We start from the raw sequence: 72089 nt of genomic DNA, 5'->3' as shown, positions 1-72089 counted from the left end.
CCTTCTTATCACATGCAGTCAGGACTTGTAGTGATTTGTCCTTACATCGATGCCCTGGTGAAAATTTCTCATCGCATAAAAAACACAACTCCTTCGCCCTCTTATCCTGAATCTTCGTTTCCGTGAGGCATTTGAAAGTCACCCCCATTCGTGCCCCACTAACCCGACCCTTTTGGGAATCTCTCTATAACCTCATCATTTGCATTTTCTGGCCTCCCGGTGGTGTGCTTTGGAACTCTTGCTAAAACTCTAAGGTCTGGGTTTTCTGTCCTACCGATGATGTGTCATTTCGGTATGAAAAACTCACTGAATTGCTCCTATTAACCCGTTATGTTGTGCTCTTAGCCTTAATCATCTGTGCCAACTCCATTGTCTTCCAAAACTCTTAATTCCTCCTAATACTAGACAAACTCACCATAAATCCTAAATGACTCCTTAATCTCTTATTCTAAGCCCTAATTAGTGAATAAGCAAAATTATTTGCGCCTAACATAAGTTTTCATTGGTCTAACAAGTTGATATTATTTACTTTATTGCTCTACATTCAAGTATGTCCAATTAATTTTCTTTACTGAGGTTAAAGATGAAATTGTATTCGATGAATTAATTGTCTTTTTATTTGATTAATTCTTACACGTGTTTTTTTAGTGATTATAGTTCTTGTTTCACATGATTAATTGAATAATTATCTTTTCATGTTTAATATCATGTATTTTCTTATAGTTAAGAGATTATTTGATTAAACCTAAGCTTGGTGAAATAATGACTAATGTGATTCTCTTTAATTATTTGTTTTTTAATAATTTGGATACACAGAATGCTTAGGAAACTTTGATTATTTGTTTTTCAATAAGATACATATAATGCTTAGAAATCCTACTTTGAAGCAAAAAAGAACCAATATTAAATTTAATTACTTGAGCTTAATTGTTATATTCATGAGATGACATAGATTGTTTCAAGTAGTAATCTAAATCTTGAGATTAATAATAATTAGATAATTACTAATTGAATGATACAGGATTCTAAAACCTTGGTAACCTTTGTCTTTTTAAAATTTCCTTTGCTTTAATTGTTTTCTTAGTTTAAATAGTTTAATTCCCCTTACAACTCAAGCTGCTTAACTAGGTTAGGATTAAAATTGATTTTAGATCTAAATTATATTTTCATATTTATAGCAATCCCAGTGGGTTTGACCTCATTACACTACAATAAATATGACTTTTTATAGCGCTAAAAAAATGTTATATTATTGTTATTATAGCGTTTATTTAACGTCATGATTGCCCATGCTATCTTTTCTCTATAACGTTTTTAAAAAACCGCTATAGATGTGTAGCAGTTTTTAAATGCTGTTATAAAACTATAATAGCATTTATTAAATGTTATCAAATATCATGATATAGCGTTTTTTAAGTGATATTTGTTTATAACGTTTTTTAAATGCTAAAGGAATAATTGTTATTCAAGTAATTTATAGCATTTATATAAATGTTATAATTTAGCTAAAGAGTCTATAGCATTAGCCGAAACACCATAACATGTTTTCATGCTATAAACTATTGATAGCATTTTATGAAATTTGGTAATGCTATAAATAATAATCTTTTCTGGAATGCGATTGTGCTTGGTTAATTTTGTAACTTTTTATTTACTTTATAGCATTTATCAAATATTTATAACATAATCGAATACAATATGATTTATAATTAAAACTGGCAATTTTAACAAAAGGAATAAACTACATTTCATTTATTCATGAACAACAAATGCCATCAGGTATATTACGAGTAAAAAAATTAATACCATACATATACAAAGGCAAACTAAAGTTAAAGTCCAAAAGAAGACCTAGCATTACAGTAAACATCATTAAAAAATGTGAATGCCAAGTTTAACAAATGCCAAGTTTAACAAATACCAATAGTCACTCCAACAATCATATATACCATTAGACCCATCAAAATAATCTAACCAAAACACTAAGTCAAAATATTGCCTTCAATTAAACTTTTAACCATTCACACCAAAATTAATCTTCCATAACAATAATCACTTTTATTGGCCATGCAATTGAACTTCCCAAAGCATCTTTTATTGTTTCCATATCTGCATATTTTTTCCACAACTCAGCAGAGGATTTTTCACCTCATCTACCAACACACGAGAAACATTTTTTTCAAGAGCTATACAATGCACCATTGCATTAGGATCATTTGTTACCCAACGTCTTATTGTAACTACTTCATCTACTTCAAGCCAATTCAACAACTTGCACTTTTGGCCTTTCAGATTTGGGCTTACATGTACTCATAAGCAAAACAAAGAAAACAACATTTCTAATTATAATTAAGTTAATATTACTAAACTATTAATTATGACAACATAGATTGTTGTATAAGTTTAAACTTTACTTGTGGGGTACTATTAGATTGAGCTAATGTAAATAGATTTTGATTTTGTCCATCATTTGATGCTTCACTCTGTACAAAAGCAAATTTAAAAAAAGTAGTTGATTTCACCATTTTATGAAATTAAGATTCACAGGTAATTAACGTAACTTTTTATGAGTTTATTTTGATCATCCATGAAACCATGCATTTGCTTCAATGTGTCTTGTAATGTGTCAATTTGTTCTTGCATTATGGCTTCCTTCTTAGTTTGTTGAGATATTGCCTGTAATTTAGATAGCGTCACTTCTGCTTCTTGACCACTAACACGACCCTCCTTGCTCAGGTCCAATAAACTTCAAAAGTATATCATTTTTAACAGATTTTGAGTGTGCTTCTGACAAATCCGAATTTTTTTCAGCTTCATACATTTCCTAAACTTAAGAAAGAGTTATTTATTATAATAATTGCTAGTATATCTAAATTATCATCAATAAATTTGACACATACCTTCACTTCAACAACTTTTGAACTAGATGGTTCACCATACTTTTTAGTATGTGCTATAATCCAAACATCAATTTGAGTTATTTCTGATGGATTTGAACTGTTTTTCTTCTAGAATGAAAATATTTTTAAGTCAGAATTAACTATATACATCTCAAAGTAATAACAGAAGCTAGCTAGATAACTATTATATTGTTTGAATATAATTAAAGATTTACCATATTATCTTGCATACGAGCATATCTCATTCAACTTCCAGTATATGGAATATCTTACTTCGCCCTCATTTCCTTAAAAACCTTGCTTTTATCCTGTTCTAATATACATTAATTATATCATTCTAAATAAAATAATATATGCATGAATGAATGTTTCAGCTTGGACTATAAGCATACATACCATGAAGGCTTTTGAGGTCCTTTTCTTAATAAAAGTCTCCCACTTGTCAGGTTTGACAAGACTAGGTCGAGCATCCAACCTTTTTGTCAATCTTGATTGATGTGCTCGCCAGACTTTTCCCATCATCTGTAATGTATACTTTTTGATTGCATCTCCTTCCTAAATAAATTTTTGCTGAATGTTTCAAGTAAATAAAAAATAACTAATGTTAGTGTTAGGGGTGGGCAAAATACCTGACCCGATCCGATCCAAAAAATTTTGGGTTCGAATCGGATCGGGTTGTTAATATAACCCGATTAGATGAATTTCTCTAAACCTGAACGGGTTGTGATCAGATTGGGTTCACCTGATCCAATCAAAAAAACCGATCGGGTAGCGTTAAAAAAAAAAAAAAACAGCGAACACACACACACCCCACACAGTCACACACCACACACAAACAAATCAAATTACCCATACACCTCACACAAACAGATCAATTACACAATTGACAATACACAATCACACATTACACAAAACGGCAAAACATACACAACACAAGTCACAGCATTCACTGCCCTCACAGATCAGTCATCGCCTCCCTCACACTCACAGCACGCCGTCGATCGACAATAGCAGCCACAGCCTTCTCGACGCCCCCTCACGCTCACGGTTCACATACACGGTACACGCACATCTCAAGAACAAGAAGTTAAGAACTCTCTTCATGGATCATGATCGCGGTCACGGTCACCGCCGAACAGTCTGTTGCCGCACGTCTGCAAGATTTCCTGCTACCCGATCTGATGCCACCTGATCTATTGCCACCCAACCTGTTGTTCCAACCCGCTGCTGTAAGTGCAAACCAATTCCACAACCTGACTCGAGTTTATCTCCCCCATTGAGTTTTGCTGTTGCTACTCGATCTAATGCCACCTGATCTATTGCCACCCAATCTGCTGCTCCAACTCGCTGCTGCAAGTGCAAACCGATTCCAGTACCCGACCCGAGTTTCCCTCCCCCCTTAAGTTTTGATCTGAAGCTTTGGCCTTTGAGAGTTTGAGACTTGGAATTGATAGTATATTAGCCCGATTCGTATAATCCGAACCCAATTCTATCAGAAGTTAATCTGATTTTTTGATCCAATCCGATCCGATCCGGATATATTCGGATCAGGTCATAAGTTCGAGTTGTATTCGGATTAAGTTTTATCTAACCCGACTTACCTGAAACCCGATCGGGTTGATCTGAACTCGATCCGAATATGATTTTACCCACCCCTAGTTAGTGTCATGTTATAATTTGAATTGTACTCTAAAAAAATATTTGTGCATGTTTACCTCGAGTGCTCTCAACAACAAAGCTTTCTGTTGTTTTGGAACATATCTCCAATCATCATAGTTTATTGACACAGCCTCCTTTACCAAACTACCATATAACGATGAATAGAGTACAAATGATTTTCCAATAGGTTGCCCCAAATTATTTAATTCTAAGACTATCTTCTTCCCATCTTCATTTGCCACATCATGACATATAGTAGGGCCACGTTTCTTTTTTGTCAAATTCTCTTCATTACAAGATTGATGCGAATTTTCAGATGTGACATCATTGAGATCTTCATTAGTTAAGTGTGTCTCGATAATAGGTGCATCTCTAGACTCAGACTTACTTGATAAACTTTCCTTCCTTTTTCTTTTGGAAGCTTGTCGAGAACTCTATTGACCATATATAAAATGACTTAGCATAATTTCTCATTTTAAACATATATAAATATAGTAATCTTAAAAAAAATTAAGTATTTACCTCTGGAGCGCACATGATACTTCTCCAATGTTCTTGAAATACAAGGTCAACTTCAAAAAATCACAAACAATTCTACAAAAAAAGATATTGACATGAAACTACTTTTAAATGAAAACTACTTAAGTCTAGAATGCAAAAATATTCAAGAATCACTCTAAAATATAACTAATCAATACAGTTTATTCATTGTTTCCAGGTCTGTCAGTAAGTTCTTTGTCAGTGTTCTTAAAATACATGGTCAAATTCAAAAAAGCACAACAAATTCTACAAAAATGATTGTTGTGCAAATTTTATTGAACTCACAAGTGCACGAATCTATTGTAGAATAGATTAATGGTGACGAGTGTCGATCCCACAAGGAGATGGATTTTAATTATGTGTAGAATTAATTTTCTATGGTGGTTGAATTTGTGGTGAAAATGATTTGGAATATTATAAAATTTAAATTAGAATGGCGAAAATAAATTAAAGCGAAATCTATTGAAATAAAGCACTGGGTATCTGGATTTGCATCAACATGCACAATGGGCTAAATATTTCTTATTAATGCCAATTACATCACGAGGGGGCTTCCACTCCTCATGAACCACCCTCTAATCAATATGGTGCTAAGGGCTTATCGTGCCAAATAATAATAACCTTGTACTAGGGAGTCGGTTAAACCAGTGCGGTATCTAGACAATATTATTACTATTTGTCGAAGAAAAGTCAAAACATCCACAATAATTAGAGGCGAAGAGAAAGTAAATTTACCAAATAAAGCCCCATGGCAAATGTTGAGACTTCACCTTCAACCCAAGATTGAAAGAAAATTAAGTACTCATAATTGAACTAGGGGCAAAATAGGAATTTACTAGAATACATAGAAAATACAAGATGGAGAAGGAATTACAGAAAATTGAACTAAAAAATGAATTCAGGGATGCCAAATTAGGGAGGAGCCCCCCTTTTTATAGATATACTGAGTAAATCATGGCCATCAAATTAAAAATATTTTGGACGCTTAGGATTGCACCACGTCATCGGTCAACAGTACATAAGAATTTTAGTCCAATGGAATCATGACACCTCATCAGTCAATGTCACATCATCAGTCAATGCCATGTCATCGTTCCGTATATGTGAACAGTGTCGTGAACAGTAACATAGATAGTACCTTACATGTGAACAGTGATATTTTTCCTTTTATGCTCTTTCTGAGGTTTTCGACTGTCTTGAGTTCAAAAGTGATGTCTGTTTTTCTGTCTGATCTCTCATTCATTGTGAAATGACCATGATACTCCTAAAATACATAAAATACTTAATTAAAATAAAACACACATAATTAAATCACAAGAGACTTAAATACATAAAAGTAAGGGTGTTAGTAAGATTTGAAATGTAAAATGACGATTTTCTCCTTTATAAATATACACTTTCTAACACTCAACAATGATATTGACATGAAGCTACTTTTCAATGAAATCTAATTAAGTCTAGAATGCAAAAATATTCAAGAATTACTCTAGAATATAACCGATCAATACAATTTATTCATTGTTTCCAGGTCTGTCAGTAAGTTCTTTATCAGTGTTCTTAAAATACAGGGTTAGCTTCAAAAAATCACAAAAAAATTATTCAAAAGTGATATTGACATGAAATCACTTTTAAATGAAAATTTTGACTTTGAAATAGAATCATACATGCAAATATGGTAAGTTAAAAAATACTGACTTTTTTTCCCATATCGAGTATTTTTTTATCTTCATTTTGTTCTTTCTTGAACTTCTTCCCCAATCATTTTCTATGTCTTTTACCTCTTTTAAAATTTGGGTTCCACACATTATTCTAGGTCTTTCCTCAAGTTCTTCATGACCATCAAACCACATCAACTACTTATTCCCCTAACTTAATCTAAACATTATTCATAATTGAAAAATATGCATGCAAAAAGACGAAAAAGATAAAGAAAACATAAATAATAAAAGAAGAAATAGGAAAGATCACACTTGAACAAGCCGCTGAAGATGCGTTTCTAGATTCGCTACACCCCATATTCTGCCATCTTCTACATAAATATTACTACGATTTGCCATATTTCATAGTTGTCAACTATTCCCTCCCCACAACCTGAATAAGGCATTGTCCTCAATGGCTTAAAGGAAATAAGTAGAGTTTAGAAGACAACCTCATAGCTCCAAAAAGATAGTTACAACCAAAGAGTTAAGTCCAACTTGTATTTCTTACTAAGGTTAGGGTTACCATCATTAGTCGACCATTCTGAAATATAAGTGTGCAACCCAAGAGGGAGGGTGAATTAGAATTTTAAAATTTATCCTAGCAAATCCACACAACAAGCAATCTAATGTCTTAACAACAATTGAAAACAATAAGTTCAATAATCGCACAATAATTAAAGAGTAAGGGAGAAGAGAAACAAACACACGAATTTTTACGTGATTTGGCAATCCCCGCCTACGTCCACGCCTCCAAGCGATCCAAGCTCGAGGATTTCACTATCCAAGCCTTTCCAAAGCTTCAACGATTACAATTAACTTCGAGGTGTCAATAAACCTTTACAACAAAAAGATTATCTCCCAATCTCTTCACTCAAGTGTCTCACACACTCAAACTCTTACAATTGAGATGAATAAATGAAGATTACAATTAAACTCACTCAATGAGTAGATATTCAAAGATGAAGAACAATGAATGATTCAATGTTTTGTGTTTTGCAAGTTAAAGGCTCAAGATATCACGTGTGCTTTTTGTTTTTGCTTGTTGGTGAGATTGAAAATGAGTTGGATTTGAGTTCTTATAGTTTGAGCTCAAAAACTAGCCGTTATGCACATTTTGGTCGTAACCAGATTACCGGTTATGGACATCCGGAATTCCGCTTAATGTTACCGTTACAGCCACAATTTTGAATTTCTGAACATCCGGATTGCCGCTTTGTCACATCTGGATTTCCGCTTATGCTCAGTAGCTTACTGCCCAATAACTGGATTTCCGTTTGTCAGGATCCAGATTTTCGCTTTCAATTTGGATACATTCTGCCCAAAATCCAGACTTTTGTTTGTCAGAATCCGGATTGCCGCTTGCTACAGTAACTGCTACAGTGAAAATTTTCCCAGATTTTCAGTTTGACCCTAAAACTTTATAAAACTGTAGTGTGGCCCAACACGTTATGAAAGTTTGCAAAAAAGTCCAATTTCAGAATTTTAGAATAATGCTTTGTCAATCCCAAAACTTTCTGAAATTATGACTTCGCCCAAACTTTGTGAAATTATAGAATGGCCCAAAAATATTTAAATAATTTCAAATAGGTTCAAATCCGAAATTTAAGAACACTATCAAAGATTTTAAAAATACTTTCATTTTAGTCCAAAATACTTTAATTCCATAACATCATTTTCTTATTATAAAAGCACAATTCATAAATCTTTGCTTAATAATACATGTGGTTTGTTATCATCAAAATCAATATTTATAGCCATATAGGCTGACAATCTCCCCCTTTTTGATGATGACAAAACACATAAAAAAATTTTAATCTAGTTATGAAAAAGCTCCCCCTTAATCAATGCAAGTTAAAAAAAATGATTTGAAAATTATTTAACAAAAACTCCCCCTGCATACATGCATACTCCCCCTAGATATATGCATATTTTCATAACACTTTTTATAACACATATTAAATAATTCTCTCCCTTCATCATCAAAAGGAATAAAAAAACTCCCCTTATTAATCATCAAAATAGCAACACAAGCACATTAGTAAAAAACAAATATCCACAAGCATAAGGAAATCCATATAATCCATAATGATCAATCAAAACAGATCCATAACATCCAACATAAATAGTCACAACAAAGCCATATCATCCAAAACAAATACATAAACCGAAAAGCAGAATAACCATCCATAGAGCCGAAAATAAAATAACACAATGCAGTAAATGACATGTAGGTGTGACCAAGTACAAGCATAAGATACTACTCAGGTGGTGAGGATTGAGGTGATGGAGGTGGAAACGGATATGGAATGCCGAAGTGCTCAAAGAGGAGGCGTTGTCCATGAATGAGCTGCTACTGCAGCTGCCGCTGCTGCTACTGCTGCTCCTGCTGAAACTCAGTCTGCCGTACCCAAAGTGTCCGCACCTATCCATAAGCAGCTGAAGAGTAACATCTCCAGAGGTAGGAGGCCGTAGAGGTGATGAAACGGATGCAGAGACAACAGGATCTGAAGCAATCACGGGAGGATCACGGCGTCTACAATGCCCCCAAAATGAAAGTGAGAAAATGGGTAGCTGATCGGCTGGAACCACAACATTAAGTGGCCGATCATCACTTGGAGCAAGGAAGGTAAACTTGTTTTCAAAGTATTTGACCCAAGTGCCATTTTTCCACTCAAAGCCTAAGCTGAGAATAGCATCATCTCCGATACCCTTAGACGGCCTACACGATGGTTCTTTAATAGGTACATCAAAAAATTTCAGGATTCGGGTAATGAAATGACCATATGGAAGGGAGCGGGTAATCAACTTAGGTATACTGAGCATGTTTCGGACAATGGTATATCCTAAGTCAACTGGACGATGTCTAAGAATACAATCAATCAAGGCGACATCCATATGAGAGACCTCATTCAAATGGCCTAATCTAGGAAGGACAATACTCTGAATGAAACGAAGTAATATCCGAGACTGAAGACAAAGACATAGGTTGCGAAAATGGATAGTACAATCTTCATTGGAAAGGTCGACACGACAACATATATTCTTAACAGCATCAATATAAACATAGTCATCAATGTCAGGAGGTTTCCTAGGTGAAAAAATTTCTAGGCCATCAACGGAAGATCCTAGGATGGTATTCAAGTCCGAATCATCAAACTCAATCAAAACTCCTCCAATTGTGGTGATTACTCGATTCTCTTTCTCCGCGGAACAATCCATATTCGAGTAAAATACTCTCACCAAGTCAGGATATACATTTTCCTCAACAACAAGTGCATTAAGCCAACCAACATCTTCCAACAATTGCAATAAAGTTCTATTGCTAATACTAAGATGATTCAAACAATCCGGTAAAACAAAAAAGGTTTAGAGTACCTCACGAGTCATGAACTATTGATGAAAATGTTTGGCTAGATGTTTCTTGTTCTGAAAATGTGTGGACTCGAAATTGGATTGATTGGTGATGCCCCTTGCTTCCCGTGGCCGATCGGTTTGTTGAACCGATTCTTTGTCTTTTCTTCGAACCGGCGAGAGCTTGACATTATGATTTGGTTAATTTGGGGTTGAAAAGGATAAGGAGAATGAAGATGATGAAGATTGAAAGTGATTTGGAGAAACAATTTGAATCAAAAACGACTTAAGAGTGAGAAATCTAAAGAGAGAAAAATTCGGATAAACCCTAGGTTGAATTTGAGATCTAGAGTTTTGGATGTTGAAAATGAAGTTTAAAGATGGTTTTGAGTGAATGAAGTGATGGGGAATGATTTTCTTGATTTAATTTGATGTGAAAGAGATAGAAAATGAAGGATTTTCGAGTGAAAAAAAGAGAGAAGCAAACGGTTTTTAAAGAGAGTGAGAGAACCGGATTTTCGTTTGAAAAGGGAAGAAGAACAGTTGAAATAGCTTCCGAAACCGGATTTCTGGATAACATAAACCGGCTTGCCGGTTGGATCCAGAAGATAGCAATGTCGGTTTGCCAAAGTCTCGAATTCGGATTTCCAGTTTGACATAACCGGAAATCCGGTTTTGGTCCAGCAAGCTTTCCTTGCGAATCCGGCTTTCCGGTTTTGCTAACCGGTAGTTCGGTTTGAGGCAGAAAGAGGGCTCTTGAATTCGGTTTTCCAGATTTGAGAACCGATAGACCGGTTATGAGGCAGAGATGAAGCTTAGGAAATCCGATTATCCGAATGTTGTCCCGAGAGCAACCAAAGCTAATCCGGTTTTCCGGATTGAAAATCCGGTTATCCGGAATTTGTCTCGAGAGAAATCAATAAAGAAAAATGTTTTTCCGGATGAATGGAAAGGGAATATTTGCTAGCTCTTATACTTGTATTACACACACCATTTTATTTCCGGCCTTAAAAAATTGATTAATTTTAAATCATTTTGAGAATTAAAACCTTTCAATAAGCCATTTAATGCATGCAACATAAAATCATAAAATCATAAAATTACAAGCATATCAAGCCATCTAATTCATGAACCATAAATCCGTATAATAACAAACATATCAAACTATATAGTAAAATATGAATTAAGATTCAACATTCATCATTCCAAGCTCATGTCTTATCTTTATAAAATGCTCTTTGCTAAGAGATTTTGTAAAGATATCCGCAAGTTAATTTTCAGTGGAAACAAATTTAATTACGACATCTCCTTTTTGAACATGATCTCTAAGGAAATGATGTCTAATTTCTATATGCTTAGTTCTAGAATGTTGAATAGGATTCTTAGAAAGATTTATAGCACTAGTATTGTCACATAAGATAGGAATTTGATCAAGCTTAATACCATAGTCTCTAAGGGTTTGTTTCATCCATAGAATTTGTGCACAACAACTACCTGCGGCAATATATTCTGCCTCGGTGGTTGAAAGTGCAACTGAGTTTTGTTTCTTACTAAATCAAGAGACAAGAGAATGGCCTAGGAAGTGACATGTTCCACTAGTACTTTTTCTATCAACCTTATACCCAGCAAAATCGGCATCCGAATAACAAGTTAAATCAATATAAGTTCCTCTAAGATACCAAAGGCCAAGATTAATAGTGCCAATTAAATATCGAGAAATGCGTTTGACAGCAAGCATGTGAGACTCTTTAGGACAAGATTGAAATCTAGCACACAAGTAAACACTAAACATAATATCAGGCCTATTAGCAGTCAAGTAGAGTAACGATCCGATCATACCTCGATATGTCTTGATATCAACTTCCTTACCTTTCTCATCTTTGTCCAGCTTGATGGTAGTACTCATAGGAGTGCTTTTTGCCGTTCCATTATCATAGCCAAATCTTTTGAGTAGATCTTTCACGTACTTGGCTTGGTTTATGAAAATTCCTTCCTCGTTTTGTTTGATTTGAAGTCCAAGGAAGTACTTCAACTCTCCCATCATACTTATCTCAAACTCTTGGCTCATACATGATGAAAAATCTTTACACAACAACTCATTAGTAGAACCAAAAATAATATCATCAACATAAATTTGAACAATAAGTATGTCTTGGTTCTTATGCTTAACAAAAAGAGTTGTGTCCGCTTTTCCCATTGAAAAATCGTTATCCAACAAGAAATTTTTAAGCCTATCATACCAAGTTCTAGGTGCTTGTTTTAAATCATACAAAGCCTTGGATAACTTATACACATGATCTGGAAATTTTTCATTTTCAAAACCAGGAGTTTGTTTCACATAAACTTCCTCCATGATATATCCATTTAGGAAAGCACTCTTGACATCCATTTGATATAAAATTAAATCCTTATGACATGCATATGCTAACAACATCCTAATGGATTCTAACCTTGCTACAGGTGCAAAAGTTTCATCAAAATCAATTCCTTCTTCTTGGTTGTAACCTTAAGCCACTAATCTAGCTTTATTTCTTACAACCACACCGGATTCATCCATTTTATTTCTAAATACCCATTTAGTACCTATAATGGATTGATGTTTCGGATTAGAAACTAACTCCCACACATTGTTTCTCTCAAATTAATTCAACTCCTCTTGCATTGCCATAATCCAAGATTCATCATTTTTCGCATCCGCAAAGGATTTTGGTTCAATTTGGGAAATAAATGCAACATGTTCACATGTGTTCCTAAGAGATGATCTAGTTGTAATACCTCGTGAGGGATCTCCTAAAATTACATCCTTAGGGTGAGAAGATACATACCTCCACTCCTTGGGGAGTGTTTGAGAAGTACCTTCATTTTGCTCTACATTCGTTTCTTCATGATGTTCCTCTTAAATTCCATGTGGCACGTCTTTTTGGTTGTCATTCGATGCTTCGTCTTGTTGTTCTTCTTTTGCATTATCATCAACAACAACTTTCTCCGTAGAGGGGTTAGACTCATCAAATGTAACATGCATAGATTCTTCCACAATTAAAGTTCTTTTATTATAAACTCTATAAGCTTTGCTTGAATTTGAATAACCAAGAAATATACCAACATCAGATTTTGGATCAAATTTACCAAGATTATCTTTTGTATTCAAAACAAAACATTTGCATCCAAAAACTTTAAAATAACCAATGTTGGGTTTTTTATCTTTCCAAAACTCATATGAAGTTTTATTAAGATTAGGTCTAATCAACACCCGATTTAAAACATAACAAGCGGTGTTGACGGCTTCGGCCCAAAAATACTTAGGCAAAGAATTTTCATTCAACATGGTCCTAGCCATTTCTTGAATAGACCTATTCTTTCACTCTACTACTCCATTTTGTTGTGGAGTCCTAGGTGATGAAAATTGATGTTCAATGCCAAAGTCATTACAAAAATTTTCAAATGCATGATTTTCAAATTCTCCACCATGATCACTTCTAATACAAGTAATAGAATAACCTTTTTCATTTTGAACCTTTTTATAGAAAATTCGAAATGCATCAATGGCATCATCCTTATTAGCTAAGAACAATACGCATGTGTATCTAGAATAATCATCCACAATTACAAATGCATAATATTTGCCACTTAAACTAGCATATCTAGAAGGTCCAAATAAATCTATATGAAGCAATTGAAGTGGTTTTGAAGTAGAGATATGATTCTTGCTTTTGAAGGAAGTCTTGATTTGTTTTCCAAATTAGCATGCTTCACAAATTCTATCTTTTTGAAAAATGATTTTTGGAAGACCTTTTACTAAAGCATTTTTCACGACTTTTGAAATCAAATCCATGCTTGCATGACCTAATCTTCTATGCCACAACCAACCATCATCATGTAATACGGAGAGGCATTTCTCATTTATTGATGCACAATCTATATTAATAGTATAGACATTAACATATCTATTTCCTACAAACAAGATTTTCCCATCACATGCATTCTCAATAACACATTTTGATTCATCAAAGATAATTCTATATCCTTTATCACATAATTGACTAATACTAAGCAAATTATGTTTCAAGTTTTCAACCAAACACACATTCTCAATGAGGGTAGAGGATACATTACCAACATTTCCAATTCCAATGATTTTTCCTTTTGAATTATCCCCAAATGATACATCTCCACCATTTTCGATCTTGGTAAAGCTTGAAAACCAAGAATAATTCCTTGTCATGTGTCTTGAACAACTGCTGTCCAAGTACCACTTATTCTTCTTCTTCTTTGAGCCCTGTAAAAAAAAAATCTCAAGTTTTAGGTACCCAAACCTTTTTGGGTCCTTGAGAGTTAGCAATGGTTCCTTTCGGAACCCAAACACATTTCATATCATAATATGCATTTCTATTTACTGCACATCTATTTTTCATATGACCATCTTGATTGCAATAATGACATACAATTTTATGGTTAATAGATGTATTCTTCATAAAATAACTCTTGTAAAATTTTTGTTTCAAATTCGGTTTATAACCTATGCCACTGTTGTCAAATACACATTTTTGTGAGTTTAGCAAATTGTCCAACATCTTTTGCCCATTTGTGAATTTTAGCACAATTTCATTTAGTTCATTACTCTTCTTTCTAAGCATTTCATTCTCATTTTTCAAGTCATTCATGTGTGACTCTAAGTGCTCATGTGAAGTGCTAGAGTTCTCAAATAATGCAATACTATCATGTAATGTTTTATTTTCTAATTCTAGGCATGTGATCTTTGCACTAAATGATTCATTTTCATTCTTAAGCTCCATCATCTTCTTTTTAAGACATATATTTTTTTTACCAATCTTCATTAGCTCATCATGCAAATCCTTAAAAGCATCATGCAATTCATCATATGTAGGGAGAACACTTACCTCATCAAGTTCATCACATGATTCTTCCTCAATGGCCATGAGAGCTAAATTTGTCATTTTTTGTTGCTCATCATGATCACTTGTTTCCTCATCGCTATCATCCCATATGGCCACCATAGCTTTCTTCTTGAGTTTTTTGAGAAGAGGGCATTCCGGTCGAATGTGTCCGGGCTTCTTGCATTCATAACAAGTGATTGGCTTCTTCTTTTCCTTCTTATTCTTGTAGCCTCTAAACTTTCTCTGCTCATTATTCTTTTTGTAAAATTTTCTGAATCTTCTAGCCAACATAGCCAGCTCCTCATCATCCATTTCGCTTTCCTCATCACTCTCACGTTTTGAAGCCTTGAGAGCAATGTTTTTCTTCTTTTCCTCATGCCCTTTTTCAGCTGCCAAATCTTCTTCATATAAAATAAGAAAGCCAATTAAATCATCAATAGGTAATACATTTAAATCATTGGCTTCCTCAATGGCAGTCCTTTTTTATCTCCATTCCTTAGGTAGTGACCTAATGATTTTTTTGACTTTTTCGCTATTTGAAAAAGTCTTTCCTAGGGCTCCTGGAGTGTTCACTATGTCCGTGAATCTAGTATACATGGAGTACACATTTTCATTTTATTCCATTTGGAACAATTCGTATTGTCGAGTGTACCTACTTATTTTAGATTCTTTCACTTGGTTTGTGCCTTCAGAGACAACCTCAAGTTTGTGCCAAATCTCATTAGCATTTTCGCAACTAGACACTCTATGAAACTCTTTCTTATCTAGTGCACAAAACAGGGCATTCATGGCCTTGGAATTTAGAGAAGCTTTTCTCTTTTCGAATTCATTCCAATCCTGTGAAGGTTTTGGAATATATTCTCCGACTTCATTTTTAGTCAGAGGCATGAAAGGACCATCATTAACGATTTCCCAAATCTCATAATCTAAGGCTTGCAAGTAAATTCTCATCCTAGTTTTCCAATATGGGTAATCGTTTCCATCAAAGTAAGGTGGTCTAGTGGTGGACGGTCCTTCCCTAAATGTGGAATCATTTTGAGTTGCCATTGATCTTTAGCTCTAGACGGTTAAGTCTAAATAAGAGCATCTCGCTCTGATACCAAATGAAATATAAGTGTGCAACCCAAGAGGGGGGTGAATTGGAATTTTAAAATTTATCCTAGCAAATCCACACAACAAGCAATCTAATGTCTTAACAACAATTGAAAACAATAAGTTCAATAATAGCACAATAGTTAAAGAGTAAGGGAGAAGAGAAACAAACACACGAATTTTTACGTGGTTCGGCAATCCCCGCCTACGTCCACGCCTCCAAGCGATCCAAGCTCAAGGATTTCACTATCCAAGCCTTTCCAAGGCTTCAACGATTACAATTGACTTCGAGGTGTCAATAAACCTTTACAACAAAGAGATTATCTCCCAATCTCTTCACTCAAGTGTCTCACACACTCAAACTCTTACAATTGAGATGAATAAATGAAGATTACAATTAAACTCACTCAATGAGTACATATTCAAAGATGAAGAACAATGAATGATTCAATGTTTTGTGTTTTGCAAGTTGAAGGCTCAAGATATCACGTGTGCTTTTTGTTTTTGCTTGTTGGTGAGATTGAAAATGAATTGGATTTGAGTTCTTATAGTTTGAGCTCAAAAACTAGCCGTTATGCACATTTTGGTCGTAACCGGATTACCAGTTATGGACATCCGAAATTCTGCTTAATGTTACCGTTACAGCCACAATTTTGAATTTCTGAACATCCGAATTGTCGCTTTGTCACATCCGGATTTCTGCTTATGCTCAGTAGCTTACTGCCCAACAACCGAATTTCCGTTTGTCAAGATCCGGATTTCCACTTTCAATTTGGATACATTCTACCCAAAATCAAGACTTCCGTTTGTCAGAATCCGGATTGCCGCTTGCTACAGTAACTGCTACAGTGAAAATTTTCTTAGATTTTCAATTTGACCCCAAAATTTTATAAAACTGTAGTGTGGCCCAACACGTTACGAAAGTTTGCAAAAAGGTCCAATTTCATAATTTTAGAATAATGCTTTGTCAATCCCACAACGTTTTGAAATTATGACTTCGCCCAAACTTTGTAAAATTATAGAATGGCCCAAAAATATTTAAATAATTTTAAATAGGTTCAAATCCGAAATTTAAGAACACTATCAAAGATTTTAAAAATACTTTCATTTTAGTTCAAAATACTTTAATTCCATAACATCATTTTCTTATTATAAAAGCACAATTCATAAATCTTTGCTTAATAAATACATGTGGTTTGTTATCATCAAAATCAATATTTATAGCCATATAGGCTAACATATTCCAATGCTAAGGTCTTAGGATCTGGCTCTAGTTTGTAAGCTTGTAAAAAATCAAGTAACTCATTAGCAGTAGAAGCACAAACAAAGATATTTTTTGTAGAGATTGGAACAAAATGATTCTTAATTGCATGATTAATGAATGTCAGCAGCCCATCAAAAAAATTATTAACATTTAGTAAACCGATGGGTTTCTGATGGATGTTTAAATGGGCCCAAGATGCAAATGTAATCAATGCCTCTAAAGTTGCAAGATCTCCTGGCAAGAAAATGAAAGCATCGGCATGATTTAACATCTCAAATATTCACTCTTGCATACTTGAGACAACTAACTCTTCTCCAATTGGCACATTAGACATGCATCCTAGAGGTTTTAAGGCTTGTGGAATGATACCTAGTACCTGGTTTCCTCTAATAAAAACAGCTTCTGAGACAAATTTTGATAACCTGCGGTTACCTCCTCCATATACAAGGTGCAGTTTCCTCTCAGATATGGCATGACCAAGATCTACAGCTACTTGAACGAACTCTTTGTATTTTCCATAATGAAATCCAGAGAGCACAAAAATATTTTTGAATTGTCTACTCGAAGATACTACCATTAGAATAATCTTCAAAAATAAGTTATGAGTGGTTGGAAAAAAAGCTCTTATTTAAAGATCTGAGTGACAGAAAAAAATGAGAAACAGCTGTAAATGGGTTGGTATATTTGTCAGATAACGCGTAAAACTCATGTGTCAATTTTTCAAAAGCAAAGAGTGAAAAGAAAAAGTTAAAGAAAACAAATAATGATTAAATAAAAAGTCACACCATTAAATGCAATAATGCAAATGATAAAATAACAATAAAGTAAAAGGATATTTACTGGTAGTTGTGATTGTGCCTTACATCTTCCTCTGGTTTTACGTCCAGTAACGGCTTGAACGTTCTCTATGGGTCGAGGATAGGCTTCCCATCCAGTTTTCTTATAAACTGGTAAACAGGATCTTTTTTAGTCAGATTCCCAAGACTAAACTGTGCACTTTCTTTTTGGAATAGTCTCCATAAACTGTGTATCTCATATTGCACATGTCTACTTCGATGCGTCTCAAGAGATCGTAAAATATCATCCAATGATTCTTTATTCATGCCATCTTTAACGAATTTTATTTTATTTTCTTGATTATCAGAAACCATTCCTAAAGATTTATAAACTTCTAGTTTGCAACTAAGTCGTACACAATTATGACATTCTGAGGCAAGTCTTCTAGCTCTCTGTTTTTTAGCAAATGTGTTTTTATCAAAACCAGGCATGTAAGAAATAAACGGATCAGGAAACTCACCAGCTAATCGGACTTTTGCTTCAATTAACCAACGAATATCAGAAGGAATTCCGTTGATCAATAACAAACGCAATCTTTCACAACGAGCTTTGTAAATGTTTTTGAGTGCATTTTGAGGGAGAGAAGGAAAACGCTTATGCAATTTATGTTGTATTTCTTCCATGCTTGCTTTTGAGATCTCAATTATTGTGGGAAACTGAGGATACCGACTTAAGAAGTCACGGAGTACCGTTATCCGCCATTTATACGGGAAAATTATCAAAATACACTAAATATACTAGGCAAAATCAAATCAAACGTGAAAGCGAACAACAAAAAAGAAACACAATATGTACAAAGGAAAATGAACTTACATTCTTTCTCACATTGAGTTAACCTCAAGCTCCAATCAAAATTCATATATACCACGCTCTATTTCTCTGAGTTGTCTTTCTTGATCCTCAAGGTGGCCACTAATTCTGGTGGTTGTCGTTCCAAAATTGGATGTGATTTACAACTTTGTATCAATCTTCTCAAGTGAAATCTTATTCGCAAAAGTCTTTTAAGATTTGTAAACAGAATCTTCCTTATTGAGGTGCTCATGATGTAGAACGATTAAAAAAACACAATTATTAAACACACTTAAGCAAGAAACGTCACAACGCGTATCATTCAAGACAGTCAAACAATTCAAACGGCAAAACAATAGTGAAGAGTTAAAACACTCATTAAAAACTTAATCAAGATTTCGTGGGTTACTCAAACTTATTTCGGTCCTTGTTTTAGTAGTTGGTATTCCAGATAGGGTTTTATTCTTTGTCCGTTAACTTAAAATGTGACAATGTTTTTTAGATGCTCAATTTCTACAGCCCTATGTGGATTTATATTTTTTACAATAAATGGGCCACTCCACTTTGACTTTAACTTTTCTGGAAACAAATGAATACGAGAATTATAAAGCAACACTTTTTGACCAATTTCAAATGTTTTTCAAAAAATTCTTTTATCATGAAAATGTTTTGTTCTTGCCTTAATAATTCTTGAATTTTCATATGCATCATTTCTTAATTCCTTAAGTTCATTCAATTGTAATTTTCGCACATTACCAGCATCATCCAAATTTGAATTAAAAGCTTTAATAGTCCAAAATGATTTATATTCAAGTTCAACAGGTAAGTGACAAGGTTTACCATCAATTAGCCGATAGGGTGACATTTCTAAAGACATTTTAAATGCAGTATGGTATGCCCAAAGTGCATCAGTTAGTCGAAGAGACTAATCTTTTCGGTTTGGGTTAACTGTTTTTTCTAAAATTTGTTTTATCTCCCTATTTGCTAATTCAACTTGACCATTTGTTTGAGAATAATAAGGGGTAGCAATTTTATGTATAATTCCATATTGTTTCATTAAATACTCAAATGACTTATTACAAAAATGCTTACCTCCATCACTAATAATGGCTCGAGGGATTCCAAATCGACTTAGAATGTTTTCTCTTAAAAATTTAACGACAGATTTACTATCATTATTTCGACAAGACATTGCTTCAATCCATTTTAAGACATAATCAACTGCAACTAATATGTACACAAATCCAAAAGATGGTGGAAATGGACCCATGAAATCAATTCCGCAACAGTCAAATATTTCAACATCAAGTATGGGATTTAAGGGCATCATGTTTCTTTTAGTAATCGATCCTAATTTCTGACAGTTTTCACAAGTTTTGCAAAATTCATATGTGTCTTTAAATATGTTTGGCCAATAAAATCCACATTGCAAAATTTTAGCCGTAGTTTTTCTTGAAGAAAAGTGTCCACCGCATGCTTCAGAATGACAAAAATTAATGATACTTCTTACCTCATTATCAGGAATGCATCATCAAAAAATCTAATCAGGGCAATATTTGAACAAGTAAGGATCATCCCAATAAAATTTCTTTACTTCAACAAAAAATTTCTTCTTCTCCTGAGTATTCCACTGCGAAGGCATTTTACCTGTAACAAGGAAATTAACAATGTTAGCATACCATGGTATTGAAGTAACATATAATAAAAATTCATCAGGAAATGAATCATTGATGAGTGTTATATCAGTGCAGATTTCATATGTGAGTCTTGATAAATGATCAGCAATGACATTTTTCGCACCATTTTTATCTTTGATGGTGAGGTCAAATTCTTGAAGTAACAAAATCCAACGAATTAGTCTTGGTTTGGCATCCTGTTAAGTCATCAAATATCTCACAGCAGCGTGATCAGTAAAACAACAGTTTTAGAACCAAGCAAATATGATCGAAATTTGTTTAATGCAAACACCACAGCAAGTAATTCTTTTTAAGTTGTCGAATAATTCATTTGAGTACTATCCAAAGTCTTACTCGCATAATAAATACAAACAGCTTACCATCATTTCTTTATCCTAAAACAGCACCAACAGTAAAGTCACTTGCATCACACATTAATTCAAAAGGCAAAGACCAATCAGGAAATTGCATAATAGGTGCAGATGTCAAAAGACAAATTATTTTCTCAAAAGATTGTTGACAATCATAAGTCCATTCAAATGGTGCATCTTTTAATAAGAGGTTACAAAGTGGTTTAGATATGACACTAAATTTTTTTATAAACCTCCTATAAAATCTTGCATGTCCTAAAAAGGATCGCACATCTCTAACTATTTTTTGTTGTGACAATTTATATATGACTTCAATTTTTGCTTTGTCAACTTCAATTCCTTTAACAGATACAACATGACCTAAAATAATTCTAGAAGTAACCATGTAATGGCATTTTTTCCAAATTAAAACGAGTTCTTTTCAACACATCTTTTTAAAAAAATTTTCAAATTATCGAGGCAATCATCAAAAGAATTCCCAAACACAATCAAATCATCCATAAAGACCTCTAAACAATGTTCAATCATATTAGTAAAAATACTTAGCATGCATCTTTGAAATGTTGTAGGAGCATTACAAAGTCCAAATGACATTCCTTTAAATGCAAATGTTCCAAAGAGACATGTAAATGTGGTTTTTTCCTTTGGTCTTCAAGTGCTATAAGAATTTAATAATAACCTGAATATCCATCTAAACATCAATAGTAGGGATGTCCAACTACTCTTTCTAAGATTTGGTCAAGAAATGGTAATGGAAAATGATCTTTTCTAGTGGCTTCATTTAATTTCCTATAATCAATGCACATGCGCCAACTAAATGTGATTCGTGTTGGAATTAATTCATCTTTTTCATTTTTAACAACAGTGATTCTAGATTTTTTAGGCACTACTTGTGTAAGACTTACCCACTTACTATCAGAGATAGGGTAGATAATTCTCGTATCAAGTAACTTAAGAACTTCTATTTGTACTATTTCTTTCATGTGTGGGTTTAATCTTCTTTGAGGTTGTTGACATGTTTTAGCCTTTTCTTCCAAATTGATTATATGTGTGCAAATTAAAGGATTAATACCTTTAATGTCATTTAAAGTCCATCTAATTGCGTTTTTATGCTTTTTAAGAACATATAGTAACTTACTTTCTTGGTCACTTGATAAGGTCGAAGAAATCACAACATGATAAGTTTGTTCTTCTCCAAGATAAGCATACTTCAATCCCTCTGGAAAATGTTTCAATTCCAATTTAGGTGCTTCTTGTTGTTTAGTCTTTTCAATAATTCCAACCTCCTCAATTTTTGGTTTCCCATTATCACTTTGTAAAGTCTGACAAGAATCAAATAACAAATTTATATTAGAAGTATCATGTTCAAGTTATTTATTTGATTTAATAGAATTAACCAAACAAATGTCACTAAGTTCAGAAAAATTCCCTTTTTGAATATTCTCCTCTATGCAAGATTCAAGCAATTCCTTTTGCTCATCAATTTCATCTTCATTCTCATTTTCTTCATTAGGTTGCCTACACATGTTGAAAACATTCAATTCCAAAGTCATATTTCCAAATGAAAAATTCATTAAACCATTCCTACAATTAATCAAAGTATCAGCAGTTGCTAAAAATGGTCGACCTAAAATTACAGGAATTGGTTTATAATTATTCACAATAGGTTTAGTTTCTAAGACAATAAATCCACAGGATATATGAATTTATCAACTTGTACTAAAACATCTTCCACTGTTTCTTTTTATACTTTAACTGATCTATTGGCAAGCAAAAGTGTAGTTGAAGTTAATTTTAACTCACCAAGATTAAGTTGAAGATAAATTGAATATGGAAGCAAATTAACACTAGCACCAAGGTCTAATAAAGCATGCTTAATTTTGTGATCTCCAATAATACAAGAAATAGTAGGACAACCAGGATCTTTATATTTCAACTTATTATTGGTAGATAGAATGGTACTTACCTGTTCAGCTATGAAAGCGCTCTTTTTTACCTTCAATTTCCTTTTAACAGTGCATAAGTCCTTTAACAATTTGGCATATGAAGGCACCTTCTTGATTGCATCTAACAGAGGAATATTAACTTTCACTTGCTTAAAGATTTCATAAATTTCAGAAGAGTGATTTGATTTCCTTGGTTTATTCAATGCATGAGGAAATGGTAGTTTAGATGGAACATAGTTATTTCTTCATTAGGTGTAAGTTTATCTAATTCTTCCTTACCCTTTGAATTTTCATTTTCACAAGGTTCAAGAATAGGCTGATCAATAACCTTACCACTACGAAGAGTTATAACTGACTTAACTTGGTCTATGGGTGCATTTTGAATCTTAGGATTTGGTTGTGGTTGAGCTCGAAATTTTTCTTTTTCTTGAATTGTGAGTGCATAAGCAATTTTAGCAAGAGTATCTTTCAAATCAGAAAAGGTTTATGCATTTTGATTGTTAATAGCATCTTGCTTCCTAATGAATGAATGCATTGTATCTTCCAAATTTTTCCATGGTGGTGGAACATATGGTGCATAAGGCTAAGTATTTTGAAAATTTTGTGGAGGTAGTGCTTGTGAAGATTGTGCAGTATTATTATTCCTCTAACTAAAATTTGGATGTGTTCTCCAACCAGGATTATAAGTCTGTAAATATAGGTTTGGCTTGTTAAAACTGTTAATGGCATTAGCTTGATCATGCAAACATTCTTTAAGTGCAAGCAGAGTGGGACAATCTTGAGTGAAATGATCATTAGAACTACAAACATCACATACGATTTCTTGAACAGATTTTACTTGATCACTCTTTTTATTTTCCAAAGCTTTAACCTTCCTAACTAGGGATGCAAATTTTGCTTGTAGATCATGATCTTCCCTAAGGTTGTAGATTCCTCCACTAGATGGAGATGGTTGTGGTTTATTAGTCAATTTAAAAGTTCCAACAATATCCCAATGTTGTGCATTTTCAGTTAATTGGTCAAGGTAATCTAGTTCATCTTCAGGATTTTTATCTCTAAATTCACCATTACACATCATTTTTACAACTTGTCTAATTTGTGGTGTTAACCCTTGTAAAAATAAGTGACCAATCCCCAAGTTTCAAAACCATGGCGTGGACATATGTTAAGCAATTCTTTAAATATATCCCAACATTGGTATAGTGTTTCTCCATTTTTTTGAGTGAAAGAAGTGATTTGTCTTTTAAAAGAATTTGTTCTATGAGGTAGAAAGGATTTTTTCAAAAATTGTTCTTGCATGTTATTCTAAGTTTTTATTGATCCAGATCTAAGGTTTTGTAGCCAAGTTTTAGCTTTATCTTTTAATGAAAAAGGAAAAAGCTTTAATCTAATTATGCTCATGCTATAATTTTGGTATGTGTATGTATTACAAACTTCCTCAAAATCTCTTAAATGGAAATATGGATTCTCATATTCTAAACCATGAAATGTTGGTAAAAGTTGGATAATACCTGGTTTGAAGTTGAATCGAGATGCTTCTAGAGGAAATACTATACACGATAGTGCTCCGATTCTCATTGGATTCATGTAATCTCTCAAAGTTCTCGGTTGATTCTGATCATGTTGAGATTGGTTGTCTCCTTAGTCAATTGGAGGATTAAGTTGGCCTAAATTGTTTTTGTCTTGGATCTCGTCCATGATTGGTGGTGGTGATTGAAATCTACGAATTAACCTACCACTTGAAGTTTGAGACCAACGTCTCATGTCATGGTTATGTCACAAAGATAATATTCAAATAAATTAGTAATACAAAAACTAAATGAAAATTGCACAAAGAAAAAAATGAAAATTAAATATGCAAATAATATAAGTGTACAAAAGAAAATTAATAACTTAAAATTAAATAACAATTTTGGTGGTTGAACCCATCATATAAATTAACAAAATAAAACAAAGAAAAAATGCGAAATAATAAAATAACTTAAAATTAAATAACAACTTTGGTGGTTGAACCCACCAATAAAAAAAATTGAAATTAAAAAATGAAAAATTAAATAACTGAAATAAAAAAAATTAGTAGTTAGTTTGTTAAGAGTTAATAGTTAGTTAGTTAAGAGTTAGTAGTTAGTTTGCTTGGTCCAAATTAAGTCCAAATTGAGTCCGAATAAGTCCAAGTCAAATTATTGTGAGAAATTTCATCTAGGGATCTTATTGCAAATTATTTATAATTTTATAGCCACACCGTAATTTTTAGAATTTTAGAATTGAGCCATGTGGGATGAAAGTGAGGATTCTGAAAGATTATAGGGTCGAAACATAATTATGAGAAGAATGAGCTAGAAACGAGAATTGTTGGGGTGAAACTATAATTATGAAAGATGTGGGGATAGAAGAGAATTTAAGAAAAGGAAAAGGGGGCAACAAAAATTTACACAAAAAGTAAAAAAAAAATTAAAAGGAAAAATAAAACAAAATAAATACCTCTCCCCGGCAACGGTGCCAAATACTTAATCTGGACCAAGCAAACTAACTACTAACTCTTAAAATGTTTGATTTACTCTCAAGTATAAGAGTGCCTAATTATAATATATTTCGGTGAATCCGAGATTGATCCACAGAGAAAGGATTTAATTTGTTTACATAAATTTATACAAATAAGAATAAAATTTAAAAATAAGTAATTTATTTAAGAAAAGTATAAAATTAAATTAGTTAGGGTTATTGGTCCACTCTTAGTAATAAATACAATTTAACAAATTCTTTTTATTTTTATTTTATTTTCCAAAAGATTAATTGTATAAATTAAAATTATTTTCCCATTTATTTTATTGTGAATTAAGAATTTAATGTGCCAAAACTTAAGTTATCTACACTAAATCAAAATACCATTTTTTTCATATTTTATACTAAGATATTAAGAATTCATTGTGCAAATTCCTATTTTTGTCTACACTAAATCAAAATTTCAAAATATAAAATATGGATAAAATTAAATAGAAAACAATTTAATTTATAAAATTAAAAATAAAATTTGATTAAACCATATTTTTTACCAAGAGTTTCACCTTCCCCTAACTATGAATATTTAGTTAAACATTTTTGAAATAAAGGAAATTATTAAAATTGAAAAACACATAATTAAAAAAATGGAATTTGAAAATTGAAATAAAACTAATTTTATTGATTAAAAATATATTACAAAGAGAGATGAGAAGAAGAATTTAGGGGGAAAGAAGAGAAGAGAAGGTGTAAAGAGATGTGTTCACTCCCCCTCTCTATTTATACTATTACATGATAAATCCACACCACACAAATAAATAAATCTAATTACATCTTAGTCTTACATTTGTCCCACTAATAAAACATAAACCCAACTTAATCCACAAGCACATCTAACACATTCCACTAACAATTACCATACCTAACATGATAAAAACTTATAATTTTACAATTACCACATTTATCGTGGTAAAAACGTAAAAATTTACAACAAAAGTCTTGGATCCTCCTCGATAATGACATAATTTCTCGGATTTCCAGAATCCAAATTTGACATCCGTACATTTGTTTGAATCTTCAAATTTGACATCTGTACATTTTAACACTAATCAATCATAATGCCATCTCAATTGTTCTGCCATTTTTGGTGACTCAAGCATCCTTCTAAACCTTGGTGTTATGGGAAAATAAGTCAACACTTTCGCTGGACTTCCTTTATGAATCTTTTTAGTTCGACCATCTAACTTCCATCTAGAAAATCCACATTTAGGATACGTTTCACTTTTCTCTAGGTCATTTCTAAACAATCAATAGTCATTTACACAAGCATGTATCCTCATAGAATCTAGTTGAAATGGTTTCAATAACATTTCAATTGAACGAGTAGGATTCGAAATAGTATTTAATTCGGGTAACATATCACATAAAATCTCCAAGAGGTTATCAAAACTCTTATTTGAGTATCCGTACATAGTCTTGTGCTTATATAAGACAATTACTACATATAACCTAGTGTACTTTGAGCAACCTAGGTACAATGGGGCTTCAGCATCTTCTACAAAATTCATTGGGCAATTATCTTGATGCTCATCAACATTTTCATGAATACCTCTATAATGGTCATCTACATCTCTAGACATGCTATATGTATCAGTCATTTCCACATCAATACCTTGAGCAACCTGGGTACAATGGGGTTTCAGCATCTTCTACAAAATTCAATGGGCAATTATCTTGTTGCTCATCAACATTTTCATGAATACCTCTATAATGGTCATCAACATCTCTAGACATGCTATATGTATTAGTCATTTCCACATCAGTATCTTTTATTCCCAACTGTTCCCTATGCCATATCCTAGTATAAGACATATCCCTCCCATCTTTCAACAAATGCAATTCAATTGTTTCACCATTTTGATGACATAGGTTTTGACATTTTTTACATGGACATCTCACTAAACATTGGTTTTCTACATTTAATGTAGCATTTTCCACAAACGTTTTTACTCCCTCACGATATTCTTTTGTATTTCTACAAATAAACGTAAAATATCAATTAAAATTAATAACATTATAAGAAAATAGTAAATATATAATTGTTATTTAGCGAGTTAAAAAACCTTATAAGTTGAACCCAAGTTTTGTCCATCATCTTGAAGTCCTCACTTGACCTGAGACCATAAAGCCATGAAATATATCAAAAAGAAAGGATATTTTTATTATTTTTACACCTGAAATGAAAAAAAAAATGCAAGTATAGTAGATAATATATAACTCATAACACAAAAAGAAACAAGAAAAAGTTAATAATTAAAAGTAATGCTTCTTCAATTCTTTCCAATTCTTGATATTTTATATAATTTTACTCCCAAACTCTTAATTATTTCCCTGTTCAATAATATAAAAAAATAAACTAAATATAGAATTAAGAATAAAATTTGTAAAAAATGTGCACTCAAGTATAAAAGAAAAAGAAAATATCAAAATCAAAGCAGATTAGAGATCTCCTAATACACAATTACATTTGCTAGGTAATTTCAATTTTTCAGGGCTATCAATAGAGGAACACACTCAAGTATAAAAGAAAAAGAAAATATCAAAATCAAAGCAAATTAGAGATCTCCTAATACACAATTACATTTGCTAGGTAATTTCAATTTTTCAGGGCTATCAATAGAGGAACAACAGCTAGCTATAATAATAGCATATTCAATTATTCAATGGGTACTTGTTATTAATAGCAAATTCAACTAAAATTAAAAGACTAGTAGAAAAAGATAATATTAATTAATCATCATTATCAATCTCTTCAAGATTTTTTTAAATGTCAACCTTAACCATATCCAAACGAGATGGGTATTCATTTTCATCATTCGAAATTTGATATCCTTCATCGTCCCATCCTAAGTACTCTTCCTCATAAACACAAATACATACCAGATTTCTAATTTTTTGTCTTTGTAAATGGGAACAAATTCAGAGCTGTCTGCATCCTTCAAGGCCTAACCAGCCAGCATATATCACAAACAAATACTTACATAATTTTTGTTGTCTATGTTTTCGACTTGTGCATTAATTAATCTTGTTTATGTCGTCTCTCTTGTTCATTAATTCATTATCAATCTTGATAACGGATGATTGTTGAAGCCAGTAAAAATAAATACCTACTCTAAATAAATTGTGTATAGTGATTGAGTAGGGTTGCGTCCACAGAGATCGGTAATTATTGAAATCCTTTTAAAACGTAAAACATAAAATGAAGGTTTTGTTGACAATAATAAAAATCAAATTAAAATAACAAGAATGAAAATTTAAGTTGTAATTCAAATTGGAGAAAGCTCTGGTTTAGTTCTTCATAGAGAGAAGAGAAAAACTTAGATCTAAGGTTTCTTTCTTTTCTAAAAAGTCCTCTTTTTTCACAATAAATTCCTCCCTTAAATACTCTCTCTCTCTTCTCCTCTAGAGTTCTATTTAAAATAAAATACTAATATCTGAAATATTAAATTCGTAATTGCAAAAATAATTAAAAATACAAAACACGTTAAACTAAAAACAGCAAGTCCATAGTTGAAAGCACGCGTCCACGCCTTATCAACAAAGTTCTTCTGATGCTTATAATTTCTCCAAGAGAACAATCATTCTTAAACATCATCTTGTAACTCAATTTTATCACCAATCAATAGAATTGTACCTACAAAAGTAAAACACAAGTAAATCACTATTATTAAGTGCAAAACATTTATATTAAGGGAAGTAAACAATACAAAACTAGTGCATAAATTGCACTCTAACAAATTCTCCCATACCAAGATGATGCTTGTCCTCAAGCATATAACTCAAAACTAATCCCAAATCTCCACTCAATTCTCATCTCAACTCATCCAAAAACAATCTTAAGCAAGCATACCTCAAGAATTTAAGTCGATAAACATTCGAGAGACAAGGATTTTAAAGCATAGAATCTCATAAGATAGAATAAGAACATTCAACCACCAAGAAGATCCATTCAAAATTCAAGTGCAACAAGATTTAATAGCTCTCTCATTGACTTCACTCCATTCACTCAAAGTGTTTAGGGTGTCATTTATGCACTCAAATCAAATCAAAGAATGCTATTACCATAAGCTTACTTATATATCACATCTTAATCCACAAAACATGAATTAAATGCAAAAATATAAGGGTCTTAAAAAGGTTGTAACGGGATTAAATGGGTTAAATGAAAAGGAAAGGTCTATGAAAGAAAAAGAGATCAAAATGAGAAGAATGAACTCATTGAATGAACCTTATAATATCGAAACGCTTATTTCTACTCAAGTCACCAAGAATATAAACATTTTTTTCTCTCTTTTTTTCGATTTTTTCTTTTCTCTTTTTTCTTTTTTTTTCTTTTTTCTTCTTTTTTTCTTTTTTCTTTTCTTTTTCTTTTTTTTTGTTTTTTTTTGTTTTTTATTTTTGAATCAAACAAAAGAAACGAACCTTGCACAATTTAATTCAAGCATAATGCTTGTTGATCTAATTGAGAAACTTTAATACAAGGTAGAAAAAGCAACAAAATATATACAAATATATCCACACAATGAGTCCAAAAATCTCCTTAAATTGAGGCTCAAAAGGAAGAAAAATGGTTAAGTAGACGGAGAGAATTAGATGGGCAATGGTTAAAGCTCAAACAAAGATAGCAAATAAAGGTCTTCGGGTAGAGAAAAAAAAAAGCGAGAATAGAAAAATGAAAAATGATTTGCCCTTATCATTTTAATGCATAAAATCCCGTAATGCGGCTTCAACATGCATAACAAAGCAAGTTCTAGAATAAACAAACTAAGATTGATATTCACATAACAAAAATAATTAGAGCAAAGTGGTTGCTCATAAGCTCAAATCCTCACAAAGTTGGTAAATTTGCCATCAAATCATGTACACTCTTCAAATGAATCAACCATCAATATTGGTTTGGAATGAGAAGAAGGTAGGAGTGATATATAAAAGGAAATGTAAAAATGATAAGAAGTGAGAAAGATGTATGTAGTAATATGAAAAGTGAAAGATAAAATGTGAGTGATGAAAGAGTATGATAGAATAAAAATATATGTAAATAATTTGAGATAGATGGGAAAAGAGTAGTGAGAAAGAAAAGAAAAGAAAATTAATAATATATAAAGCATACTAACTCCAAAATCATTTAAGGATGAGTAGAGTGAAAATAATACTTCTAGACATCAATAATGCAAAAATCTCTCCCCCACACCAAGAACTTACATTGTCCCCAATGTAAGATAATCAAAGCTCACATAAAAATTAAAGTGTAAGGATAAAAGATTAAAGGCAAAAACTTCCCCGAATTGTGAGCTTTGATCCTCATAACGTTTATGGGCTTGGCGAAAATGGTGGGATAAATCCCACACTCTCGAAGTATGCGGCCAAATTATGCTCCATCTTGTTCAGCTTGTGCTCCATTTTCTCTAACTGAATGCTCAAAGGTGGTGCGGATGTAGAAGGAATAGTTGGTTAGGCGGCAGTTTCGTCGTCAAACTTGTCATCAGAGGTAGCACCACTCCTAGCATAAAGCTTCTTTGGAAGTTGAGTGGGTCCTGGTTCAGTAAACTGAAATCTCCCTTCTTTGAATTCGACCACACCTGTTCTTTCAAACACAGACATATCCAAAAATTCCTTTTTGCAAGCAGGATGCAAATTATTATTGTCAGGATCAAGCACACATAAGTTTATAACTAACAGAGTAATGTATGGACTAAGAAATAAAGTCCTATACCGTTTAAGCACACTTTGATATTGATCTGCTAACCAAAAACCTAAATTAGGCCTCACATCATTTAACATATACCAAATAAAATAAAATTCAGTTTTAGAGAAAACTCCTGAGTGATCTTTCTTTCCTAAAAAATTATATGCTAAGAATCGATGCACACATTTCAAAACAGGATCACGTAAGAAAGAACTCTTTGATTTACTCGGGTTATAGGCATTGTGATCAACAGATAAATTACGCCAAAGACCATAAGGCTCAAAATTTTCGCTAAAGTCACAAGTTGTTCCTAAATATGCATCACTAGAAGAATAATCATCATCAATGAATCCTAAAGCTAGGTTAAAATTCGTGATAGAGTGTGAAAAATTTCGTCCCATTAACCTAAAATTTATAACATCCGGGGTATACAAAGTAAAATCATTTGGTATATTAAATTGAAAAGTAGCATAAAACTCCCTAATGAACTCAACATAACCCAAACAATCAACATCAACAAACTTATGCAAACCAATCTTATCTATCAAAGAATCAAAATTATCCTTAACATTCAATTTTTCAAGAGTTGGGTAATGAATATACTTAGCTGGAATTATTTTTCGTTTGGAAATATCTTTGTACCTCTCTTTCTCTTGTTGAGTCGCGAATGCGAGGCACCCTCCGAGATTGGATTCCGCAAGTGGCAAAACACTCATGCCTTTTCCATGTTTCAATCTTTGTCTCACGGCTTGGCGTGAATTTGAAACTGTGTTCCATGGAACCGTAGTGGGAGCGGCAATCTTGGATTTCTTTACGACGGGTGTCTTTTTAGATAACTTGGAAGTTGATGCTTTCCTCTTTGGGATTGTTACAATAATTTCACTCACGGATTTCGATTCACGCGGCTGGAATGCAGGGTGTAGGCTAGTTGCGGATGATTGCTGCTCGGGTGGAGCTTGCTGCGCGCTGCTGGGGCTAGTTATGCGTGCTGGTGATGCTGGTTGCGTTGCGCGCGCGGGCTGGGGCTGATTGCACGCTGGATCTGCGCGCTGGGGATGGAGCTGGGCATGCTCGTCTGCTGCTGCTGGTTGTGTTGCGCGCTGGGGACTAAGGATGCTAGATCTGCGCGCTGCTAACGGCTGGAGCTGAGGGTTGCTGCGTGAAAACGATAATCAATAGTGATTTTTGAATTAGAGATTTTGTGAACAATTAATTTTTTTTCATTTTTTTTATTATTTTTTTCAAATAAAAAAAAAATATATATATATATATATATATATATATATATATATATATATATATATATAAAAGAAAGAAAAGAAAGGAAAAAAAAACTTTTTTTCATTTTTTTTAAATAAATAAAAAAAATTTTCAATTTTTTTTTTGTGATGAATCACTTTGAGACACTAAAAAAAATTTCAGAAGTGTTTTTCTAATAAGCACGTGGGCACGCCTTAAAACCATTTTATTTTAAAAATCACAGAAGTACTTATTAGTTAAGACGTGGGCACGCCTTATCAAAAATTTTCTTCTGACCAAAATAAGCAAACACATTATTTTTTAAAAAAAATCTGAATCAAAATTAAAAGAAGATATAACAAAAACCAAAATAAATAAATCATTTGGGTTGCCTCCCAAAAAGCGCCTTTGTTTTATGTCTTTGGCTAGACACATTTATGCATCAATGTCCACAATTGGGACTCTTGAGAGCCACATCCTCCACAATATTCACCGAAAAACCTTTATAAAAAGTTTTTAAGCGATGACCATTAACCTTAAAAACTTTGTCAGAGGTCGAACTCCGAATCTCAACTGCACCATGAGAAAAAACATTAGTAACAATAAAAGGTCCAACCCAGCAAGAACGTAATTTACCCGGAAAAAGTTTAAGCTTAGAATGAAAAAGAAGAACTTTTTGACCAACAGAGAACTCCTTTCTCAAAATCATTCTATCATAAAATGTCTTCGTCTTTTTCTTGTAAAAAACTTCCTGCACTATAGGGTTAATAACATCCACAGAAAATACCGAATGTTCCTCACTAGGATATTTCATGGCATCATTCATATTGAATTCTATAACCTCTCCATCAAACTTCATAATGAGAGTCCCTTTATGTACATCCATTTTAGTCCTAATAGTCTTAAGAAAAGGTCTTCCTGGTTAAATTGGGACAAAATTAGAGGAGTTATCCTCTTCCATATCAAGTACATAAAAATCAGCAGGAAAAACCAACTCATTAACTTGTACTAAGACATCTTCTAATACCCCATCAGGATATGCATTAGACCTATCAGCTAGTTGAATTATCACGCCAGTTTCTTTTAATGGACCAACATTCAAAGATGAATAAATTGAACGAGGCATGACATTAATAGAAGCTCCTAGATCTAACAAAGCCTTTTCAATTCTAACACTACCAATTTTACAAGGGATAGTAAACATACATGGATCCTTGCACTTAGGAGGTAGTTTCTTTTGAAGAACTGCTGAAACATTCTCCCCCATGTGAACTTTTTCATCTGCTCTTAATTTTCTCTTAGAGGTGCACAGTTCCTTAAGGACTTTAACATATCGAGGTATTTGTTTTAAAGCATCTAATAAAGGAATATTTACCTCAACCTTGCGAAATGTCTCAAGGATGTCTTTCTCTTGTTTCTCTTTCTTGGATTTTGCAAACCGGCTTGGAAAAGGAGGAGGTATCACAATAGGTAGGGGTTTCACTCTGGTGGGTTGCGCATCTTGAGATTTAGGCATCAATTCATTCTTCTCAAGCTCATCTTCTACATGCTTTGTCACTTTCTTACTAGGCTCTTGCAACTCCTTCCCACTTCTAAGGATGATAGCACTAACGTTTTTCTTTGGATTCACCTTAGATTGTGAAGGCAATCTCCCTAATACTTGAGACTCCAGACGGCTCACTGTAGTCGCCAATTGACTCATTTGGTTCTCCAAGTTCTGAGTGCTTGCTGTAGTTGCCTGCTGAAATTGTTGAGTGTTAGTCGCAAGTGATTTAACAATTTCTTCAGGAGATATACCTGACTTGGAGTTTGACTGTGGAGGTGCTGGTTGTCTTGGTGGATACTAATGTGGGAATCCTGACGACCTAACTCCATAGCTGAAGTTGGGATGATCCTTCCATCCCGGATTGTATGTTTGTGCATAAGGATCATGCCTCCTCTGAGGCATGCCTGGAAATCCTCCAACTGCATTGGCTTGTTCAACGGGTTCTTCTTGAAGTGTAAGACATATATCAGTTGAATAACCCATATTGTAACAAATGCCACAAGTCTTCACATGTTGCACATTACCTACAACAAACTTTTCCACAAGAGAAGTAAGTTTATCTAAACGTTGTTCAACAGAAGAAATATTTACCTCATTCGCCTTTCTTGAAGTAGGATCTTGTCTGCTGCCAAATTGTTGTGCATTGGCAGCCATATTTGAGATCAACTCCCTTGCTTGAGTAGGGGTCTTGTTCACCAACACACCTCCACTAGCAGCATCTATCATACTCTTATCCATTAATGACAGTCCTTCATAAAAATATTGAATAAAAAGTTGATCAGAAATCTGAAGCTAAGGACAGCTGGCACATAATTATTTGAATCGCTCTCAATACTCATACAAAGTCTCTCCAGGAAGTTGTCTGATCCCACAAATGTCTTTTTTGATGTTGGCAGCTCTTTAAGCAGGAAAGTACTTCTCAAGGAACTGCTTCTTCAAACCATTCCACGTTGTAATCGATCCAGAAGGCAAGTAGTACAATCAGTCTTTAGCTAGCCCATCTACAGAGAACGGAAAAGCACGCAACTTAATCTGCTCTTCAGTCACGCCTTGTGGCCTCATACTTGAACACACAACATGAAACTCCTTGAGATGTTTATGAGGATCTTCACCTGCAAAACCATGAAACTTGGGTAATAAATGAATAAGACCAGACTTTAATTCAAAATTTACCTCCAAGTCTACATATTGAATGCAGAGTGGTTGCTGATTCAAGTTTGGTTCAGCTAACTCTCTAAGAGTTCTTTCTACAAGTGCAGCTCTATCCATCACTTGTTCTTCTGAATCGCTAGATGATTCAACCAAATCAGGCACCATATCTGTTTCAGAAAGCAAAGGTGACGAGGATCATTACTTAGCTCACTTCGTCTGCTGTCTTAGCTGGCGAGCTATCTTCTCAATTTCAGGATCAAACGAAAGTGTACCTGTACAAGAAGAACGAACCATACACCAAGTAAAACGTAAAAAGGATTAAATAAACGACACCAATCCTCGGCAACGGTGCCAAAATTTGATGGTTGTCGAAGCCAGCAAAAATAAATACCTACTCTAAATAAATTATGTATAGTGATTGAGTAGGGTCGTGTCCACAGAGATCGGTAATTATTGAAATCCTTTTAAAACGTAAAACATAAAATGGGAGTTTTGTTGACAATAATAAAAATCAAATAAAAATAACAAGAATGCAAATTAAAGTTGTAATTCAAATTGGAGAAAATTCTGGTTTAGTTCTTCATAGAGAGAAGAGAAAAGTTTAGATCAAGGGTTTCTTTCTTTTCTAAAAAGTCCATTTTTTCACAATAGATTCCTCCCTTAAATACTCTCTCTCTCTTCTCCTCTAGATTTCTATTTAAAATAAAATACTAATATCTGAAATATTAAATTCGTAATTACAAAAATAACCAAAAATACAAAACACGTTAAACTAAAAACTGCAAGTCCGTAGTTGACAGCACGCGCCCACGCCTTATCAACAAAGTTCTTTTAATGCTCATAATTTCTCCAAGAGAACAATAATCCTTAAACATCATCTTGTAGCTCAATTTTATCACCAATCAATAGAATTGCACTTACAAAAGTAAAACACAAGTAAATCACTATTATTAAGTGCAAAACATCGATATTAAGGGAAGTAAACAATACAAAACTAATGCATAAATTGCACTCTAACAATAACCAATTTTATGACAAGCTAGAGCATCCATACATATAGTTATCCAATCATCTATTCAATTTTAATTAATTAGTATCCTTTCCAAAGAAAATTCCATATAGCTAAAGCAACTTTAAACTTCTTTCCATATTTGTATTCTTTTATGAACTAACACCGAAAAAGCTGTTATTTGTACTGTAACGCATGCATATCAAAGAATTATTATTCCTTCACCTTTTAAAGCATGTAACAAGCTTAAAGCTTTGTACATACCTGACAGATTGATTTGAGAAGATGAACTTTAATTTAGCTACTTTTGACCGGTTAGAAAAAAGGGGAAAAGGGAAAGTTTATAGTTGTAGAGAGAAAAAGATGAAACGGATTTGGGGAAAAAATAATAGAAAGCTTTTGGGCTTTTTCTTGGGGTGGGAAGAATGGGCGTCAATATGGAAAATTTAGCGCCATTTTAGAGATTTTTTTATAATAAATTCTATAGCACTTAATAAAAAGTTATAAAGTAACTTTTCAATATTTATTTTATAACTTCTTTATAATTACGCTATCCTAAGTATATATTTATTTAGCCTTTTTTTAAAATGTCATAATATAATGTTATAATATGGGTGCCAATCTAATGAAATTTGGCGCGACACATACAACACATCATGGCATAAGAACATTTTGTTAGGGCATGTGACTGAAATACTAACTAGGCAACCCAAGAGGAGGGGGTGAATTGGGATTTTAAAAATTAAGCTAAGCAAACCATACAACAATCTAATCTAATGCCTTAATAAATTCGAAAACAGTAAATTCAATGAAAGCACAATAATAAATGAGTAAGGGAAGAGAAAGCAAACTCAAGAATTTTTATGTGGTTCGGCAATCCCCGCCTACGTCCACGCCTCCAAGCACACCGGGCTTGAGGATTTCACTATCAGAGCCTTTCCAAGACTTCAAACGTTTACAATTGACTTCAAGGTGTCAGTAAACCTTTACAACAAGAGATTATCTCTCCAATCTCTTCACCTCAAGTGTTTTTTACACTTGTACACTCACAATTTGATGAGAAATAAAAATTACAACAATGAAACTCTCTTTAAGAGTGGATATATAAATTGAAGAACAAAGATGATTTAATAAATGATGATTTACGAAATTGAAGCTCAATATATGTTGTGCGCACTTGTTTTTGCTTGCCAAGATTACCAAAAATGAATTGGTTTTGAATTTATATAATTTGAGCTTAAAAACTAGCCGTTATGCTCTTTTTAGTCATAACCGATTTACCATTTATGGAATCCGGTTAGCCACTTTTATGTTACCGTTAAGGCAAAAATTTGAATTTCAGAATATCCGACATGCTGCTTTTCATATCCAATTAGCTGCTTTTGAAATCTGGATTGCCGCTTGCGAAATCTGGATAGTCGTTTGTGCTCCAGAAGCTTACTGCCCAAAATCCAGATTGCCGTTTACCATATCTGGTTAGCCACTTGCTACAGTAATTGCTACAGTGAAATATTTTTTAAATTTATAATTTGACCCCAAAACTTTATAAAACTATATTATGGCCCAAAATATTATGAAAGCTTTCAAATAGGTCCAATTTTAGAATTTCTAAATAATACTTTGTCAATCCCAAAACTTTTTGAAATTATGATTTCACCCAAATTATGTGAAATTATAGAATGACCTAAAATATTTAAATATTTTCAAATAGGTCCAAATCTGAAATTTTAAAACAATATCAAAGGTTTTAAAATACTTTCATTTTAGTTCAAAACACTTTAATTTCATAAGATCATTTTCTTATTATGAAAGCACAATTCATAAATCTTTGTTTAATCAACACATGTGGTTTGTTATCATCAAAATCAATATCTATAGCCATATAGGCTAACAGTGACATGGAACAGCACGCAAGAGAGTTGGGTTGCACTGAGAATTTTAGGCACGTGTGCCTTAAAAGCACGAGACAATTAGAGATGAGTCAAAGCACAATAAGTCAAAAGGCTTGTAATAAGTATCTTTCATTCATAGACTAGCTCGCAGCCTGTAGGCAATTAATAGGATAGGGGCCAAAATATATTAAAGTAAAACTTTTTAATAAAAGTAAATTTAAAATTTTATAATTTTACAAATAACTTGAATTTGAATATTTAATGTATTTTATTAGCGTAAAATTTTTTAATAGTCTAATTATTTACTTTATATTTTATTAAATGAATAGATAACATTAAGATTTTAATAAATAAAATTATAAATATTATGATTTTATAATTGTATGCATTAATGTTATTATGGATTATAATTTATGACTCTGTATAAGTTCAAGTTAACAATTAAGTTAACCTTTAAGAAAATTATTGTTGTTGTTGTTGTTGTTATTGTTATTTTTGTTAAGTATTAAAAATGAATTTTAATACTGTCGAGTTTAACTTAGTAGTTAGAATTATATTCTCTTATTATTATTAGTTTATTATTATTGAATATGAAGTTGAGTTTTGAACTTATGATTCGATCAAATTTGACTAGAGTACGTGGGGCTAAATAAAGTACATGGACTTTAAAAAAACTCAAAAAAACAAGCCAACAGCTTGGCACACTCTCTTAGAGTGTACTTTGCACATGAACAGTGCTGGGTTTATGAAAAAAAAAAACATGGCACAACTTGATAGGAATCACATAGTGGGCCATATTGTGTAAGCCTATAAGCCCTCATGAGCCTTCCTTTGATGACACAATCCATTGGCCATCCCTATATATCTAATAAGAAATTGAAAAATGAAAAGACCTAGAAGTTATTTATTTGATCAGAAATACAACAATATTTGTTTTTTAGAATAGAAATACAATATTTTAGTTAGACAAGAGAAGTGAGTAGGGATGGCAATGGGCACTAACCACAGTAGGTTTGTCATTACCAAACTCATTCATGCACAAATTTTAAATTACCAAACCCACCAGCAATCCGCTGCGAGTTTTAATTTTTTTAAGAAAACCCACATTTTGTGGATTTTGACAATTACTGAACCCACAATGGTATTTGGCAAATTTTTTTGAGGGTTTCCACATTTAAAATCACAAATGTTCAATATATAAATTTATAATAATAACCTAAAATTTCACATAGCATATTGTGAAATACAAGTTATGCAACCCAAGAGGGGTGGTTAGGGATGGCAATTGTACCCGCAAACCCGCAAACCCGCCCAAACCCACCCGCCAAAACCCGCCCGTTGCGGGTAATTTTACCCGTTGCGGGCGGGTTTAGTATTATAAATTAAAACCCGCACATGGATGCGGGTGGGTTTGGTATTAACCTTATATCCGGTGGATACCCGCATGGATATCCACCAAACCCGCAATATTTTTTTCAAATATTTTTAATTTAATTTTAATCTAAAAATGTATAAAGAAAATAATGTCATTAATTAAATTACCAAATAGCCAAAGGCTCAAAGTTGTGTATGTGTGTATGTGGCCTATATCATATTCTAAAGTCATAATCTAAAGAAAACTAAAGGCATTTTCCTTCGAATTAGTATTTGAAAATATTAATCTTAATTATTATTATAGGCATTGTGTTGGATGGGTGCTTATGGTGGTGAATGAAATGAATATCTTCTCTTGGAGCTTGTTTTAAATGATAATATGAAATGTAATTATTATTTTTAGATACTAGTTTGTGTTTTTTAAATGGATTTGTATAATTTATACTTAAATTTGAGAATTTGTGTTGAATTGATGTGGAAATTTTAATTTTTCATTTACATTATTTAAATATAAAATTGAGTATGTTATATGGAATTTGAGATTATTATTATAAATTTATATATTAAACATTTGTGATTTTAAATACGAAAACCCGCAAAAAATCCGCCGGATACCATTGCGGGTTTGGTAATTGTTAAAACCCGCTGCGGGTGGGTTTTTGTAAAAAAATTAAAACCCGTTGCGGGTTGCGGGTGGGTTTGGTAATTTAAATTTTGTGCGGGTTTGGGTTTGGTAATGGCAAACCCGCTGCGGGCGGTGCCCATTGCCATCCCTAGGGGTGGTGAATTGAGATTTTAAATTTATGCAATATAATTCGCACAACAATTTAATCATTGCCTTAATCAAATCATAAATCATAAATTCAATCAAGCACAATATTAAAAGAGTAAGGGAAGAGAAAACAAATACAATGGTTTTTACGTGGTTCGGCAATCTCCGCCTACGTCCACACCTCCAAGGTCACCCCGCTTGAGGATTTCACTATCCAAACCTCTCAAGGCTTCAATGTTTACAATTGGCTTCCAAGGTGTCAATGGACCTTTACAATCAAGAGATTATGCCCCAATATCTTCACCCCAAGTGTTTCTCACACTTGTACACTCACAATTTGATGAGAAATGAAAATTACAACAATGAAACTCTCTTTAAGAGTGGATAAACAAATTATAGCTTAATGATGATTCAATAAATGATGATTTGCAATTTGGAAGCTCAATTTATGTTATATGATCTTGTTTATGTTTGCAATTGTCCTTAAAATGAAGTTGGAGTTGAGTTTTTATAGTTAGAGCCCGAAAACTAGCCGTTATAGGCAAATTTCAGCAACTAAGCGGTTAGCCACTTGATTCATCCGGCCAGCCGCTTGTAACAGTGATATTATCGTTATTTTTGAATTTTGTTACAATAACATTGTTCACTAAAATTACACTTTGGCTCAAAACTTGCTATAATTATATTATAGCTCAAAACGTCACAAAACTTTACAAATAAGTCCGATTTTAGAATTTCTAAATAATAATTATCATTCCAAAACTTTTCTGAAACTATGATATGGCCCTAAATAAATTATTATTGTTCAAAGAAGTCCTTTTCAAAATTTAACATAATACCTATATTTTTAAAAATTCTCAAAATCTTTTACTTTAGTCCAAAACTTGAAAATATGAGATTTTCCTCAGGTGGCTAGCCGCTATCCCTCAGGCGGTTAGCCGCTCACTCTCTGTAAAATTTTGGATTTCAAATGTGTGAATTACATTCGGGTCCTTAAACTTTCATAAATTATAATATGACCCAATTTGTTTGAAATATTTACAAATAAATCCAACTCCAGAACTCAAAACAATACTTATTAAAATAAAAGATTGCAAAACTTTTTCATTTTAGTTCAAATCTTGAAAAACAACTTAATTGCATAAAATACTTGGCTTATAATTGTAAAACCTTTGGTTTATAAAAAATAATGATTTATTAAATAAAATCTTGAGCTTCTCAAATGCTAAATCATTCATATATTAAAGACCCGTTTGGGGCAGCTGCGCCGCCATCATGCAACTGCTGCCACCATGCAGCTGCTCCCCAGGCCAATTCTAGGGGAATACTCCCCTAAAATTGGCCTGGGGAGCAGCTGCGCTATGGCAGTGTAGCTGCCCCAAACGGGTCCTAAATCATACCGACTTTACAAGAATTATCGCAATAATGAGTCTATTGAGCTCTAAATTTTATTCTTGATTTCGCCGTTGTCCGTTGAGTGTCTTGAGTTTGATTTCACTTAATTCACTTGCATAAATATTACCCTTCAAAAACTAGTGAAAATGTGAAATATAATATTTATTAAATCACTTAATACACATGTTTGTTATCATCAAAATTACATTATGTGTAGCCTTTTAGGCTAACATATTGAATTCTAAATTTAACTAATGTAAATGGAAAATAAAAATTTCAACATCAATTCAACACAAATTCTCAAATTTAAGTATAAAATACACAAATCCATAAAAAAAAGTCATAAACTAGTATCTAAATATAACAATTATCATTTCATATTATCATTCAACACAAGCTCCTAGAGAACATCTTGGTTTCATTCACCACCATGAGCACCAATTTAACACGATTCCTATAATAATAATTAAGATTAATTTTTCTAAAGAATAATACATTTTAGATACTAATCTGAAGAACAAAACTGTAATAACGAAATAATCCATGCATTAAGTTAAAGAATGATAGTCCATACAAAATTATAATAAGTAAAATTACAATATGTATATAATAATCCATACATTAAATTAAAGAAAATTCAATCAAAATTACAATAAGTATATTTTTAGATTTAAATATTTTTTATTAATCTATGTGGGTATCCATCGAATATTTGACTAATATCAAATCCATCCACAACCTAATGCGAGTTTCATTTTATAATTCCAAATCCTCCCGCAACCCACAAAATTACACGCAGTCGGTGGGTTTAGGCAGATTTGTGGGTTTGCGAGTACCATTTACATCCCTGGAAGTGAGGATATGGCAATAGCTAATTTTTAGTAGACTTTTATTTTTAAAAAATAATTTTAATGGACGGTTCAATATGATTAGAAAAATGATTCATTATTAAATTTTTTCTTTTTTTAATAGGAAATTTTTAATTTTTTTTTCATATAACGGTGTGTCCGTTTCCACAAGGTCCTTTAATCATCATCATCAGTAAAGTATTAAAATAATTAGTTAATTATTAAAAATTATAAAATTACAAAATGCAGTCGTGAAAATCGGCGATCCGAGTTGTCTGGCTACCGGAGCAAACTGGCCACTACTTTTTGTTTTTCATTTTTCATTTTTTATTTTTTTTCTCTTTCTATATTTTTCATTTCTTCTTCGTCCATTTTATCTCCCCGAGGCTGCGCTTGCAGCATTCTCAGCTTCCTGAAATTAGGGTTTCTTTATCCTCTTAAAGGTACATTTTCGATTTTTGTTCATTTCTCATTCTGCTTCATTTTTTTTTTTTGCGTTCATTTACATGATATATACATTTTTCTTCTTGAAAATGAAAAAAAATTATTTGAAAATTGGGGAATTTACGTGTAGATCGTAGCAGAATGGGGATGATGGAGACAATCGCAGGGTTGTAGGGCCAAAAACATAATTAAAACATAATTAAAACAAATTAAAAGGACAAAAAATGTATGCAAATCCAAGGCCGCCTCAGCTCTCCCATTCTAACCGGCGCATTATTGATAGCAACTCCGAAACACTTCGCCTTTATCAAGTTTGGAAAGGAACTAATGTAAGACTTAATCACATTCATTTTTTTTTTTAAATTGACAATTCAATTTCAAATGTTTATCAATTACTATTTTGGCAGTTTGTTTTGAGTTCAGTAAAGGTAGCTACTAAGTGGGGTTTGTTTAATTAATTAATTTATTTCTTTGTCTTAAACATTTGAATTAAAACGTTTTGCTGTTTCAGAGATTTTGCTGTGGAGGTAGACTTATATTTGGTCCAGATGTCCGGTCGATATTCCTTACACTGTTCCTAATTGTGACTCCAGTGATCTTGTTTTGTGTTTTTGTTTCTCAAACCCTTATTGACGAATTCCAACACAACAGAGGCAATCTTATTTTAGCTATATGTGTTGTCTTCACTCTTTATGTGAGTTTGAGTCTTCTTTTTTCTTCTTTTTTAGCTAACTTCCTTGCATTTGGTTTTTGACACTGCCCTCATGCTCAACGAACTTCTTCAGGTTATTTTCCTTCTCTTACTTACGTCCGGAAGAGATCCTGGTATTATTCCTCGTAATTTGCATCCTCCTGAACTCGAAGATGATGGCTCAACTATTTCTACAGATTGGCTTGGAAGTCAGAATGGGGGTGGTGGTCCAACTTTGCCACCCACTAGAGATGTTGTTGTTAATGGTATGGTTGTCAAGGTCAAATACTGCCATACATGCATGCTCTATCGTCCGCCCCGATGTTCTCATTGCTCTATATGTAATAACTGTGTTGAGCGTTTCGATCATCATTGTCCATGGGTCGGGCAGTGTATCGGCAAGGTACCATCTCGTTTGAATAAGCTGGAGTTTGAACAGATGAATGTAAACTGTTTATGCAATTTCATTTTTATATTATCTACTGTGCCTGTTTTCTCTATTTCACTAATGTCACTGCATTATAATTTTATTTGGCCATAATTTTGGGCTAAATTGGTCTATTAGGATATTGTGATAGAATGTCCACAATTTGAAGTAATAATGGTATAATGAGTGTTCTTTTTATTTTTCGCTGTGTTCTCTAGGTACCTAAATAACTTTGTTGAAATTTTTGTACCTGCCATGTCTCGTGAAGTGGAGAGTCGCCCATATTTTTGGCTGCAAATTTAATTGATCTAGCTGTCCATAGATGCTTACCTGTGCCATGGACCATAGAGCAATTAGTCCTAACTCAGAGTCATTAGTCTTTTCTTCAAACTATCTTATTTGTTGTAAATTGGAACTTCTGTATACGGGCCAAGGAATAATAAGCAATTTTCAGATGAAACAAAAAGCTTTCTCTGGTGCCATTTTGCCTTGAGGTTATTTATGTATTATAAACCGGTTTTCTGTCATTGTTCTCCAATTAATTTTCTTTACTAGTATATTTACAAACTTATCAATGTTTAATGCTTGAGTATGAAAATACATGCATCCAGTAGGTTACATGTTTATATCTTCATTTTTGTTTGGATGTTTTGCATAGACCTCAACCTCTTGAGCAATTGCATTGCTCAAATTCCCAGATATGCTTGAATTGTCTATTCCATTGCTGTCGCTTAGTGATATTTTCTGCATTCCTTGGATGGATAAGGTTGATAAGAATATTTTCATATATATAATTAGCCCCGGTTAGCCATCTTGTTTGATGGTCTCCTGAGAGACTGCAGAATTTTAATTTTCTCTAGGGGTTGATTTCTTTGTTGTAGGACATTCCGGTAATCATTTGGATAAACAGTACTTCTGAAATTTTGGCATAAGTTGATAACAAAAAGTTGGAAAAAAAAAAAATTACAGCTGTCTGTTTATGAAATTGATATGTGATTATAGTCATCTTCAGTAGAACAAGCTGAAGACTATTCCATCTGAAAATATACATGTCAAAATGACTGTCTTATTCTTGACAAATTAGATCAGTTTAGTTGTTAATTAGCTTCTGCCATATTCTATTATTTCTCTTTAGGTGCTGCATGATCTCTTTCTCTCTTTGTTGGGTCCTCACAGAAATTATTTGAAGCAGCTTTCTTTGGCTGGCCACCCTTGTTCAAATCTTGAGGGAAGTAGGGGGCTAAAACAATAATTTGGGCTCCCCCTGCCCACAAAAAAAATAATAAATAAATAAATAAATACATAGATAAAAAATGGTGACTTATATTTCTAAATTTTCATTGGCGATAATTGGAATTAATGTATTAATAATTTCCTTATATAAAGAATAAAAAATTTGCTCTGTGTTTTTTTTCATGTTCGTTTTGAATTTCATGCATTTCATCCCTCTATTTAGCTATCAGGCAAAGTAACAGAAATTTTGATTATTTTCTCACTATTCATTGCTGGTTGCTCATATATAATGTCCTAACTTAAAAACGGTATCTTGACAGAGAAATTACAGATTCTTTTTCATGTTTGTGTCCTCCACGACCCTGCTATGCATCTACGTTTTTTCCTTCTGCTGGGTAAACATCATTAAGATAATGCAAAAGTACCATTGTGATCTTTGGAAGGCTTTCATGAAGTCCCCTGTTTCAGGAATTCTGATTTTATATACGTTCGTGACTGTTTGGTTCGTTGGAGGACTAACGGCTTTCCATCTCTATTTAATTTTAACCAATCAGGTACTTATCTTTACTTTATACCTGTTTATTATGTCTATATTTTTCCTCTATTTAAAATTTATTTTTTGCACAGACAACCTATGAGAATTTCCGTTATCGGTACCACAGAAAGATGAATCCTTACAATCGTGGTTGTGGCCGAAATTTTGTGGAGATATTCTTTTCAAAGATTCCCAGTTCTAGGAACAACTTCAGAGCAAAGGTCAAGGTAGATTCATCTTCCATCTTCGCTACTCCAATGTCATTTGTCCATTCCAGGAGGCCAGAAGTACCCAAAAGAAGCTTTGACATAGAGATGGGAAAGCGGCAAGCTGTTGCTGCTGAGGACTTTGATGATATTCAGAGTCAGCTCGGCAGTGTTGGTGGGTTGGAGAGGTCTGCGACCCAGCCAAGGCGCACAAATTGGGATCACAAGGCCAATTGGCAGAACACGCCAGATACACATATGTTGGCTGCTGAATATGGAATAGAACATGGTTTAACAGACAGGGAGAAACATTGTGGGGATCACTGAAGTTTGGTTTAGTGCCCAAATTTATAGCAGGCTGATCTCAACCTAGACGAAATTTCAGAACCTTGCTGATCAGAACTGATAGTCTGATACTCACATTTTGCAGTCTGGGAAATCCATGGTGTGATCAGAAAGGTGACTTGATGATTTATCTAACTCTCAAAGCAAGAAATTCTCTGGTTTTGTTCAAGCAATACGCGTCTATCCTCAACTGCTTTTGTGGATACTTGGGGTTCAGCCTTGTGCAATTGCTTATTTATTTTCTTTTTTTTTGGTGGTGGGGGGGATTACATTGGGTTGTTGATAAACCACTTAATTATTTGCTGAGTGCTCGATGTCTGCAGGATGTCTGCAGGAAAACTGAACGCCTCTAATACTGAAAGTCTGATTGAATCATTGACAGTAGGCATTTCATTCAAGAATGCCTCCTTTTTCCTCTCTTTCAAATTCTTCATTGTTGCCTTCCTCTGGAGAAGGTTTGTGCTGCTTGTTGTAGACAATCCATAGTTAACTCTCAAACTGTCAATTTGTAGCATTCTGTTTGTATAGATAATTTCCTCTAGTGTTTTTCAATTTTTTTTCCTCTCTTAATTGCTATTAACTATTTTTTATTAGAAAGTAAATTTGATTTTGTTACGAGTCAGGACCATTGTTTTTTTGTCATAAGCAAGTACTTTCATTTTATATAATGGAAGTAGGTAGTTAAAAATCATCCAACATTTTGCAGCTAACACATGAATGAAAGTATGAAACTGTACACTTTTCCGAATTCTCCCACTGAGAATGCAAATTGTGCTACTCATTTGAATATCCTAAATCGACAACAGTGCCACCTAAACTTCTTTTCTTCCCATAATTAGAATGCCCAGACCCAACTGGTTGTTCCACTTCCGCCCACAGGAAATCAGCTGTCATTTTTTCAGATCCTCCCATGTGAACTTGTACCAAAGCAGAAGCTGCATTTCCATTTTTTGATTGCAACAACTGAGGTGGCTCGAACATTGCAGCAGTTTAAGAAACACTGCAACTCTCTCTTTGATCGCCTGGCTCCAGGTTTTTGTCAACATATAAACCATTACTACTACCCTGCCGGAGAAACCCTGATGAAGTTATGCTGCTACTCGAGAAAACAGTAAATCCTTTTGAGGATTATCGGAGCAGTAGTATTGTCACTCATCATGGTTCCCATTTCTGCAGCTTTTTGTAACAATGCTGTTGAGGACGTGAAGCTGGAGCCAATTGCCATGGCACAGGCATTTGATCCACAAACTGAGCTGAGATAAGGTTTCGATACTCTTGAAGTGAGAATTGGATCTAGATTACTCGATACCATGACTCCAACTGAACTCATGGATAATGGTCTCAATGAATTTTCTATGTTATCTCTAGAAATTGATGGATTCATCCTGATGTTTGTGTTTGAGTCAGAATCAGTGCTAGGCATTGATGAACTAAACAACTCTTGCGCTTGGCTCTGTGCCATTCCTCCTGAGGCAGCAAGGTTCTGGCTGATCGTGAAATTTTTTTTTTCCTGTCAATGCATCGCTGAATGCTATATGTGTGCCAAAGCTATCCTTCCTAGACAGAAAAACAGTTATTAAAGCAACTGCAAAGTCTGAACATGAAGAAAAATAGATTTGTGCAGAGGTTGTTACCTTGAGAAGATTATGCCACAATCACAGCGATGTTCTCTCGTCCCACAAATTTTGGTGTGAGCCTTCCAGTCTGATTGAACAGCATAGCATTTCGAGCATTTGTCACACTTCCATTTCTTTTCTCCATGCTTTCTGCAGAAGTGCTTTTTAACGCCAGTTAAGTCACCAAGAGCTCGGCTTGGGTGATGATGCACACAATTTGGCTTAGGGCAGACATACACTCCCTTCTTAACCTGAGTGGTTGGCCTTTGCATTAGCTTCCAGGGTAAGTTATGCCCTTTTCTGTGAACCTGAAGGTTTTGATCTCTCTGGAATCCTTTATGACAAACCTCGCAAATGTACCTATTTGTCGCCATGAGTGTCCTCGAGGATAGCGCCGCCACCTTAGCATCTGGGTCTATTCAAAGGGATGGTAGTATGATCTTACAATGAGTAAAATACGAAATTCAAAACCATAAAACAAAACAAATGGTACAAAAATCTGAGGCTACTTGACTTGACACAAAGCTTTTACAAAATAGCAAAGTAAAATAGAATCTGAAGTTTGGCCAAAATAAAGTTCATGTTGATTAAAGACATTTGTGACAGTGAACACAATACTGTTTATGCTTTCTAATTGAAATTTTATTCAAGTTGATTATGAAAAATGTCTACTTGCTTGCCTGGATTTCCTGGAATATTTCTCTTCTTTTTTGAGGTTATAGTGGGAGGAGTAGAGCCATGATCACCTCCATTTTCAACGTTACGAATAATGGTGCTTCGAAAATTTTCATCTTCGCCGACTTCGTGAACAAAGTTTGACATGCTAATTTGCAATAACCTTTAATTCTGTATTTCCAATGCAATGCTGGTTACAAGGAAGCTCATGATATTATTATATGGTAATAATATATACACACACGCACACGCACACACACCAACGTCAACCAAAGACTATGCCCCATCAATTTTTATTAATATTGATTTAGAATTGTTTGATAGCAACATCATTAATTCTATCACAGAGTAATCAAATAAGTTGACATTTTAAGTTGCTTCTGTGTCCGATGTGCATGGAAACCCTCCTGGAGTCTCTGAAAATTACAAAACATTGATGATAGTGCATGTGCATGTAATGCTAGCTAGTCTCTGAAGCTGGTTAGTGAGAATGTGTCAGCATGTGGATATTACTGCTTTCAGATTTAGATTGAGAGCTGCATCATGATGCTCGTCTATTCAAGGGTATATATCTCCGAAGAACTTAATTTTCCGCTTATGTTTCGAAATTAAGAATGATTAGTAGTTGAGATTGTAAACTAAAATATGACCAAATTAAAAGTGTTTTAACACAAAATCAAGGACTGACACAGAGTACAAGGTGCATGCATTAATCCAAATGAGAGATCCGAATGAAGAGACAAACTTTGGCCTTCTTTTGGAATTATTATATTTAAGGTTTTTTGCCTACCTGCTTCCATGATCAACAACAGGTTGGGAGATATATGTGTTTGTCATTTGTAATTGTTATTTTATTTGCGTATTTGAATGGGTTTATCTTAGTAGTCAAATTATTCAAGGCTCTTTAGCAGTTATTCTTTTGTTTTTACTCAACAGATATTGTGTGGCATTATGTAGCCATGTTTGAAAAGGGGTAGCATTATCGATCATAAGAACTACAATTGTTTTTTTATTGGACTAGCAAAGTCACAGCATATGAACATGATTAATTTCAGAAATTAACATTGAGCTAAACTATTCATCATACCTCATAAGTCATTCCAACTCTGAGAACCCTGCTTTGGGGGATGGCCAAAAATCTCTCTCCTTGCCTGAAATTTTTCCGAAGAAAGCTGCGGGCATAATTGACAACAATTTTCTTAAACATTGAAGAATTGGGCTTAGCCACCACCTCTGCTTCCCCCAAGAGATAAACAACACCTTTGTCCTTGGCTATCTGCACAAACTGAATCTCCTCCTGGGCTCCAAGATCGCCACTACCACCACTCCTCAATTGTTCAGCAGTTGCACTCATCAAATGTTCATGCCAAATGAAATCTTTCAAGTTTTCCACCAACTGCCTCTCAAACTCATCAGATTCCTCAATCTTATCTTTGTATCCGTATCTAACAACACACCGGTACATCCTCAGGTCCCTTGGTTCCACTCTTCTGAACAAGAAACGTTCCTCTAAAATGACTTTACAAATTGGAAAGGACTTGATTGAGACAAAAACTAGAACTGAATGAATGGATGGAATGTTGGCAATGAAATGAGAGAATATTGGAGGGATACCCTGGACAAGTTCTGAGTACAAAAGTCCCATTCCTGGCACTCAATTTACATCTGGATTCGCCACTAAATAACTCACGTAATCACTAGAGATCTTGTTGTTAAGCTCGTAAACAAATCTTTGTTTGTGAACATAATGCCAAATTCCCATAATAATCATGACGAATAAGGAAAAAGCTATTGGAAGATACCCACCTTGTACAAATTTGTAGAGGACTGATGTAAAAGACATCAACTCTATGAAGGCAAAGACCACAAAGAATGTCTTAATCCACCAAATCTGTCTTCCAGACAACAAGCATTATAAGTGTAACCATTAACGTTGTAATAACCATGACATCAACCACAGCAATTCCATATGCATTGCTGATGTGTTCGGTGTTCTTGAAGCTCACAGTGACTATGACACAGCAAATCATAATAAGGTAGTTAATTTCGGGTATGTAGACCTGACCCTCATGCTTAGGTGAAGTATGAACAACTTTGACCCTCGGGAAACAACCAAGACTCAACGATTGAGCAATAATTGCAAATGCTCCTGATATCATAGCTTGGCTAGCAATAATCGCAGCAAGTACAGCTATCACAAATGTGGGCCGGTACATGGGACCTGCTCAACATCAAACTAAATTGTTAGTTCAGTTACATTCAACCGTCTGCTCTCAATTCATGTGCCAGCTTATTTGTATTTGACACATCAAGTTAATTATAAATATTTAATTAATAATATTGTTAGTTAAACGTCTGAAATCTAAAATTTTATTAATTTGATTTTTTAAAATTTATTTATTTATTTTTTATAATTTATATTTAATTTTCAGATATTTACATTTGAATAGAAAAAATAAACTTTTGACTTTTTATCTAAAAGGAAAAAAGTCTGAATGAGATAAAAAAAAATAAAAAATCTCTATATATAAAATATACTTATTTTCTAAACTATAGAACCTAATCTTTTTTTTTCTTAACAATGATATAAATATCAAATAATTATATTTAAGATGTTTTTTATTTACAAATAAGTAAGATGTCACTTATATTCAGATATTTAAAAAAGAAAAAGAAACATGTCATTTAAATATTCGTATTGAGAGCCATTTAGACTTTAAAAAATTCAGACCCATTTAGATTTTAAATAAAGAAACAAACGCTACCTTAGTTGGGATACTTAATTTGTATCCCAATTAATGTGGTAAATGATATGTCACTATCGGATTGGCTCAAGTGGTAGATAATCACTAAGCCTCATCATTTTTATTTGAAATGATAAATATCTCTTGATGACAAATTAATTGAGATACATACCTTATATCACAAGTAAGTAAACATAACATCACTCATATTTAACATTATATTATACAAATAAGCTATTATGTCAGTTGAGACACAAGTGCTGAAGTTACCCAACCAACATTATTGAGAACGTGAAATATATTGTTTAAGAGATAACTTACTCAGAATTGTGAAGTAAAAAGTATCACTCACATCGCCAGGCTTTTTGTAGAGGTATGATGGTTTGTGTCACACGGCTTTTCTCAAGATGCGGCAAGCCTGTGACGGCGTCAAGCCTCGCTCGACTAGCCACTCAACAACACCAATGGAGGTTATGTGCTAAATGCGCACCCCAGGATTTTTCGCTTCAACAAAAGAGAAACCAACATGCACAAGTCTAGTTTTACGGAGACACAGGCCTTTAACTTTTCTATTTCCCTCAATAAGAAAAGTTACAACCTAGCAAGAAGCTATGTGTGCTTAGAGGATGTCACTCTATACCAAAATTGCCATCCCAAAACACATGCCCACTTTCACTAGATATACACATTGCAAATGACACCCCCATTTGCTAAGGCAACGTGGCGCGCTGCCCTCGCGCCATCTCAATTCATTTCCCACAAAACTAGGCACCCACTAAGCATGTACATGGGAGCAAATCTTAACTCCCCAAGGAACAAGGCAACTGTTGCCCATAAGCCTAGAAATAAAGAGGTTGTGTGGCGTAACGCGCTGTTGGGCCCAGTGCCCTGCGCGTCCATGCACCCCACGTTTGCGCGCCTTGCACTTGTGCGTCCAGTGCCTAGCGCTCGCGCGCCCATGTGCCCACATGCTTGCGAGATGTTGCGCGCGATACCCGCGCATGCCACCCACGCACGCTCTTACGCCCCTGTGCTTATCCCACGGCGCACACTCGCTGTCGCGCCCCAGCCCATGCGTAAGACTTGCCTTGCTTTCGTGCTCACCACAAGCACGCCCATCTTGCCGCCCAGACTTGGCACAAGGCCACAAGCCAAGCCGCGACACTCGGCCCATCCAGCCTAAGGTGGTGACAAACCTCCCCACCAGAAGAGCCCGACGTCCTCGTTAGTTGGGAGTCCATGTATGTCTTAACCTCATTTTTGAACTGCCATAATGAAATCTTCTTCTCCCAGCTAGCATTCGCTTCGCTGCCGCCCTTCCATTGAATCAGATACTTCGTTCTCTGATTCTTTTTACTCTACCTCATCGTTATATGATCAAGGATTTTCTCCACTTCCTTGTCATATTGTTTCCAAATCACCAGTGGAGCACGCTTAGCTTGTTGGCGCTCCTTATCAGCCAAGTCTTCACTGAAAGGCTTAAGGAAACTCACGTGAAATGTATGATGGATCTTCAACCTTTCGGGTAGCCGTAACCGATACGCCACTTGACCCACCCTTTTGACCACCTCAAATGGCCCATCATATTTCGGCACTAACCCACGATGTAATATTTTATTACTGATGTTCTTCCAAATTTGTAGCGTCAACTTGAGCAACACCTTGTCACCCGCATTAAACTCTAATGGCCTCCTCCCCGCATCTGCATACTTTTTCATTCGCTGCGACGCCTTGGCCAAGCTGTCAATGGCTTCCTCGATCATTTCCTGCTTGTCTCGCGTGAACCGGTATGCAGCAAGGCATTTCCCTCCCGTATGCTACTTTGCCACCTCTTGAAGAGTCAACGGTTGCTGCCCCATAACCAGCTCCGCTGGGCTTATCCCCGTTGCTGAAGAACGATAGGTGTTGTAGCAAAACTAAGCCACATCCAGCAAGTCTACCCAGTTCTTTTGGCTTGTTGTCACATAGTGCTGCAAATATTCTTCTAGCAGTGCATTCACCCTCTCCGTTTGTCCATCCGTCTAGGGATGATTGGCAGTAGAAAACTTCAAATCTGTCTCATTATATTGAAAAGCATTGTCCAAAACCTCCCAGTGAATCGAGCATCTCGATCATTAATGATATCTTCTGGAACACCAAAATATTTCACCACATGCTTAAAGAACAATTCCGCTGCCTTGTCCTCTGGGCAAGCATGAGGTGCAAGCATAAATACCGCGTATTTCGATAATCGATCAGCCACCACAAGGATCGATTTATGCCCTTCTGCTTTAGCCATCCCCAAAATGAAATCCATCGAAACGGATTGCCAAGGTCTCTCAAAATTTGGTAACGGTTGCAGTAGTCCCGCTGGCTTCATCTTCTCCGTCTTATCTAGTTGACAAACAAGACAAGTTTTGACGTATAACCGCATGTCCTAGACAATTTTTGACATATAACCGCACGTCATCTTCAATGTTTGGGCAGTAATATGAACGCTCCAGCAGTGCCATCATCCTTTCCACCCCCGGATGTCCGGCCCATTAAGGATCATGTGTCTCCTGCAACAAAATCCTCCGTAAGTCCCCTCCCGAAGGAACATACGTACGCCCACCACGTGCATAAATAGGTCATCCTCGACCCAATATCTTCGTATCAAGCCCTGTTTGATCTTCTCGCGGAGTTGTCAGTAGCTAGGATCTTCCTTTGCTTGCTGCTTAAGTCTATTAAGAAAATCTGTTGTCACGGTAGTCAAGGCGGCCACATACGCCTCAACTTCCTTGCAGCTGAGATCATCTGCCACTTGGTTTTGCCTCAGGCCTATGTACCCACATGAAATCATATTCGCCTAGAAATTGTTCCACGTTGCTTGCTTTGGTGATAGCTTTTTTTTTGTCTTAAAATAAGTGTTAGCCACATTATCAGTAACAATAGAAAAAACCGTATCGAATAAGTAGTGCCTCCATATGCCTAGGCAATGCACTATTTCCGTTATCTTTTTTTCATGTGCCGAGTACCGTTGTTTTGTACCCTTTAGCTTCTGAGTCTTGAAAGCAATCAGATGGCCCTCTTGAACAAGCAGGCCGCCAATGGCCTATCCGACATGTCCGTATGCACCCCAGACAGCAAACTGAAGTCAGGTAGTTTGAGCACCGGCTCCGAAGCTACAACCAATTTGAGTTTCTCGAACGCTAGCTTGCTGACATGTTTCTGTATATTCCCACTTGCAATCTTTCTTTAACAAGTCTGCCAATGCACTCACTTTCTTCGAGTACCCCTCAATAAACTTGCGGTAGTAGTTAGCTAACCCAAGAAACGATCGAAGTTCAGCCACCTTCGTAGGTACAGGTCAGTCAATAATTGCCTTAACCTTCCTCTTATCCATGCGAATCCTACTTTGGCTCACCCAATGCCCCAAGAACATCACTTCCCGGTGACAAAACTCGCATTTCTCTTTCTTCACAAACAATTTGTGCTCTCATAACCGTGAGAACACCAACCTAAGGTTATCAAGATGATCCGCTAAAGACTCACTGTAAACGACTATATCGTCGAGATACACCACCACAAAGCGATCCAAGTACTCATAAAGAACATCATTCATCAAATTGCAGAATGTTGCAGGTGCATTAGTGAGTCCGAAAGGCATCACCAAGAACTCATATGACCAGTACCGAGTTACGCAAGCTATTTTTGCTTCGTCACCTTCCGTAATTCGTACTTGCCAATATCCTAACCTGAAGTCCAACTTCGTGAAGTAAGATGCTCTACCTAAGCAATCAAACAAATCCGCAATATTGGGGACCGGATACTTGTTTTTAATCGTCACTTTGTTAGGGCACGGTAGTCCACGCACATATGCATCGAGCCATCTTTGTCCTTTTGAAACAATGCCGGCGCTCCATAAGGTGCCTTAGATGGTTGAATGAACCCCACATCCAGCAACTCATCCAATTGCTTCTAAAGTTCTGCCAACTTCGAAGGCGCCATCTGGTAGAGAGATTGTGCAGAGGGTCTTGCACCAAGTTCCAGATCAATCCAATGATCTACAACACGTCTAGGTGGAAGGGTTCGTGGGAGCTCCGGCGGCATTACATCTGCAAACTCGTTCAACGCCTCTGTGTATTCATTAGGCACCACCACAACCTGATTCGATTTTAACTCAATCAACGCAGCCAAGAATGAGTCCTCTTTCTTGTTCAACCCTTTCGCAAATTGTTTTGCAGATTAAAGTGATGGTTCTTATCTGCCATGAACTTGAAATTGGCATAGTACAATACACGGCGTCTCCAAGCCCATGACAATGATACACTTTCGATAAGGCATCGCATGTATCATAGCAGCAATAAAAAACTCCATTCCAAGAATTAAGTCAAAATCATCAAGAGGCATAACAGTAAGTTTCACATGTTTTTCCCATGCTCCAACCCTCAAGGAACAAATGGTCACCCTTAAACACCCACACTCGCAGCATTGACAACTTTCACCTTGTTGCCTACCGCGATCACTTCCAATCCCAAGCGCGACACCTTATGCGACGCTGGGAAGTTAGCCATGGCTTCCGTATCAAGCATGGCTTGCACTTCATGCCCGTTTACCTATACGATTGACACCATAGGCCCTTGGTTGGTATTATTGTCCACGACTTCCTCCCTTAAAGCATTCATCAACTGTAATGGGTTCATCCGCGAAGTACTTGCTTCGGCCACTGACAGTGCCACTTCAGTCTTCTTAACCATGGCATTGATCTTGTCGCGTTTTGGGCAATCCTTTGCCCTGTGTGGACCGTCACAAATGAAGCACCCTAAGTCTTTCTTTTCTTGTGAATCTCCCGATTTGGATTTCTTTGAGACACCCTTGTTTCTCCGGCCATCACGCTTAGAAGGTAAGTCTCGCACCACTTGCCTCCGCAATTCAGTTTGCGCCCATGGCTGCAACCCTGAGATGAAGTTAAAAAGCTTGTCTTCATCGGACATGTTCTTTATGTCAAGCATCAAAGAACTAAACTCCTTGACATAGTCTCGGACAGAACCAGTTTGCTCGAGCTTTTTCAAGTTCTCCCACGCAATCCATCTCGCGTTGCCTAGCAAGAATTGACCCTTTAATTCTCCCTTGAGTGACTCCCTACTTTTGATAGGTTGTCTCTGTGCTTCGGCATCCTCCTTAAGCCTACTTTGCCACCAGAGTTTTGCATCCCTAACTAGATACATGCTAGCAATTGAAGCTTGCTCATCTTCGGGTACCCTAGCAGCCTTGAAGTACTGCTCCACATCCCATGGGATGTTCTCCAACACTTTGGCATAGTGCGTGCCACCAAATGGCTTTGGTTCGGGCACATTAATCTCACTACTACAAAAATGACCTTTACTGACACTTCGTAAAAAGTGTCAGTAATGGTATACATTTGGATCATTTTTTCCATTTAACAAATATGTATCATAAATCACTGGTACTAAGGCGTCAGTAGCATAAAACTCAGTAATTACTGATACTTTAGTATCAGTGATAAAAACAAATATAATTCTAATTATGTTTTTACTTGGACTCGAACTCAATATCTCCGAAGTTAAAATTTTAATTTCAAACTACAAACCACTTGTGTGCATATTTTCTTTGTTTGGTTAAACCGTATATAATTAACTACAAACCCTTTGCTATAATTTAACACAAAATTTTTTATCTCCCTCCACCAAAATTTGTTCCCTCTCAAACAAACTAAAATCCAAATCCCTAAAATTCCAAGTGCCTAAATCTCTAACTCTCCCTAAGCACTAACCAGCGGCAGCCCCTCTCTAAGGCCTTACCAGCACGCACGATGACAAAGGCACGCGCAGCCCGCGCGGCGGCAGCCCAGCAGGTCACACCACACACTGCAGTAGCTCACTCGCTTTCACTCTCTCTCTAAAGGCACACACAGCAGCGGCAACCCCTCTCTTTCACGCTCGTTTAGTCGCTCTCACTTTCTCCGTCTCTAGTCACCATCTCACCCTCCAGTCTAAATTATTGCCGTTGCAGCCGCGTTCAGCCGTAGCTATCGCGCCGGGCACCTGAGACAGTGAGTTGAGATTCCACTTTTTAATTTTTTCATTAATTTTTTGTCTGAATTAGATTAGTCAAATACTCAAATTAATTGAGTTGTGAGTAATACTGTAATAATTTAATTTGCCCCGCATCCCCTGAAGAAGGTAAGCAACTCCATTTTTAGGGTTTGTGTAGTAGTTGTCTTGCCTGAATCGCCTTAATAAGTTCTTGTTTTTGTTCTCTGTTGAGCCTTTTTATTTTGGAGTTTGCAGCAATTTTTCATTCCATAGTACGATGGAAGTTTAATGGGGAGTTTATTGGTGGATTGTGTTAGGAGTTGGCCCTCTTTTTTGTTTGAACTTTATGTGATATGTTTTAAGATTGAGAACAAAAGCTTTGATCTGTACTTGTGTAAAGTCTTATCGGGAAATAATAAAAAGTGCTTTTTATTATTATATAAGGAAAGGAGGAGCTGGTGAAGCACTTTCGGAGTTTTGACTTTCCATGTGATGAATACCTTCCTGTTTGCTTCAGTCCAGCCCGGGATGGCACAAGAAAGAATGTGAAACAAAGCACTGTTGGCAAATGTTGAGGCACTAGCTAGTGTTTGGGAGGCTTCCAAGAACATGCGTCATCAAATTAAACTGTAACTCAGTGTTAAATTTTTGTGGCTTTGACATGACACGTGATGATGTGGATGGTGGTACATGCTTTGGTTTAATGGCTTGCTTGTTGCTGTCACTTTCATGGCTTGTGGTGGTGGGTTAGTGTTTGATGAAATCTCTTTTTATTTGTTTTAAAAGTTTAGTTAGCGTTATGGGTTTTCTGCGTGATCAGCTTTGAAGGGGGGGTGGGGGACTGAGGGTGGATCTTGCCACCTGGACCATTTGATGGTTGAGGTTGTGGGTTCCACCTCCAGATGGATGGATGTATATAACTGGGGGCCAGTTTCATTGTAAGCGTTCCCTGATCTTTTGCTGGAGAACTTCTGCAGTTGTGTGCTCGTAGTTCTTTTTCAACTGGTTGTGACTTTTAATGTTAATGTTTTAGTGTAGTAGAATAGCATGCACGTCTAGCAGGCTACCTGCTAATGTTGTGTTTTGTGCCATTTGCTTATTGATTTGGGTAAACTTCTGAAGCTTATTAGTTTGATGTATTTTTCATTTCACGTCTCAATTTGCATGTCTTGCATTGTTGGTTTGTTTTGGAATAAAAGAATGGGGAATTGGGACATTCCATGATAATGAGCATGGGATGCTCTGTATATGTAAAGTAAGGCAATAGTTTCTCCAGCAGCTGACTGGTCTTCACTGTGAACATGTTATTTCACATTTATATTTTATATATGAAAGCTGTATGAAGTACTTCAAACTGACTGGTGTACTTCAAATTTTTAAGTTTATCCATCAATTGTTCTAATACCGAATTATGAACTTTTTAAAACTCCATCATGGCTTTTATTATTATTTTGGATATTGTTGTACCTATGGACTTCAGTGCAGGTGGGCTCCTGGCTAGAGAAAATCACAAGCTTTGGTGTTCATTACTGTCAGGTTCTTATAGTTATTATAGTGGCAAGAAGCATATGGTTAGTTCAGTCTACTTACTAAAATAATTAACTTTTTGTTTAGTTGTTTTAATTTCATATCCATGCTTGCTGTTGGTGATCTCTGTATGTCTGCTATGTTTTGATGGTCTTTTATTTTTTTACAATAATTATGCCTAATTTTCTTTACTTGATCTTAATTCCCAGTCCCATCACTATGGTCTAATTTTGACTTTTTCCCCTCTCCTTCCGAATCTAAAGTGACCTCTTCAATAACTATGAGATGGTAGTTGTAACAAGTATAATCACAAGAAACTGTAAAAAATAAGCCCAGGGCGGTAGGAGCTAGTTGACCTCTGTTAATGCTCCTTGATTTTATTTTGTTGGGTTGGACTTGGATAATATTTAATGATTAAATGTTATATTTTGTTTTGCCAACTACAACTTATTAATTAAGTGATGAACATTTTTTAATTAAGTGGCTAGATTTTTATTTTTTATCTTTTAATTTTGATTTCTCTAGATTAATTAAGTGATGAACATTTGATTGGGCAGAACCAGCTTCCAGATGATTATGTAATATGCAGAATGCACTACTAGATTTATGTGATTTTCTTTATACACAGTTTTGAAATTTGCATTTCTTTGTTTAAGATTGCCACAGTTTCTTATAAATGTCTCTCTAATTTATAGGTGGAGCATCAGTTGCTGGTCAACTAGAGGACATTCCAACAATTTAAGATTGATCAGGATTACTTGTAAGTTGAATGCTTTCAAATTAATACATATGGTCATTGTTAATTATAAGGTTTTCATTAGATAAGCATGCCATGTAATTTTTGAAAACAAAAATTCTTTCAAATTAATATTAGTGCACTGGAAAAATTATTGCACTTTATATATTGTTTCCAAATTCCAAGACTTATTTTTTGAGGTGTACTAATTGATTTTATGTACTTGTAGGTGGGAAAAAAATGAAGTCATGTGTGGATATTCAGTGACATTCTTCTGCTTAATTTTGTAGGTTAATGTTTGATGAAACTTAATTTTGTATTCTGTTGTTTAGAACTGGTCGAAACTCAATCTGGTACCTATATTTTTCTTTTCCAGACAATGATGTAGTTAAATTATATTAATGTAAGTGATGTATTGGGATGTTTATTATATGAATTGTGTTGTGAGATTTGGTATATTTAATATATTTTGAGTTTTATTTTGATTGTAAAACAAGTAGGAAATAAAAATATACTATTAACCAAAAGTAGCATAATATCATTAAATATTAACACTAAATATTTAAAATGACAATAATAACTTTTGATGTTATTGAATCAGTGTGCTCTTGATACTATAGTCACATAAATCACTGACGTATAAATAATATCATCAAATACTAACACCATCGTGTCATTATTTAGGTGATACTATAGTGACACTAATTACTGACACAATAATCACTGACACTAAAAATTAGTGTCAGTGTGTTCTGGCTTGAGCATCATTGACACAATTAATAAGTGTCAGGAAAAGTAATTACTGACACTAAATTAGTATCAGTAAAGCCCATTTTTGTAGTAGTGTCTTCTCAGGCCCTGCCTCCGATTGCAATGATGTGTTGCTAACCGCACGCTTCAGCAAACCCACATAATTCTCAGGCGCCCCGATGCTAACCCTTAGTTCCCTTGCCAAAGAAGCAACGTCGTCAAATACCGACCCAATCTTTTTAGCAACATCCTTTGCTAATCCATCATAAGCAAGTCTTAGATTTGCTAATTCCACTGAAGTAACTTCCATCGTGATCGCCATATTATCCGAATTAGGCGGTAAGTTCCCGACCACAACTTCCAATTTAGCCAACCTATCCCTCGTTGTTTCCTCTGACATTTATTAAAGAATCCTAAACCCAAACCTTAGGCTCTGATACCAGTTGTCACATGGCTTTTCTCAAGATGCGGCAAGCCTGTGATGGCGTCCAGCCTCGCTCGACCAGCTACTCAACAACACCAATGGAGGTTATGTGCTAAATGCGCACCCCAGGATTTTTCGCTTCAACAAAAGAGAAACCAACACGCACAAGTCTAGTTTTATAGAGACACCAGCCTCCAACTTTTCTATTTTCCTCAATAAGAAAAGTTACAACCTAACAAAAAGCTATGTGTGCTTAGAAGATGTCACTCTCACCCAAAATTGCCATCCCAAAACACATGCCCACTTTCACTAGATATACATATTGCAAATGACACCCTCATTTGCTAAAGCGAGGTGGCGCGTTGCCCTTGAGCTACCTTAATTTATTTCCCACAAAACTAGGAACCCACCAAGCATGTACAAGGAAGCACATCTCCACTCTTCCACTCTCCCAAGGAACAAGGCAACCGCTGCACATAAGCCTAGAAATAAGGAGGTTGTGGGGCGTAACCGCCGCTGCCCACTCTCTTGGTGTGTAACAGCCGGTACCCACTCTCCATGTCCCCATATTTCTAGCCATGCATCCCAAGGCCATGTCTCCCACTCATGCTTATTGTTAGGGCCCATTTCGCAGCCTTTGGTTTAGTTTCATGCCACCTCGCTCGCTATCCAAAACTCGGCCAGCACGCATGCTTCGTGCTGCAGCACCCCATGCTCACACGCCATAATGCCACGCTCATGCGTTGCTGCGCCCAGCGCTTACGCACCCTGCGCGTCCATACGCCCCACGTCCGCGCGCCTTGCACTTGTGCGTCCAGTGCCTAGCACTCGCGCACCCATGTGCTCACATGCTTGCGAGATGTTGCGTGTGCCACCCACCCACGCTCTTGCGTCTAATGTTGTCGCGCACCCCTACGCCACCCACACATGCTCTTGCGTTGGCTATTGTCGCGCTCCCCCGCGCTTATCCCATAGAGCACACTCGCTGCCGTGCCCCAACCCACGAGTCAGACTTGCCTTACTTTCGTGCTCACCACAAGCACTCCCATCTTGCAGCCCAGACTTGGCACAAGGCCACCAGCCAAGCTGCGACACTCGGCCCATCCAGCCTAAGGTGGTGACACTTGGCGACAATAAGTTGAGAGTAATGCTAGAAACACAATTCCACTGAAACTAATCTGAATTGAACAAACACTGAAGTGACCAAGATCAACAAACATAGCTTCAGGGCTAGTAATGCACATGACAACTCCACCAAGGGAAATCCATGCATTCTTTCCATTTTGAATAAAGTATTTCATAATATACCATGGATTCAAAGCTCGTAAAGCAGTAGCGTCATATTTGAACAAGTCGTAAAGGCCAATCATAAACAAAAATGGAAACCATACGAGGATAATGAGAGCAAACGAGGCACCCACTTTATCTGTGCCAAATCTTTGAACGTAGAAAAGCAATATCAAGATTGCTACCAAAATTGACGTCACAGCATTTGCACCGTGATGCAACATGGAAAAAATAAATCAGAGAAAAAAGGGACTAGATTGAAATTGTACACATTTATTTTACGGGTGGGATATTTTCACCCCATTATTTTTGTAAACCCACCCCACTTTTAAAAAATATTTACAATAAATACATATTTTTTCTAATAAATACAAATCAACAAAAAAAAATGTAATTAATCAATTAAACCATTCTTATATTTTTTTCTTACTTAGTTTTTTTTACTATTAAAGTAGCTTTAATAGAGTTCTATTTTTATTATTTTGCTTTATGACATAAAATGACGCCTGAAAAAATATGTGTTCTTATATCTAATACTTTAGGTACTTAATTTTGTGACTTATAATCTAACTTCTTAAAAGAAATCTAATTATTTTCAATATTTTACATGTAAATGACATAAATTTGACAGCTTAATAATTTAATGAGTATTTTCTCATAAAGACATTATGTTTGTTTAATTAAAAATTAATAATCATACTATTGAATTAGAATTAACTATTTAGAAACAATGAATTTTGTATAATATTAAAAAATTGTTGAAGCTAAATTAAATTTTTGGTATTTTTACCCTTTAAGGATAAAATAGTCAATTTAAATTTAGGTTAAATCAATCTTATTAGTCAAATATAATAAAAAAATCTAAGTCACAACAAAATAAATTAAGATAGATTTAAGTCATTAATTCTTCTGAATTCTTCTTTATTTGAAATTTTTAAAAATAAAGAGACCTTTTTGTAATTATTTTTTAAAAGTGCAGTGGAATTGCAAAATTTTCACCCCTTATTTTAGCCTCACGTATCTAGTTTTTATGTACACAATTTTCTTGTTTTCATCCTCATTTTAGCGCTCTCAATTTTAATGATTTTATGTTATAGCTTACTCAACTCATTTATATAGTTTCTACATTATGGCTACCAGAGACAGATCCAGCATATGACTAGCAGGGCTGGTCAAAAGAGATAAAAAAATTCTAAGAATAAAAGAAAAATTATTTTGAGTTTTTAATTAGCTCCGTTAAATCTATTAAGATAATTTTCATATTTATAAACCCATAAAATTAAACTTTAACTCATAAGAATTATAAAAGCCTACACTGCAATTAATAATAATAATAATATTCTACCATCCAAAATATTTTTCTATTTCAAAAATTAGGATTAATTCTTCCAATTTACATAGCAATAGTAGAGAGAACATTTTCAACAATGAAATTCATGAAGAATCATCTCTATAATCAAAAGGGATGAATGATAGTTTAGTTGTAGAAATGATATATTTAATTATATTGATAATAAGTCTATTTCATAACATTTTCAAAATATGAAAATGCATCAAGAACAATCACAAACACATTAGCATATATTTTCTATATCAAAAGTTTTAATTTTTATATTCTACTATTTTCTAATTTAGCCCCCGAAGAATTATTTTTCTAGATCCACTGATGGCTGCAATTGAATCAAAATCTTAATTTTCGCCACCAGTATTATATGTACATAGAATAATTAGGTACCTTGGCCTAGTGCCTTGATGCCGCCGACAGCGGAAAGAACTGAAATGCATGGAGTGAGAATACCATCTCCACTGACCATTGAAGTTCCAAGGATTATTAAAAGGAAAAGTAAGATTTTGGCAGTTTGATGGTTCTCCAAAAAATGTTTAATATTTTGAGCTCGTTTAGTCTCAGTGGTTGCCCCTGTGTCAAGGCTATAATTCGATAGCTCCTTGTCCTCCGGCTGAACATTTGGAATCAATCCCACCTTTATATACCGGAAAATTAATGAATAGAGTGCAAATGTCCCTCCTACAAATGATATGCATGCACATATATGAGCATCGGATTCTTAATTTATCAAATGTATATGTGGACAACGACAAATGAGGTTACCACAATCGCAACTCACAAACAATTTACAAACAACTTGTATAATCTAAGTTGGCTGCTTAATTAAGTGATACTAAGGGATTGATTAGATGTAAACATCATAAGGTAAATGATGTTTACGTGGGTCTCAGCTAATTCAGTTTGTAAAGATGATAGCTATAAGGCCATGTTTGGTTTGAAGAAAAGGGAGGAGAGGAAAAGAGTGGAATGGAGAGAAAGGGAGAAGAGTAGCGAAATTAAATTTTGTTGTTTGATTTGATATAAAATTTAATAAGGAAATAAATTATAATTTTTTTCTTTAGAAAAATTTATCATTTACCTTAAATATTAAACTATTTATATTAGTAATAATATATATATAAAATTACGGTCCGGTGGCCGGCGGCAGAGGTTCAGCGACTTTCCGACGAAAGTCCAGTGACGTCCGGTGGTGGTCCGGCTACTTTCCGGTGAAGTTCAGCGAAAGTCTGGCAGCAGTCCAGCAAAGTTTGACAGTGGTCCGACGACTTTCCGGAGGAGGTCCATTTATAATATTAAATCAATTAAATAAAATTATAAATAATAATTAATAATGGCATTAAACAAGTTAAAAAGTTGAAGGCTAATTTTAGAAACTTTAGTTTCTAACATAAGAGGAATTTAAATTCTTCATTACTTAGTGTGGAATTCAAATTTTATATCATAATGGATATTAAATTTTAATGGAAATTAAATTCTTATATATTTTGTCAAACCAAACAATGGAAATTAAAAGAGAATTTAAATTACTTTTCTCTCCTTCATTTTCTCCTCCCAACCAAACATCACCTAAGAATGTATGAAAATAATATTTCATAAATACCAATATTTAAATAGAAAAATATACTAAACACAAAATATCGATAACTGGTGTTTTTACTCATTTAATTACAAATACGGTAAAACAGTACCGATTTATCATTGTTTGTGTTCTGCGTTTATCAGTTCTATGTCTCTTTAGCATTTTTCTATTTCATATTATCTTGGATCTTGATGGTAGGAAATTCTCAATTTCTCCTTAAATCATCATGAAATGGGACTAGCTGAAAATGAATAAGAACTTCATGGTAATTAAAGTAAACATGAAACAGAAGTATAAGGTTCCGTTTGGTACAGCTTATTAAATAGAGCTTATAACAGTAGAACTTATAGCAGTAGAGCTTATACCAATAGAGCTTTTGGACAAAAAGTCATTAGGTGTTTGGTTGTCAATAAAAAAAATACTTTTGAACCATTAAACTGTGTGATATTTTTTATATTATATATTTTTTGGAAAAGCTTTCTAATCTCTACTCCCAAAAACTCAAATTTTGGGCTTTTGCTAGTAGGGGTAAATTAACTTATTTAAGCTAAAAAAACTCTACTAAAAAAATAACCAAATACTATAAAAAAATTTAAAAAGTGTTTATGCGATTAAATAAACACTTATGCCTCTTAAATAAGCCATACCAAACAGGCACTAAATCAAGAAATAAAATGAAGAAATTAGCTGAAAAAGAATTAAAACACACACACACATAAATATATATGTATGTATGTATGTATGTATGTATGTATGTATGTATGTATGCATGTATAACAGTATAAGACCTTCATCTCTCTCGGACATGTAGCTCGCTTCCTCTGCCGTTGACGACATTGTCATCAGTCCACTGAGATGTTAAAAAGAAAACAACAGAAAAGAGTCTCAAAAAGAGAAATGGATTCAGAGTAGGTTTCTTAAAAGGAGGCTACATTCAGAATGCCAGCATACGTCGCCGTGTTGGGTCAAGTTTTTATACAAGGAACCAACACGGTTCGGCCTAGTTTTCACTTCAAAGGAGAACCGCGGACTTCGCTGTCTTTGCTTTCTACTTTTTATTCTCTTTATTTTTAGGACTCAGCATTCGCCTTCATTTTTTAATGTGACGCCAGTTCTTAATTAGTTAATTTATAATTGGAACGTTAATGACTTCTGTTTTTGTGTAATAAACCTATATATCGTTCAATGTAATCAATCTATAGCTAGCACATGCATAAGAACCGATGTTTATGCTAAAAGAAAATAAAACATGCAAAATTCTATATTGGGGGTCTCACTTGATAGAGCATTAGGCATATGCACCAAAGTTTTCCCTTTTGGACCTTACTTTAAGCCCAACTCATGAAGTTCAACATAAAAGTCAAATCCGTTAGCGAATCAACCTTATATTTCCATGTACATGATGTCCGTTAATATTCGTAATGTGACATGTATTAGAATAGAAGATTTATTTATTTACTTTTTTTGTTTTTTGAAAAATGCTATAGTCTAAATAGTTAGGGACAACAAAATGAATAAATAAATTGAATTCGAATCGAATCATAAATGAACTATGTCAAAATTCAGTTGATTCAAATTTGATTTGTTTGTTAAACGAATTGAAATCTTTGGATTTGGGTTCGATTTATTTAGTAAACGAATATTCAATTCAATTCATTTACTAATCGTTGATCATATAACAAATACATGATGAATCAAATTGAATATGAATTCGTTTACAAAAATATATTTAATAAACAAAAATTAAGTAAAAAAATAAAAAACCACAAATTTAAAATCCTATAAAATACAAACTTATTATCATTTAAGGATAAATAAGTAGTTTAGTTAAACGAATAATAAATAAATTTTAAATGAATAGATCGTATTCGATTTGTTATGACTCATTTGTTAAACAAATCTTAGATAAATAAACGAATCAATGTCCAAACCGATATTTGATTCGTTAAATTAGCGAATTGAATTGAACTCACTCATTTATTAAATGAAATATTTTTTTCAAAGCCAATCCCATTTAGTTCGTATCAAATCGAATCGAGTAAATAAATCCCAACCTAAATTGCCACCCCTGAAATAGTTAGATATTGTGAGAGTGGTGCCGATCAATTCAACTAAAACTGAACAAACATTTTAATAATAATTTCTATTAAAAAAGATCAAATTTATTATTGGTTAGATTATTAGATGAGTAATCATATATGGAAGTCCATTCTAATAACGCAAACACTGAAAAAGTAGAGGCCGCCGCTGGTTGGGTTAGGTCAAGTTGAAACTTAATACACCTAACCCAGCCATTCCAAAAAGATTTGTATGCCAGTGTGCCCACATTATCTTTCCACCTGACAAAGACTAGTATAAAGACTTATGCATGACTACACCCATGATACCTTCCCACTTGATTAGCACTATGCAAAAAGATTGGCACCCTTGTGACAAGAGGTTTGAGGATATTACATTATTATTCCAATTCAGCTGAGAATAATCACTAGGTCTTAGCCACCAATTTTATTGAGAATCAATAAAAAAGACTAACCTGCCTGTGACAAGGGGTGTAAAGGACATATCACTTGAGAATAGTTACTAATCTTATCTCTCAATTTTCATCAAGAGATAAATGATAAGGGGTGTAGAAGAAATTGTCTCACATCAGTTGAGAATAGTTAGTAAACTAATTAATAAAATAATTGGATTAACAATATTGGCTAACGTCTCATTTTAATTAATAAAATAATTTAATTTCATTACGGTTTAACTACTTTAAATGAAAAACAAGGTACGAATATCAATTTTCCATATTTACTATGGAGTACTTCTATTAGCACCCCTTTAAACTCTTCGTAAAATTTCTCTTCTAGAAACACTTCATTAAAAATATTTAAAAATCACACTACTTCAAAATACACCCATTTTAATTCCACAAATAATTAAAACCCCATAATCTCTTATTGCAATTAGTAGAAATTTCACTAGCTTAATTTCAAACTTTCACGTACTTTGTTAATGAGAACTATTTTCAAATATAACTATTAGTTTTTAAAAGTTATCAAAATAATCAACAAATCGAAAATATAAAGTGCTTATTATATCAATTAACAGACTATTAAAGTCACATTGAAGCTTAAAATTAAGCTACTAGCCTCTGGCTCTTTTGAGAGTTTTCAAAATTCTGAGCACCTACAAGTACTAACCCTATTTGAGTGGATAGAAGGATGATACATGTTTAATTTGATTTTTCTAGTTGAGGTCAAATTTGTAAATTTACGAAAGAGGAGTTTTAAAGAATTTTAAATGGGTGTCTCACTAGCTCTACTCTTTATTATGTTTTGCAAGATTTTTGAATGTGTCCTATTTAGGGGTGTGCATCAATTAGGTGTCTTTTTTTTTTTTTGAATACTGGTTACGCACCAGTTTTTTTTTTTGAATACTGGTGCACTGATATTTATAATCAGATATATATAACTGAGACTTACATTATTACATTATTACATTAAATTCTATGAAGTACATACCCAGACAAAATAACTGGTACACTGATATTTATAATCAGATATATATAACTGAGACTTACATTATTACATTATTACATTAAATTCTATGAAGTACATACCCAGACGAAATAACCCTCACAAAAGAGGGATGTCCCTACTCTACTTGTGTTTCGTAAGTGAGAAGAGTTTATAAATATTTAGCTCCCACAATGCTTTTGTAGGGGCTTGAACCGCTGCTCTCACGCTTGTGAAGGCAGCAACCCAACCACTTCGGTCAAAAGCCTAGTGGTCGATTAGGTGTCAGAATAAACCAAAAATTTCGGTCCAATTTGTTGCAAGATTTTAGAGAACCGAAATGAACCAAAATAAATTAAGAATCGAACGAAAACCGAATACATCAGTCTAATTAAGTATATCGGTCCGGTACCGGCTCGGTTTCGGTCCAAAATTTCGATTCTCTATAACTTGTACCAATTTAAATATTTTGTTTTCTTAAAAAATTATCAATGTCAATTGTCAAGACTTGTGCAAACGCAAGGCCTTTGCTACTATATACATGCATGTATCTGATAAATGCAAAGTAATAAAAAAAAAAGAACTCTTTAAATGTTTGGCTGCCAACATTATAAAATTAAAAAAATAAATGCGACCAACCGGTATATGCAGCCGATTGTCCCTTAAATAATAAAAAATATTATAATATATAAAATAATTAAATTTATTCTAATAGAAATAATAAAAAATAACATAATAATAGACATTTTGTTTCATATTTAATGTACTAATATCAGGTTTGATGGTATTATTTTCATGTTTATTATACTTGATTATACCTAATTAAATTGTTGTAGGTTTACGATCCTAAGTTTCATGTTTATTGTAATAAGTTTGAAGTTAGGATTAATTTCATGCTTAATGGTTCTTACTTCAAGATGAAGTATTTCACATTTATTATAGCATGATTCGCATGATTTATATGCTTGCAAGTTTATGATCATATGCTTCATGTTTATTGCATAAGCTTTTAGGTTGGCATTAGTTTCATGTTTAATGGTTGATTATTCAAGTTTAATGGTTAAGTTTTCAAATAATTATCAACGAGTGCAAGAAGAGGTTTCATGTTCAGTGACTAATTTCTCTTGTTTGATGGTAAGTAATTTTAGGTTATCATTAGTTTCATGTTTAATGTAATGCTCGTAGTTTTGGTTCATTGGTTCTAGTTTCATGTACAGATTATATAGTTGGCATGTCCTCTATAATTTACATCACCCGGATTTTTTTTTTCTGCCATCTCTAGGTAGTCCACTTGAAATGTCATCAATTTAAAATGAAAGATGAAAATATGAAAGAGATTATAAACTAAACAACTGATAATAACAGAACCAAAATCACATTGTTACAACTAACAGCAGCAAATAGATCCATATACAAAATCCAATAATACAAAGCAAAATAAGAAAAAGTATCTGATTTGCTAATTTTAATTTTCCAACACTTTTAAATAAATTTTCAGACAATAGGTTTTATATATGGTTATTTATTGTCATAATCATTGTAGCAATAAACAAAGGTCAAATACAAAGAGTTCAAGGAAATTTGGTTACCTTTTAAGGCTCTGCAAAGCCTCGAAATACGCCCAACAAGGCAATTGACATGAGTAATAACCAAAAAAATGAAGACAAAAGAAAGCATTTGGTTTCATACTTTTGCTTTTCTTAAGAAAAGGTTCATAGTTCATGCATGAAAATATCATCAATTACAGTCAGTATATAAAAAATTTGGTACAAATGAAAGATATATAAAACAATTATAAAACAAGAACAGTATACAAAAAAATGATAAAACAAAAACAAAGCAGGTACCGAAAAGAAATATTAAATTACAGTTTAATGTTAATACAAAGAATTGCAAATGATGCTTAAGTACAGAACAAATAGGTGTTAAATTATAATAGAAAATAAATTTCATAGTAAAGAAAAATCAGAGAAAAAAAATTAGAAGATATAGATGTCAATCAACTACGCCAATAGCAATGAAGGTTACAAAACCGAACCAGTTGTCTAAATTTTTTGAAGTATTAAAAAAAAAAAAAAAGATAGCTGCATTTCACTTGCAGTGTCTCCCCCCCCCCCCTGGGACTCCAAAACAACCCCAATTTGCTTTATTCCAAGAAGCACACCTACTGTAGCAACAAGATTCTAGGGAAGTTAAATAAATAAAGATGGTGCTCAACTCACCGTTAAAATTTAAAAGTTCATCACCTTATTTTAAACATATAATTACATGATAGTAATCTTAATATCTAATTTGAAATTTTCTCTATGTAAATTATTTAAGATACAGATATATCTGAGTCTACCAAACTTAAAAATTAAGTTAGCTTCGACAAGCCAACTTAAATAAAAAAATGCCGCTCTCCGCTTTTGATCTGTCGTTGCAAGTCTACTCGACAATAAAGATTATTCAAAAGCCTCCCTCTCTGAGTAAATGCCTCTTACAGTTTTTGACCTGTTCATATGACATGAGATAATTTTGACATGAGTCAATCACAGCTTGATTAGAAACTCAGTTGTAGAAATGACGAACTAGGCAGTTTGAGTAGCGGCGATCATAAAAGAAATGATAAGTTTATAAGCCTATAATATATATATTTTTTGCCCTTAATTACATAATTATTAGTTATTTTTATTTGTTATTTTTAATTAATTAAATTATTTTGTTGAATAGGAAATTAATTGGAGATTATGGATAAAAAAGGACATGAAGAAGTTTAATTTGGGAAGCAATAAAGATTAAATTGGAAGACAAAAATGCAGCTAAGAATTAATGAAAGTCAAGAAGATCAAATCGGAAGTTATTCTCTTCAAATAATGAACGGTGGGTATGCATTTAGAAAACAAAGATTTGGCAATTTGGAATGCATGTGCCACTGTGCCAGGCTCTAAAAGAAGACGTTATTAGTTGGCCTTTTGCTTTTAAGTCAAACGAGCGGCTAGCTTTCAAATTTTAATAAGGAAATATTATAAAAACGATTTGGTGTATGGGCGTGGATATTGGCTTATGAGATGCGGTTTCCTAGCAATCATAATTTGAGAAGAATTCCGACAAGTTGCGTATTATATAAAGGCAAGCCACGGAGACGCAAATGGAAGAAGCATTGGACATTAGAGAAGAGGAGCGGCAGCAGCGGCAGTTATGGCTAGTTTTATTTCTTTTGTTGCTCCCAATTTAAGTATGTCTAGCTAATTTTTTTATACTGAGGTTAAGAATGAAATCTTATTTAATAAAATAATTATCTTTTCATTTAATTAATTTCCTACATATGTTCATTAATGTTTATAGTTCTTGTTTCATATGATTAGTTGGATGTTATTAAATCTTTTTACCAATTCTGTCATACATTATTGATTGTTAGGATTAATATTTGACAAAATTTATGCTTGCATCTATCAAGTTGATATATGATTATCTTTGATTCCGTGTCTTTCATTAAATTGTTTACACATAATGCTTATGAAAACTTTG

General features: G+C 34.2%; 1 protein-coding gene and 2 pseudogenes across 3 annotated transcripts; 1 reads left to right on the top strand and 2 right to left on the bottom strand.

Moving 5' to 3' along the window:
- Positions 1 to 43136: 43136 nt before the first annotated feature.
- On the top strand, positions 43137 to 46966 carry LOC18031996 (probable protein S-acyltransferase 7). 3 transcript variants are annotated; one of them, XR_002907023.1, is made up of 6 exons: positions 43137 to 43265; positions 43448 to 43630; positions 43722 to 44030; positions 45608 to 45841; positions 45915 to 46487; positions 46697 to 46966. XR_002907023.1 is itself a non-coding variant. In XM_006420770.2 (5 exons), the coding sequence occupies exons 1-5, from the start codon at positions 43161 to 43163 to the stop codon at positions 46353 to 46355; spliced, it is 1272 nt and encodes a 423-aa protein (XP_006420833.1). In that variant the 5' UTR covers positions 43137 to 43160; the 3' UTR covers positions 46356 to 46966. The 3 variants fall into 3 exon arrangements, 2 of the variants coding, with proteins under 2 accessions (XP_006420833.1, XP_024046010.1); XM_006420770.2 differs by having other exon boundaries at positions 45915 to 46966; XM_024190242.1 differs by lacking the exon at positions 43448 to 43630 and having other exon boundaries at positions 45915 to 46966.
- A 397-nt stretch (positions 46967 to 47363) lies between these two features.
- Positions 47364 to 48811, bottom strand: LOC18033022 (annotated as a pseudogene).
- Positions 48812 to 49745: 934 nt separating this feature from the next.
- On the bottom strand, positions 49746 to 65913 carry LOC112099280 (annotated as a pseudogene).
- Between the last annotated feature and the right edge of the window lie 6176 nt (positions 65914 to 72089).

This window comes from Citrus clementina, unplaced genomic scaffold, assembly GCF_000493195.1.
Source record: "Citrus clementina cultivar Clemenules unplaced genomic scaffold, Citrus_clementina_v1.0 scaffold_9, whole genome shotgun sequence".
Lineage (NCBI taxonomy): Eukaryota > Viridiplantae > Streptophyta > Magnoliopsida > Sapindales > Rutaceae > Citrus > Citrus x clementina.
The sequence above is the reverse complement of the archived record's forward strand: the minus strand, read 5'-3'. Positions and strand labels throughout refer to the sequence as shown.

Excerpts from the sequence above, each read along its gene's own strand:
- LOC18031996 (XM_006420770.2), top strand. The coding sequence starts at position 43,161 with ATGTATGCAAATCCAAGGCCGCCTCAGCTCTCCCATTCTAACCGGCGC. Across the intron at positions 44,031-45,607 it reads TCGGGCAGTGTATCGGCAAG|AGAAATTACAGATTCTTTTT; the intron begins GTACCATCTCGT and ends GTATCTTGACAG. Across the intron at positions 45,842-45,914 it reads ATTTAATTTTAACCAATCAG|ACAACCTATGAGAATTTCCG; the intron begins GTACTTATCTTT and ends TTTTTTGCACAG.